Raw genomic sequence first — 72,089 nt, forward strand, 5'->3', positions numbered from 1 at the left:
AGGAAGGGGAGAGAGGTTAAACGCACATCTTGTTAAACCTCCACACAGTATGTGTTATAAAACCTCACACAAAGATGTGATACTGTCGATTTCGACTGACTGTGAGCTTTATATATTTTAATATAACATGAAACACTATACAATACAGTCAAATCCATTAACATTAGGTCATGGATTATCTTACAGCATTTATTAATGTAGGTTAATTTTAATTTCTACATAAACATTTATAACATTTCAAGTATAAGTTAACATGAAGTTAAACAATAATGTAAAAAAGTAACATTAACCTACTAGTATTATATCTAAGCGTTTTGTCTAGACTTTGTAACTTTGGGAACAGACTGAAAGAATTAACAAACACAACACACTCAGTCTATAATCCAATATGAATTTCTATTTGTCTGAGCTACGAGAGGAGTACAGTACATTGCCATCGTAGTGCCCACTCAGTTACACTGGAGAATGAATAGACATGAGATATTTCTTTCCTAGAATTTTCCCAGTGTCAGTATATAAGTGTGTGTGTCTGGTATTTTTAAAGTGTTTGTATATTTTTGTGTGTGTACATTCAGATCATTTGTATTTTAATGATTTTTTTGTTTTTGATGATGGACATTAACATCTAAATGTTAGTTATGTTTAACATTTTCTGGTCACTACAGGGAACGTAACAGGGAATTTTCTCTCTGAAAATAGTCGAGCTCTTGAAGGCGTTCCGTGGGTGGAGCTAAAGAGTCATGAGCACACAATGCTTTTGCTGCCATTAGGGTAATGATGTTGAAAATCTATTAAAATATGATGATTCAAATCGGTTGAGATGCTAAAAAAAAATCGTGATTAAATTAGGTGTAGGAGTTTATATGAATGCATGTCTGAGGGGAACTTACTGTCTTTAGAAATTTTTAAATAGTATTTTTTTACCATGCCTCTGTATAATGCATATTAAAGTTCATAAGTGCAGCTACTTTGTTTACAGCGGAAACCAAGGAAACACTTTAAGTGCCACCTGCTGGCAGAGAGTGAATCGGCATCTCCTTCAGCTCATCTGCTGTTTCTGTTTCATGCAGATATTTTTCACAAATCTGAAGTTAAACCATTCTGTTTTTGCTTCCAAATTCGAAATTATACAATCTAATTTAGATCAAAAACTGCTCATGTTGCATCTATGCAGCATCTTTGTCTGATTCATGATTAAAATGCAGTGGCTGCCTCTCATTTTATATGGAAAGAACACATACAAAGCCTTATTTTGTTTATATGAAGAGATTCCTTTTATTTGTGTTACTTATTTATTTGATTTGGGGCTTGTTTTAAAATTTCAATTTACTTTTGTTATTTACATTTACATTATATTTAAATGTTGTTATTTAGCAGACACTTTTATTCAAAGCAACTTACAAATGAGGACAATAGAAGCATTCAAAACCAAAAAAAGAGCAATAATATGCAAGTGCTATATTAGTATATTATTATAGTGTTATATTTCAGTTTCACAAAGAAACGTGCAGCATTTTGTCCAAGCAATAATAAAAATACACATTTAATTTATAATTTGTCTTAAATCTCATTTTGTTAAAAAATAAAATAAAATCGCGAATCGAATAGAATCGAATCATGAGTTGAGTGAATTATTACATGCAGCGATTGTCTGAAAGCTGTGAAATCGACATCATTCTCATAATGCTGGTTCTTTGCTGTAAAAAGGTTATCTTTCCCTAACAACTAAGAACACACTTCTTTGGTGACGTTGATTTTGTGGTCAAAAACTCTAAAAAGTCCTGTGCAGCACAGCCGAAGACTTCTGTAATACGAATGAAGCTTGTTGAAGGGATTGCTTGTTCTCGCTCTGGGGTGCGTTTCCCAAAAGCAACTATGGTCGCAAGTTCCATTGTTAACCAATAGAGTTCAATGAAACTAACAACCATAGTTAGCTAGTGATGGTTATGGGAAATGTGGTCCTCCTCAGCAGAAATTGCAATATGATTCCCATATCGGTTTCTGGGGAGTCCCTCCTCGGTATAAATTGTGTGGGTTGCATGGTGCCTAAAAACACTACTGACTTTCATTTCCAATTATTTCAAAGTTTGATGACTTTACTATTATTTTTATGTGGAAATAAGTTGTACATTATAATTACAAAGAAAGAGTAGGTGTGGTCAAATTTTTAACTGGTAGTGTAGTTCCTTAAAATAGTTCTTTTGTTTATCACCTCCATGCCTTCAGCTAGTATAGAGTATTAAACAGTATATGACCTTCTCTCTTACACTTTTTTTTTTTTTTTGCTTGTTTAAATTCTCATGACCCTCAACAATCATCAAAGTTCATGAAGGGAAAGCAGCTGAGGACATGAGAGCAGACATTCAAAGGAAATGTCTGTGGTCTCCCCTCAAAAAACAGCAGTGAGTGAGTGAACTCAGTCTGAACGCTCCAACTATTAGATCATGAGAACCTGCAGCACCGGCACTGCCTCATTATACCCAAAGAAAACAAGGGGAACAGCTGCAGGCTGCAACAGTCCTGACACACTGAGACTGAGAAAATCAGAGACTGAAAGAGAGAGAGAACCAAAGAACGAGAAAGGCACTGCATTTGTCATCTAATTGCCTCTTCAGCCAGGGTCACAACCCTATGATAGATTGTGTACACTAGATAGACTCACACTCTCTCTGCCTCTCCTACCAGACAGGAGCCCATCTGAAAGCCATTGTTTTTTGGCACATTGGAAAAGTTATGATTGGACGTATGATCTGTGAGATCAGTGATGAAAAAAAACCAAGGGCTTAGTTCACTGCAGTAACACGTGGCTTGTATTATGAACTACAACCATTTCAAACCCCTTTTTGTGTAAGGATTTCTAAGGTGAGTAGCAAATTCATACTGACTCTGAACTTGTAAAACATTCCAACTCAAGCGCTGAAATTACATTCACTAAACCTTAGAGGATTTACAGACTACAAGCATTGAAACCAAACTGCAAAAGAAAAGAAAAATCATGAATAATTTGCCTGTTGATTTGTAGCCATTAATAATGCCTGATCAACAGCAACTGTATTGCTGTGATTATTGTGCCCCTTCAAGCTCAGAGTATTTCAAAGACAAAGTACTTATAAATCTAGATGATAAACTGGACATTGGAAGAGGCATGTTGATCTAAAATACGGTAACACTGATCTATAATATAAATATTATAGTCTACAGTATTAGAGATCAGTGAGCGGAAAGCAAGTCTGTAGTGAATAGAGTTAATCACTCGATTTTCATGGTTTGATTCACATTTACAGTAGTTGTGATAGCATGTATAAACAGGTGAATTCAGATGTAGTAATTTTGGTTTATTGTTCACAATACAATTGTTTTGTTTACACTACTTTCATATTATGTTTCAGACTTCAGTGCATGACATGTTGTAACAATGGATGCTCAGCGGAATGAGTTTCCCAGGTGCACTTAAAGGGTACTTAGAGGAATGGTTTTGGCTGGGTTAAATTTGTGTTTTGTGTTGGTTGAGATAATATGCTATGTTGTTTTGGTGGTGGCATATGTTAGCTTTATGATCATACTGTCACATACTATTTTATGTAACATATAATTTAAAAGATATTAATGGACATAATAACATAGTTCAGATAATATCATAAAGGCAGCATCCAAAAATTCGTACTTAAATGAAAAAAGTATGTGAAAAGAGTGGTATGTCTGAGTAGGTAAAGAAGGTTGAATTTAGATGTTTCCATTGAGATACTGAAATTTGGTTAAAGTTGTGTGATGTACGTGCTCTTTTTTTCCAGACACATCCTGGCCAGGATTTCTATATTGCCTAAAATATCCAAGTTTTGGCTTTGTTTTCATACTTTCATGCATTCGAATTGGAGCAGCGCTGCACAGACCGTTTGGTGTAGGAATGGCATAACATAACATGGAAGAAGCCTAAACAAAATCATTCATTGTAATTAACTACAGATTTGATTTCAGCTCACTGATAGAGAGTCGAACTTGTAACCTGAAGGTCACGGGTTTGAGTCTCAGGTCTGGCAGGAATTGTCGTGGGGGGGAGTGAATAACCAGCGCTCTCTCCACCTTCAATACCACGACTGAGGTGAGACCCTTGAGCAAGGAACTGAACTAATGCTCCCCATTGGCTGCCCACTGCTCAGGGTGTGTTCACGGCGTGTGTGTGCATGTTTGTTCACTACTTACTGCGCTGTGTGTGCATGGGTTAAATGCAGAGCACAAATTTCAAGTATGGGACACCATACTTGTCCACACATCACGTCATTTCCTTTTCTATATAATATTGTCTATAAATCAACACGCTCCTTCAATCTCATAACTCATGTTTCATCTAGAAACAATTCATCTAGAATTCCCACATTTTCTCCTGTGACTCCTCAGATTAGCCCAGAAGTAGGAGGGGCTCAAAACATTAATAATCGCACATATTTCAGTGGGATCGACATGACTCTATGTCATTTTCTGGGCAAACATGGGCATGGAATTGCTGAACATGTCGCTATGAGCTCTTTAGTCCACTTACGGAGTGTCGCAGACAGTTTTCCGACTGTCGTAATCCCTTCACATAAATTGAGACTGCCTTCTTTTTATTTATTTTTTCAAGTATGCAGGACATGTTTGGTGGCTGTGGTGCTGGGTTGCTGGGAGACGGTAAGTGGGGCTGAGACTCAAACAGAATGAGGTTTAGGAGAAAAGGACCTCACCACCTGCTTGTTAAACAACCAGTTTGACAGCCCTCTAGAGTTTGCTGTTATAGCAAACTAATGTTTCCAGTTAGCAGTGGAGCATGCCATGATAATAGCCGCTCTAGTATGAGAGCTAGCTGCACCAGCATGGAACTGAGTGCCCTGTTTATTCAGTTGGGCCAGGGATAATACCGCTGACCCGGCGTTGACTCTTACTATCAGATGACTGTTATGATGTGATGCTGTCATAATAGATAGCATGATAAGTTTGCTGCTATGTAAGCAAAGTACTGCTGCACATTTTTGCACTAGGTCATTACGCTTTGCTGCAGTGAATGTCAAAGAAACTGACTATGTCAGCATTAATGTTGAGGGGTAACTAAAGAAATTTAAGGACATTAGCATAGGCATTAACAATAACTATATTTACAATAGCTGTATTTAATATACTATCTAATATAACAGTAATGCTTGGCTTTTTTAGTGAAATATAAAAGCTATGTTCTTTGTTCTCAAACATTTGTTAATTGTTCTCATATATAGGTTTATAATTATAAAATAGGTTATATGTTTTTAGATATAAGTGGTTTCAAAGTAGTTATCTACTCATACTGTATTTTGATAAAAGAGACATTCTAAGGAGGAGGAGATGAATAACTTATATAAAAACAGTTGTACTGTACTTGCATACTTAGAAAATGGCTGCGTCTGAAATCGTGTACAGTAGTTTAGTACTTCTTTTGAAGATTTTATATGCAGTAGCATTAATGTCTGTAGTATGAACATGATGTGGATGTACTACACTTTTCATATTGTCATTATCATGTGACCTACTAGAGTCAGTTGCTTCACTTAATTGCCATTCACAACTCCACTGGATGTGCACTACAGAATCTTGCTAGGAATTAGTAGGTCATGCATGTACTTTTTGGCTACTGTTTTGAGTACTATGAATAATACTCCTCTCACATACTGTTGAACACCTAAAAGTAGGCAAATTCAGATGCAGTCAGCAGCATATTACCAAAATGGATTACTAAAGGGACTACGCTGTAATTTTACTGGTCTAAATTTATTAAATACTTCTAAAAATAAAGGTTCCAAAAGGGGGTTTTCACAGCAATGCCACAGAAGAACCATTTTTTGGTTCCCCAAAAGAGCCTTTAAGCAAACCGTTCTCTTTTTTTTTTTCTTAGTATGAAGAATCGCTAAACGAAAACAGGAATGAAAATTAACCATGGTTTTATTGTAGTAAAAATTAAGTAACCATGATTTTCGTCATACTGTTTACCATTTGTATAACCACAGTTTCCTATACAAATACCATGATTATAGGGTTAGTGTAGCAAAACCATGGTTAATTTGTGGTTACCATGGTTTAACTATAGTAACCTTGTTTCTTTGGTTTTATTTGTATTAAAATCATGGTTAATTTTCATAAGGGAAGGTCCCATGGATGTTAAAGTTTATTCATGGAACCATAGACGCCTATAAAGAACCTCTGATGATTTAAAAAAAAATATATATATATATAACAGTTAGCATTGCAAAGGTACAATTAGTTTATTACTAAATGATCCCAATAAGTTCAAAATTACACAACATGAATTAGTTTTAATAACAGAGTAAACTGTTTTCAAAAAGATCAAATTGACATAGCCCCAGCAGGAGGGTTCTTCAAAGTGCAGTTCAGTGGGCGCTCTGAGAAGGGAAAGCCCATCTTATTCGTAGCTATAGCCTCCAAACCACAGCAGGCTTTCTTGGAAACAATGCTCCTAAAAGAAACCTCTTGTTTCTCGTAAAAATGTCCATAACATTCTACTCCTTAACATAATGAATTAGTCTATCATTTTACCAAGGCTGTCTGCAAGCTTTATTAAAGACAGTGTTGAGGCAATGTAGTCATAGTGGTGGGACATAATCTGACTCTGCTATTGTTCATAAATCCAATGAGTTCATATGAACAGTTTAAGGATTGTAAAACCGAGTAATTGTGAGTTACATTTTGGGTTGTTCCTGAAAAAAGACTATAAAATGTAGTCATATGGACTACTTTAACGATAGTTTTATGGTACTTTTTGTTATTTTGGAACTAAACAGCCCCACTCCTCATTCACTTTCATTATGAGAGACTAGTCAGGATGTTCTTCATAAGATTAATCTTTTGTGTTCCACACAATAAAGAACGTCATATAGGTTTGGAAGGAATTAAAGTGATGACGGAGTTTTCATTTCTTATTATTCCTTTAATGCTGTTTAAGCCTTTTTCTCCACCTCCAAAGCAGACTGTGTTCCCCTCTGCAGTGAACCGTGCTCCTTTTGCAGTGACATGCCCTCTATTCTCTCTCAGAAACATGATCTCACCTTGGCCACATACTCTTGAATGAATTACCATCACAACAACCTCTATTCACAAACATTTACTGTCATCCTGTAAATAATGTGCTGATCTCTATTTTCCCCTCCACTTGAATAAAATCACTTTTGTCCCAGTTGTCCGTGAACCCATGGCTCTGTACATGGTTCTATGTGGCCACATTCCTAACAAAAAAACACTATTGTGTGAGGCTGGGGTAATATTCATCCAGTAAGAGAAAACAACTGTATCCTGTGTGCGTTCTGGAGTCATCATTTCTAAATCATTCACAGAAAATGTCCTTGAGGTTTGTGAAGAGAAAGTCTAAAACCTCTACCACGGTCTCAGCAGTTCATCTGGGTGTTTGTCTGAAAGTGTACAAATGTGTTTTCCTGCACTCAGCCAATAATTGCTCATTAAATTAAATTAAATTAGGTTGTTTACTCTAATGCCTATTAAATGGAACAGAAAGAACCTCTTCTTCTCAGTTCCTTTATCCTGAGGTCATTATTTGTTTACTGTCTCCTGCCACACAACATATCAGCTTGAACATTTCCCCTGACCATATGATGTCCTGTCACTTGTTTATGAATACAAAAGGTCACAGGTCATTTTTAAACTTATCACTGGAATGATGGTCTAGATTTCAACTCAGTATCTTTATTGTTGCATCATGGATCTCCAAACTCAAAACAAAAAACAAAACCATGTTCTTAAAAAGCAGAACTTTAAGTATGGGCATAGGTTAAGCTCACTCTGATGTCCTCCAGAACATGCCAGGAAACACAAGTGTTTATAAATCTTATTTAATTATTTAAAATAAAATAGAACATAGAATAAAACAGCTATTTGGTTTAAATACATTTAAATAAATAAATAAAGTTTAAAGTAAAAATAAAGTGAATTTAGGCATCAAAACATAATAAATAATAGTATAGTGTGAAATTCTTTTTGTTCAGTTCCAAAGAGGTCCAGAAGTCATGAGGTCTTGTTGACTTGTAGCAGGGGTTCCACTAAGAGCACATAAACACGGCAGACGCAGCTATTATCTGGAAAGCCAGCCATTTCCAAGAATCCTGTACAGCCTGCCTTGTTTTTGTTACACAAGCTTTGATTTACTGTTTGTGATTTGAGCACAGACCTCAAAATTGACAGAAATGAATTTAATTTACAATAACAGTTTCAGCAAAAGACTGATACAAAATAAAGATTCTATGTTTTGCATGTGTAAAAAGTATCATTTTTGGAGGCTATGCTTCTCTAAAGCATTGCCCGATATTATGTCATATCTTGTATTTGTAATCAATCCGCCCAATCAAATACCTGGATGCCAGTGACAGTGCAATAAAAAGGATTGAGTTCAATGAACCAAAGAAACCTCGGACAGCTAGAGTGATATAACATTTAAGAGTTTTACAGGCATGAAAACAGACTGACCTTGTGACCAAATTTTATCGTCAGTCAAATCAAAATTAAATTACTGTACCCAGCAAAAAGAGACACAACATTGGTACCAAACAAACCTTGACAAAACCTTTAAGTCTGAACTACAATGTAAAAAAGATTTTTCTAAATTGTAAATAAACATTATTGTAGTACATTTCACAAGAAAATACTATTTCAGTTTTTCTCATTCAAAATTTCACATGTAATTACAAAACAATATACATATGTTAACATACCCATAATGTTGTATATATACACAATATTTGTAATAATGCATAATACTATGGCTACATTTGATTCCTCATGTTGACTATTCTGCAAGTTCTAGAGAGTTTCATGACAATCATGTGATTTGCAAAGATGTCTACATTTAGTCTGGCCATATGACTAAATTATCATGGACTGAAGGATAAATGAGTGTGACAGTAATGACTCTGTCAGATAATATCTGTAGGATGACAGATCTCTGTCCTATACAATTACTTCTCCGTGTCTGCTGTCTACCATCTTTTGGGTTCCAATAAATGACTTCTGTTTTAAGTAAAAGTCATTTCAATGTGTTGACCTGACAAAATATGTTGATCTGACAAAATGAACTGGATTTCTTTGAAACGCCCCTCTCTGTTTATATCATTTGAGTCTTAAATTACACCCCAGCCCACCCCAGTGTCAATAAAACCCCATACTTCTTTCCATTAATCAGTGGAAGTAATGAATAAACCTTGACATCTCATAATGACGCAATCTGTCCCGATTATGCGAAAACTGACCTTTACCCCATATGTCAAACATAGTGTCTGCTATGAATGTGTTTGCCATCACACTTCAGCTTCAGATCTAACATTTTAATTTACTGAATTAATAACAAACTTCAAGGACCGAACATCTTAGTGTGACTCTATATCTGTACTCTACTTTTTGCAATATACAGTATATTAAAGTATACAGGCCATTCCTCCCAGTTCTATAATATAATTGCAAAACAAGCCCTCAGGATGACAGCAGTTAGTAGTTAGCAGTTAGCAGTGACTACTTCAAGTGAACCTTAAAAGCACAGTTCATAAGAGCTAATCTTAACCATCTCACATATAACCAAGCTTTGCTGGCAAGCCCATTAAAAGGCCTTACAGGCACCCACCTCCATGCATATCATGTTACGCCCATATCTGTCCACACCTTTGACTGCAAAACACAGTCTTTCTGTCTAGGGTTACTTTCAATGACCCTCAATAAAACTTGAGATACACCAGAGCATGATTCTCAAAATCAAATGCTCGTGAGCAGAGACTAGGGCAAAACCATGCTCAGATTACATCACACAGGAAGGTCTATATTACAGAAGATTAAACTGAACAATCCCTAGGTCTTGATCAGAACTCTGATAAATTACATCTCAGCTTCCGATCTGGTGTTTGGGCAAAAGAGGGAAATAATACCTGGAGAAATCTAGCTGTTAGTATTTCCATTTATGCACCATCAGTGCATTACAACGAAGACTAGTTATAACCGAAATTAGCCCTAATTTGCACGCTGCTAAATATGGAGCATTGCACCATTACACTTAGTTGAAAAGTAACCCTATATACAAACAGGCCTTTAAAAATTTGTATTGAATAGATAAAGTGTTATAAAATAAACACTTAAATGTGTATTTTGGAGGTTTTCTTCAAACTAGTTTGAAATAAGACTATTATGGAAGCAAAATAGCATAAAACCAGTGCATGAGAAAAACAATGCTTGTCTTGAATTTACTATTTTTGTTTACAATATAATTTATATAATTAACTATAATACATTTAGATGATTATTTGTGTATCATATTTAAAGGGATAGTTCACCCAAAAATGAAATTTCTGTCATCATTTACTCACCCTCACATTGTTCCAAACCTATATGAGTTTGTATGAGTTAAACCTGTATGAGAATGTTGGTAACCAAAATTTTGACACTAGCCATTGATTTTTATAGTATTTTTTTTTTTACATCCAATAGAAGTTGATGGCTACTGTCAACACATACAGGTTTGGAACATTTTTATGGTAAATATACGATATTTCTAGGTAAACTATGGCTTTAAAAGAAAATGAAAATTTATTGCTATTGACAATAATGCATACGTGGCTTATCAATGTAGCAAAGTTTTCACATACATCTTATCACAGCTTTATAGTGCAGTTACAGTATCTATCAGCAGCTAATGGGACTATGCCAGGGATAGGCAACGTTGGTCCTAGGGTACCGATGTCCTGCAGAGTTTAGCTCCGTTTCAGTTTTTATCTTTATGGTGTGGTTACAACTCCAGGACTGACGGTGCCTATCCCTGGACTATGCTAACGAGCACAACCATGACCCCTCAGTTTGGGCCTATTCCGATACATCACATTTTAAGTGCACAAACTTTTTTCAGCATGCCAAAACACAATCTATAATGATTTTCCAGACCTCAGCAAATGTAGTACACTGAGAGAGCTAAGTGGCTCAGCATGCAGTCGCTCATTTCACAAGGGCTTGGCCATATCCAGCAGCTCCGAACCCAAAGCAGGGGAGACCAGACATCTTCCCGCCGATCCGGGGTGAGAGACATGCAGCAGGTCCTGCCCACGCAATCCCCTCCACTACACACTCTTTCGCATGGATTAATGCAGCTAAATTACAGTTTGCGGTCAATGCAGTGAAAATAGCAGAAAACAGCATGTTGTGGTGTCTGGCTAGGCGTTGTGATGTCTAGCCGATGGGAAGAGCTGTGAACCGCAAAGGGCTGTGAATAATTCTGCTACAGGAAGCAGGCCTGTTCACATCAGCTCCCAACTCTTTCCTCTACCTCCTGCTCTTGGGCACATGTTCTCAATCAGCACTCACAAAACAAAGACAAGAGAAAGAATTAAGATCTGCCTGACATGAAAATCTAATGGGGTATTTCTAGCCATGCCAGAGAACTGAAACAAATGTTTGACCACTGCAGCTGCGGGGTGCATTTTAGGACGTTACTTATGTCTATCTATTGAAGCTGCATTTATAAAACTCTGCCTTAGTCTAACAGTGTAGTTTGATAAGGTCGGCTGATATCAGCTCCACCATGATTGTAAATATTTGTTTATAACAAAGTCAGAATTTGGTTTTATGCTTTTATGAGCGTGTACTGTGATATTTTTTATTTTTTGCGATATGATTCAGAAGTGGAACTTTGCACAGTAGCACAGTCATCAGACCACACTCCTTCATGCTGTAAAAGCTGAAATGTTTTATAGTGGCATGATTCAGAAAAGGGACTTTTCACAGTAGCATGGCTACTTTATGCTCTTAAAGGGATAGTTCTGGGGGATAAAATTCTGTCATTATTACTCATTTAATACTTAACTTACAGTATATGTTTTTTTCCATGGAACATATATTTTCGTAGATTTACACTGATATTTTTCATACATGACTAAAAAACAGCACAACATCTGTTTTGTACAAGTTGACAAACATCTTTAAAAGATCAGTTTACATAGATTCCAGATCAAACATCTTAAATACATTTTCTAATTGTCTATTTGTCTTCTGACAGGAAACATTTTAGAGACATATTGCAGATGAAAAAAACATCCTTAATCATAGTTAAATACTCTTGCAGAGTTTCTTGCATAGTATAGTCCAACTTCCACAAGAATGACTCTTATGATACAGTTATTTTTATTATAGTCCAACTCCCACAAGAATGACTCTCATGATTTGATCGTTGATAGTGATTCAAACACATTCAGCACATAAAAATGTCTAAAAATGTCTTTAGTAGACTGTGAAAATCAGTCTGATTACCTCATTATTTTGCAATGGAATTGAACTCTTTTTTTTCCCCCAAATACAAAGCTTTCTCCTGGTGTATGAAATGAATTTCCACTCTTTGTTATTCTCAACACAACGGCCTCAGGGCTTATACAGAGCCAACAACTCCCAAAAATGTTGTTAAAAAACCTTATAGTCAAAAGAGTGTCATCAAAAATGCTGAATCATCTTCCCACTTACTACACAAACACTTAGCTCATGCCCGAATGATTAACACAAAACTGTTGCAAGACTTACAGTTAGTTTCGACCGAGTCAGACATTGTATTACTGTAGTGAGTAGGTCAGCTAGTTTTCATGAATCAGAGGAATATACCGGAGAAGCTGCAGCTGACTTAACCACAACCTACACGCTTCGGCTATCATTCAATGGCCTGACCATCACAGCATCACCCATACCCTCTACAGCCTCACACATATTAAAAGAGCGAAGTAATTACTGCTGTTAACTATGATAAATTGACTGCCTAATTAAACGGGACACTTGAACAAACAGCCTCTTCATTAATCAGTCTTGTTCACTGTTTTCCACTTTCAAGTGGGCTCTGGCAGCCATTTGTGGTAATTACACTCTTTTCCATGACTGGGATTTGCCACTTAACGCTCAGGGGTGTACCAGGCGTGAGTTCACCCGGCCTGCTTCTCTTCTGGGTGGCTGTTGCGTTGTGCTGTTGAGATGGGTATGGCATATGTTATACATTATATTTTATATTTTAGTTTGGGATTTAGGTTGTAAATTGTGCAAAGAGTGCATTTTCGTCATGCACAGCCCTTTAAAATGAGGAAATAAATTGTTCGCATTTCAAGCACATCAGTAATAACATTCATAAGGAAGTTGATGATTGTGTCATAAGTCACTGCAATGTTTGATATGCATATCAAAAAGCTAGCTGTTTTTCGCTTATTGCAAGATACCTAGATCCAAAGTCAAACATCACAATAAATGTCCTTTTATATCTGACTGATAGAAGAGTTTGTTTGCAGATAAAGCAGTATATAAAACAGTATTGCGAAAATTTTTGAATAGTTAATATATTTAATACACATCAAATTAAAAGGGTCAGTAATTCCCAACCCAATTAATCCCCATTATATTATTATTGATAATAGTATATAAAAAACTGACTCTTTAAAAAATATTGATTAGACTTTAACACCAATATAAAATTGACAGTCACAAACTTAACTTTTGAATAATCTGTAAAGTGTCAAGAATTTTATTTTATTTATTATTAGTTTATTATTTATTTGTTTGCTTTCGCAAAAATTGGGGTAGTGAAGCAAATGTGTTACATATTTATATAAATGACATTGCTAATGTTCACATCCAGGTTTATTATCATTGACTAAAACTAAAACCAAAATAATAATAATAATAATATATAATAATTATTTTTAATAATCATTATAATAAAATAATAAAATTACATGAAACAAAAAAAACATTTTATTTTATCTAGTTGCCAGTGTAACAAAATAACAAAACTTAAATAAACTAAAACTTAATTTAAAAAAACTATACTGACATGTAAAGAAAACAGAAACTAAAAAGAAAGAAAAAACACAAAATATTACTAAAACTAACTATATATATAAATATAAAAATAAATAAAAAATATAAATATAAAAATTGAATTCAAAATTCAAAAAATAATTGTATATTAATAATACTAAAATAATAATGCTCACATCCCAAATATCTGAGAAAGACAATGATTGAAATAACTACTGTACCACTGAATAATTATATATATATATATATATATATATATATATATATATATATATATATATTAGGGCCGGGACTCGATTAAAAAAATTAATCTAATTAATTAGAGGCTTTGTAATTAATTAATCGCATTTTAATCGCATATAAATATTTGACCTGAGAACAGTGAGAAGTAATTTTTTTTCACATGGATTTATAGTATACCATTGAATAATGACTGAATACATAAGCTTAAGCAACAAAATATTGTTTATTTTTGTTCAACCAAGTCTAGCAGACCAGTGCAATTTTTGCCATTAAGTGTAGCAATAGCATATTTAGAAACATTTTAGAAATAGTACATTTCAGAAATTCAGGTAGCTTATAGGTGCTGGAACCTTCTGTAAATTGTCTTTTAAGTAAAAACACAATACTGTCAAGTACATTCAGAACATTGGAAACCCTGACTATTAGAAAAGATCTCTCTGTTGCTTCAGAGGCCATAACATACTAAGTCCAACTCTCAATAACCTTGGCCAAAACAATAAAATATATATGTAATATATGTTTTGCGTTGAGGTGATACGAGGCTCGATGTGCTGCTGCGGTGATATGCGAATTCCTGTTGCATAGCTTGCACACAACCATGCTCTTATCGACGCTTCCATCCGTTCATTTTTTATAACAAAATTTCCCCTCCAAGGGGCCAACCAAAGCGGTCTCGTCTGCTTCTTCGTTCATGTCCACTGTGGTTTGTTGTTGTCTGAAGTCATGAACGCTAGTTGGTGCTCCAGTATAATCGGTCCGCCGAAACTCATCCAGTGAGAAACGTTCCGCGGTGCAAAAATAAGTTATTAAAAATTCTGATTTTTTTTTGTGTAATTAATTAATCTTAATTAACGCGTTATTTTTTGTGTAATTAATTAATCTCAATTAACGCGTTAAAGTCCTGGCCCTAATTTATACATATATATATATATTATAATATATATATATATATATATATATATGATTTATTTTGCCTTTTTTTTATAGGACAGATCAGAGCTGACAGAAAGCAAAGGAGAGAGATAGGGGCAGGATCAGGAAAGGTCCTACAGTCAGGATTCAGGATTCAAACTCGGGACACCCGTAGCGCAAAAGCACTATATGTCAGCACACTGCTCACAAGGCCATCAGTGACAACACCACTAGTTTAATAATATTCATGATAATGCTAGATAATCTACTATAATATAAAGTAAAAGGAGCATACTTTTGGTTTGGTGTCAATGAAACTGAAATTTCAACCATTGCTTCGAGTTTAAGTAGCACAGTGATAAACCCAATATGGAATTTGTTCCATGTTTTGCAGTACAAGATGCTTAAACAATAGCAGTAAAACATGTAATATAGGACAGGCATTGTCCTATAATTATGCTTCTGTCCAATTTTTCTAATCAAATCAACCCAGACTAAAAAGGGTCAGACTGTACTTATCCCAGGTTCATTAATACCTGGCAGCAGCGATGCCCCTGTGTTACTCCCAGGAAAGGGAGGGTGAGTTGGAGCAGCAGATGGTACCGAGGCCACAGTAACACAGACACTCTATCACACTTCCTGTTTGGCTCCAGACACCGAATGCAGACACCATTCCAACCACCAGGACACAGTTTGGCCCGTATCTGAAGTCACAGCAGTTTATTCCCATACACGTCACTCCCACAGTTAACCTATATAGACCTTGATGAAATGAAAAGGCAGGTAATTGATGTTCAACATTTTTAACAGTGGAACTGTGACAGTCCTGCTGTCCTGGTATATCAAATGTGAAATTATTACCTTTTAAAGCTTATAAACTTCTCTTAATGGGCTCAGTGTGTGCATATATGGGTGAGATCATAACGGCGCAGTAAGACGATCAGACATTTCATCTTTTGTAACACAGTCTTGAGATCGGACATGCCGTGTCTTGTGTACTCCTGCTGACATCAAAAGGCCGATAGGAATCAGATGCAAGTTTGAGATGAATCACAGGGAGTGCTGAAGCTTTTAGCTGTTTCATGATAAATCATTGTTGTATTAAATGCATTTTGAGGTAGGCCAAAAATATTGCTCATCTTTTAGCCCCTATAAGCAAGCAGGAAGAAAAAGGACTGCCTTAGTTCTCAAATCTTGTTTATTTTCACACTTTCATAACCAATGAATTTGTTGCACAATTTCTTTGCATTATTTGAGGGGTATTCAATATTTTGGATGCCAATGATTTCCAAATATGATCTTTGCCTTTTTTTTATTTAATATTTTGCTTTTTTATTTTTTTCATTTTTTTTCTTTTATTTTTTATTAATCTGTCAATTTTTTTCTTTTGTTTTTATATTGTTTGTGTATTCCTCATTTGTTGCTTTGGATAAATAAATAAATATAAACGTTAATGTAAATAAACAGGCATCGAAATTTCTAATGACTGGTCATAAATAATTAGACTAATTGTGATTTTGTCATTATTTCATTTTTGTATTTTTGTTAACATTAAGTTGTTTAATAATTTTTTACATTTTTAAAATAAATAAGAAATATTTATATTAAATATATACAATATATATATATTAATAATAATGTTTTTGGTATACAATAACATAATGATTCATATGAAAGATTAATATCATGACTTCACATTTTAACTTTGTGTAATTATATTGTACTGTATATATAAAAAAAAAAAAAAAAAAAAAAAAAACATTATTAATGAAAATATGACAAAACAGAAACAGTACATCACACTCAAACTAGAAAATACTGTGGGAATTATTAATTTTGGTAGTAGGTCCTTTTCCAACTTGACACTGCTGATCATAAATCCTTACGCATTAAATCTATACAGTATCCTATATACCTTTTTTCATCCTTGATAATATTCCTGAGGATACATAAAGCTATAATAATGTTTAGACTGAATCTCTCAGAACAAATAATGTGAAAACCTAAATCTCACATCACCAGCATTAGCTGCTTTAAGAATTGTTTTACTATTATCGATTTATTACAGCTTCACCCAGTTCAACGCTTGGGAATGGTATGGTAGAGCTGCATTTATATGAGCAACATATAAAGACGTTGGATAAATCCTTTGCCTGGCACAGGGAGAGTAGATGGAGTTGTTTTGGGGGCCCAGGCTCTTAGAGGGGGTGTCCATGTTTAGGAGGCAAAGGCCCTGTGAGATCTATTGGCATGGAGCTCAATTCAAGTGTGCCAAGAGAGCAGCTTGAATCTAAAACCCTTCCAAGCCTCCATGACTACTCACTCCACTATGAAGCTTCAGGCACTGGCAGCAGCCATGACGGACTTGGCAGGTGTTGGGGACATGGATGGCGTGCCTGAAAGACAAGAGAGAGGAAAAATAGAGAAAAGAGACATTCTTTGGCACAGACAAACCAAATGAATCTCTGTACTGTCCATACTGCCTATCAGAAACACAAGGCGATTCTTACTGTGGACTGGCCATCATATTTGCAGGATATTTCAGACTCAGCTAATGATGACACTGAAACAGTCATTTTTGAAAAGAGCCAATAGCGAATGGCAAAAAGACAAAATTATGTTTTGACTGAGTGAGGAATCTTGACTCATTCTGAACTCAAATGGGGGACTATCATTAACTCATCTGTTATCACTGAGCAGAGCTATAAAAATCATATAAATTTTGTATACATTTGCAGAAGACCCCATTTCTACATGACAATATTCTGCATTTGTGATATTCAGACTCTTTTAACATGAAAACATTCAGAAAAGGCCCAAAAAGTTTGGGCCCATAATTTTAATTCAGCAAGGATGCTTTAAATTAATCAAAAATGTCAGTTAAAACTTTTACATAGTTACAAAAACTATATTTGAAATAAATGCATATTTGTGAAAGATTATGTGACAATGAAGACATCATTGCCATCACAGGAATAAATTACATATTAATACATTTTAAAATTAAAAATGCATATATTATTTTAAACTGTAATAATTTGTATTGCATTTTGGTCAAATAAATATGGCCTTTGTGTGCATAATTTTTTTAAAAGACATTTAACAAACTTCTGAATGGTAGTAAAAGTAGAATATTATAAATAAAAATTAAAAAAAGCTAACTTTGACATTATGTGAATTGCCAAAGTGTAAAAATATAATATGTATATAATAATTATACAATTATTTCTGAATATTTAACTGTTCCTTTGTCTTTTTATGTGAATACTGTAAAAAAAAGTGATTTAATTAATTTAGTAAAAGTTATTTCATATACTCACCAATAATTTGGACTTAGTGTGGTATGGCTTGACCCCTAACAAGGAGCAAGTTGTGCCACTAGATTTATCTGTTATTGTCTCATAGTCATTTCTCCTTGCATAAAGGACAAGTTTACTAAAAAGTGGCACATATTACCACACTTGCCCCTACATTTTAATAGACTCTGACAGTTCAAACTCTGGAAGACGATGCCTGTCAACATTCTCCATCAAGCAGACCAGAGAGAGCTGATTCTCGGGTAACTTATTACCATTCTTCCATGAGCTAAATTCCCCGCCGATAGTTACAGGTCAGCTATGGCATTGTTTCTGCAGCTGGGGCAGCTTGTTCACACAGACTTTGAGACACACAAGAGCCTTTCCACATGTATTCTATCACTCTCTGCCATTTTTCCCCCTCCATCTTTCTTTTAAAATTTAATCAGCATATATCATGGTTTGGAAACAACCTGAAAAGATCTACTGCCAGCCCCCATGATGAAGTCTCTCTCCCTGATATGGCTCATTCTAAGCACTGCAAGTGGTTAATGGCTGTTTTCTTTTTCACCGTCTCTCACTTTACCTCTTAAAACCTTCACATGGTAATGATTTTCGGTGTCTGGTTTGATCTGGTACCTCTCCGGCCCATCTGGAACAGTCTAAACTGAGTTTTCGCTTTGATTCAATCCTCAGAGAGCCATGCATGAGTGTTGCTCATTTATATGTCTACATTGTTTTATTTAAAACTACAGGACAGGAACCCACCATACAGAATATCACAAACTGTAGCATGCAAATCCAACTACGAAGAAAGAGTTTGATGTCATTTCTCTTGGGGGACCAAAAATATTTAAACATATGACCACAGAACATATCAGATTAGTGTCTGAAGTAACACCTCATGAGTGTGTTCAAGCAGGGCATCATATTCCTCCAATCACACTTTCCTGTCAGTGCAAGATGTTCTAAAATTGCTCCAGTCTACAATAACTCATTTTCTAAGATGGTTTTTGTGATCTCACACAAAAATGGAATGTTCCCTTCCATATCTTTAAAAGCAAACCGATAAAGTTGGCATATTCTGCATACCGTGAGGCTTAACGCTCTCTTTGTGCAAACATTTACATGTTTATTATGCTCTTGTTATACAGTACAAATGTCTAACAGTTAGTTTAATGGCTATTTAAGACAAGAGGCCTTTAGAGAGTTTTTGTTTCGTCTTCCTAGACTAAACTAACAAAGAACAGTCCATGTCAAATATGCAAACAATGATGCTGCTCAGAGGAGAAATGGCACCATTATATGCCAGTTACTTTGTATGAGTAGGAGACTCTACTGGCTTCTTAATTCTGTAGCTGACAGACAGAACAGAGTGTGAGTTTTGCCATCTCTCGCATCCTCTGATTTGGTGGTTAGCTACGTAAAAGGAGATCCTGTATTCAGAGAATTGTAACAGGAAAAACTCTTTACACCTTAAACTATGCTTCCTGTGATCTGCGCCCGAGGCCAATGAAGCCCAAGCAAAAAGTGAAAATGTTTCTAAGCTGTGTTAAATACATCATTTGCATGGTTTCCTGTATTTCAGATAACAAGCATAGCAGTGATGCCAAGGTCATGGGTTCAATTCTCACAGCATGAAACATGCCTTCAATGCAAATAGTTGCTTTGAGTGAAAGTGACTCCCAAAAGATTATACATATTCAACAAAAGTACTTTTTAGTGGTTAAGAGCTATGCATTTGACCTCATTCTGCTTTGCTTAGTCACAATTACGGTTTCACACCAACCCAGGGACCGTTTACAAAAAAACTATTGTATTTGTCAATGTGAGACATTTATTTTGCAGTCTACAATGAGGACATCCCACATAGGACAGATCATCCATCTAGAATGGGCCATTCTGTCCCTTTAATGTCCTACTGGTCGCCTTCTAGATGAAGATCACTGAGATTTGACTTTCTGATATGACATGCAACCCACACTGCTACAACATTCACTGTAAATTTCAATTTTATTAACTTCACCTGGCTGCATCCTGCTGTCTAAAAAATATCGAATTAAGGTTACTTTGAATATTCAAGTTTTCATAAATTGGCTTCTGAGTAAATTTTATTGACTATATTTATAATGAGCAACCAACTAGATTTTTCTGAGGCAATAAGTTTGCAAGACTTTTCAAGTAACTAACATATTGAAAAGTAGTGATGCTGGCAACAGCCAATAATCACAACAGAAACTGAGACACTCCTTTAATTAACATTTTTTCTCATTAAGATTTTCTCATTTTCAGATTTTCTCATTAAATTTAGCATAGGAAATATTACAAAAATAGATGTAAGAAGTCCACAGACGCTGTCTGGCCTGTTTGTAATAACTGGTTCAAAGACTCACATGTTGACAAAGAAAAAAAGTGGATACACATCATCTACTATACTAGTACATGGTGTAGAAACAAACACAGAATTGCAAGTTCCTTGAAACATGACTTTAATTCATCACACTAAAGTCCATTGAACCTCCTGAACCCGCAACAGTTCCTCAACTGATAACACATTTCTTCAGTTGTAAGCCAACTTGGACTAATTTCTCTCATAAAAAGTATACACAGAAACTCCCAGCCTTCATTTTGAAAATATTACAGGGAGGAATGTGCTGTTCCAGACACCCAAACAGCACTCTGTTCCAGCCAAGCTGCATACTTGAGATGAGTGACCTCACGCTAAAGCTCAAGAGCTCTGTGTATGCAAACACATTGCCATAGCAACCGCCAAGTCAGGAGGACAGTGGGAACATTGATATCAAAATCAACTCCATTACACACAGCAACTCGTTTACCCTGGGCTTGACGCTAGCTGAAGATTGCTAACCTAAAACAACTGTCAGAGGAGATGCTGTTTGCGTGGAACAGATTTTCCTTGTTCTCGTCTCGCTGCAGAGTTGTTATGTCTACAGATAAAGTTTCCAGTGTTTATGTTGGATAAATGAATAAAACGCTTACTGACATCAACTAAATGAGTTACTGAAGAGAAGGTCTTTCGAGCAGAGAAACAAAGACGAAGCCTGTTGGTAGGGTCACTATCATCAAATTTCATTTCTGTCTCTGGTGTTTTTGTAAATAGCACAGTCATTCTACAATAAGACAAAACCTGATTTTTGCTTGACATTTTGTGCATCTGAACATTTTATGGTGTGTTAAAGTGCAAGTAATTTTTTTTTTTTTTTTTTTGTTTATATGAGATTTTTATGGTGTTTTTGTTTGAAAGTTTTTTTTTTGTGTGTTACCCCTTTACTGGCAAAAAATTAAACCTACTTTGGAAAATAGTGCTGACTCATCCTGCACTGCACAGACTGCCGTCCAATCAAATGCTCTCTAAAATGTCCCGCCCCCAATACCACTTGCAACTGCAAATCCTGATTCATGTCTATAACAATTAAATGAGATTTAAAACATTTTTTAAAAAATCCAATATAAAACTCATGTCAACAGGAAAAAGTTTTAAAAGGAAAACGTAAAAAGCAAATAAGAAGCGATTTCATGGCATTTTTATGAACATAAAAACCACAAACAACATCAATTATAATAAACTTTATTAGATTACCAATATTATCTACATCACTGAATACAAAGAGAATGGTGGTCTGCAGGCAGAAAGGATTTAAAAACAGGGTCCTCAAGAATAAAACAGGCAAAAATTATTTGTAGGATATGGGCGTTCACAGGATTTTAGGGGCCATTACAGAAAGCACACTATACAACCTCTTATTGATTAATGTATGCTACGTAGTTTCACAGTGATGCAATATTTAATTTAATATTAAAAAAAAAAAAAAAAAAACTTTAAATCATGGCTTTCTCTTAATATACCAGTATCATGAGCCAGGCACTTCAGATATTGCAGTGTGAAGAGAGGCGAGGGACTCGTTGAGTGATTAAAAAAGCTAGCATAGCACTAGCTGTGGTTGTTTCCATGAATGCTAGTCTCTCAACCCCCACCCCCCCTCACAGACACAGACGTCAAAGACTGTTTTTCCAGGCCAGACGGTCAGACTTACAGCTAAAACCAGGCTATTTTTAACCTGCCAAGAGCAAGCAAGGAAAGACATCGCCTTCCATTAAGTGTCATCAACTTGCTAACCTGCTAACTGTGGCCATGAATCCGAAGTTAACTCGGCTACTTTATTATACTGACTGCAAGGGGAAAGACATTTGAAAAACAAAAAAAAAGTCTATCAACATAAAAACTTGCTGGTTGTTAAGCCTAAAGGTCTTGGAAGGTAATGTATTTTGCATTGCCCGCATAGAGTCGCTATATGGACCCTCAAGTTAATGACATGATACAAGAAAGCTTAATGTATGCCAACATTTCATTAAAAAAAAAAAAAAAATTATAAAAGAAAAAGGCATTGACAAACAGCTGAAGTTTCACTAAGCCATGATTAGAGAGGAGAATGGTTCTTGTTATCGGATCTGTCATTAGATAGCCTTCAGTTGGATTTCCAGTATATGAGTGAAACAACAAGAACCAACACACTTGATCCTGAAAACATCAAGCATGATACTCAGTCCGATTTGTAAAAAATATTGTTGGTACCATACCCAGTGACCGAGAATGGCACCGAAACCAAAACATAGATGTAATGAAACCAGCTTGCCAGAAAGATGATTAATCCCAGAGAGTAACAGAGGCGGACACTATGCCTTGAATGGTTGTAAAGGCACTACTGTCATCATTGGTAGAGCAAGTAATTCTTAAGGGAAGCAGGTAAAGGCAGTCCATGGATTTCACTCAGTCGCTCTCTTCCCAACGCAACCCGCACTGAGCGCCTACAGAGGTCCATTAACGGCAGAGGTTCAGCTACAGGGAGAGAAAGAGACAGACAGAAATTCATTAGCAATGATCACTCAAATACACTATGCAACTTGTAAAGCTGGGTGTAGGCTGTCCAGATCTTGGGGTAAACGTCAAGACAGACTGTACAATGGGGCTGTGTGCTAGACTGGTTGTTTTATATCAGTCATGTTCTGACATCCTTATTTATACACAAAACTGACATGATACAGCTCAAGCCCAAGACCTTGTGCAAAATGTTAGGAATGCCGGCGTCTGTGGCTGGGCGCATTGATTGTTTTAAAAGTGATAGTTCACCCAAAAATGAAAATTCTGTCATTCAAGTTATTTTTGTTTTCTTTGCACACAAAAAGTATCCTTGTAGCTTTGCAAAATTACGGTTGAACCACTGATGTCACATGGATTATTTAACGATGTCCTTGCTACGTTTTCGGAGCTTGATCGTGTTAGGATCCTTGCTGTCTATGGGAGGGTCAGAGAGCTCTCATCAAAAATACCTTAATTTGTGTTCTGAAGATGAATGAAGGTCTTACAATTTTCATTTTTAAGTGAACTATCCCTTTAAGGGGGTTATGAAATGGAAAATCAAAATGTTCCTAAAATTTACACATGAGAGGTTTACAATAAACATACAGCAAGTTTCAACACTCAAAACTAACCCTCAGTTTAAAATATGAATGATCCTTTTCTATCCTTATGAAACACCAGGATTTGAAAACTGGAGAAACGTGACGTTACGATTTTGTCATCACTGTATGCAATAAAGGATGCATGTTCTGAACAATGGAGTTGTCTGTCCATCATACACAAGAATGATAGCTGCTACTGTAAGGTATTGAAAGACTTTGTAAATCTTTACAAACTAATCTCTATAAAAATCTGAAACTGCATTTCATGACCATCACGTCATCAAGCCAGTGAATGAACTATCAACTTCACACTGTTCCCCAGCAGCAGCATGAAACCATCTGTTATCTATATTGTGATTATTTTATATACATAAAGCGATCAAAGATCATTCTCTTTATAATCGCTGGATGAGTCAATTCAAGATCAGCATGAGTCTAACACAGTAAAAGTTTAAGAGAGTTCCAAATGCTATCCTCTTTTAATGTTAGCCAATCACAGCAGAAATAGTAAAGGGGTGTGTCTGTTGGGAGACTTCAATGAAGAGTTCAAATCGGAGCTAAATTCAGGTTCGAAAATAAATGATGATCGTTTTAAAACATTTTTATAACTACACATTTTATAACTATATTACAATGATATTTGCTGTAGATGCTTTAAAGATCGTTTTATAAAAGTCCACAGGGCCAAAATCTATTCAAAGTTGAAGAAATATTCATTTATGTATGATATGTATGACCCTTAGGTCACAAAACTGACAAATGCAATTCATCAGCTGATGTTGAGTGAATAGAGACTGCCGATTTTGGTTTTACAATTACCAAGAGAAGAAACTGTGCCAAAAAAATTTATACAGTGTGCACCTGGCTTAAAGTACTAAAAGTTTCCCCACAGGTCCCCTTTAGACCAGCCATATAACAACCCCCAAGTACTTCGGACTCCAGAATGGTTTCCACACAGCACCACCTGCTCGGATGTTGAGATTACTTCATAAAATGCACACTTTAGCAAACGAGACACTGGGGAAACCAAAGAAAGTGATGTAAGGGATAAATAACAGTACAATTATACCTCTGTTGACTGCGAGCATGGTGAGGAATGCATTAAAGGCACTGACACAAGACAGAGACAAAAGGAAGCCAAAGCCTTGGAGTCAGAGGCTGAGTAATACTCTGGCTACTCTCTCACACATAAAAGGGATGAGAATTCTCCAAAAATGGGAACACCTGTGTGTCCTGAACTGATGCATTAATACTCCCCAAAATCAGCCCTTCACTAAATGTTGCTAAACATGGCACACTCAGGAAAGACATTTAAGAGTCATTCCATCACCTGACAGCATGCAAAACATTAAGGTGATGAAACACGTATTTCATTGGAAAGGACATCATTAGAGGCCCGGAGACTGTTTCCACTGAGAGTAAGGTGGGTTACAGCTGTCCAGACATGAGTAAGTCTGGCCCTCACCTGCATCCTTTCATTATATGACCACAGAATGATAACATCACAAGAATGTCCTCCAGAACTGACTCATTACAGCATGCTTGGTTGAGGAAATGAGTCAGATTCGAAGAAACTACATGCACAAACAGCAGAAATGTTTATGTAACCTTGAGAATGCGCAATTTGAGAGAAGACAATTTACGCTAATACGACTGAGTAATATTGAAAACCCTTAACTTTTTCAACTCTCGTAATCTACTGTAGGGGGAAGTTTTTTTTTTTTTTTTTACATTTTAGCAGTGTCAGCTTCTGTGTCCGCCATATCAGCTATCTACAGCAAGGGATATCAAACTTTATTCAAAGGACCTCCTAATTATGATGACTGCCATTGCATGGGACCCCATTCCTAAAATAAACGTAGCTATGTGTAAAAACTTTTACTGTGCAAGTAAAAAATTGGGTGTGATAGACACGTTCCCAAAACTTAAATAATTGGCCATACACTGTCAAAGATAATTAATATTGTCTAGAACAATTTACATCAAATTCATTTGCATCATGTACACATTTTAAATATTGTCTCTAAAGCAAATTCAAAGATTCATTTGTATCATGTACACATTTTTAATAAAATAGGTCTTAATGTAGTTTTATAATATATTGTTGTAATGTAGTTTTATCATATCTTAATGTTAAAACTAGAATAAAATTAAGAATGATTAACCTAACAATGTCAGATTATGAAGATGTTTCAGAAAATGAATTTAAATGAACACTTTTCTTGCATTTACTCACATTATTGAAAACAGAAAATGTTTTAGTCATTAAGACAGGTAGAAAAGAGATTTGAAATTGGCTCTGCAGAATAACCACTTCTGTTAATCAGGCATAGTTTTCTCACAATCTTAAATAACCGGCCGGCCTGGCCTATCACTACTTTCCTGTTAAACAAAAGCTCAGTTTTGCTTCCCTATAATAATAATGGATGCAACAACTTTTAAAATATTAATGTCAGCAAGAAATGGCAGTGCAAGGCAGTGGAATATAATCAAGATGTAATAAGGAAAGAGCAGAGCAAAGCATTCAGTTTAAAGATTAGATTCCAGGACACGTCGATAAATAAGAAATAAAATATTTATTATTAATATTAGTAGTAGTGATAATATAATAATAATAATAATAATAATAATAATAATAAAAAATATACATTTCCGTTGCAATACATGCCCTCAAACTATAGCAGAAAAAAAAAATGATAAACGTGTTACAACTGTGTAATATAAGCAGATATTTCTCTATAATAATTGATGCAACGACTTTTAAAATGATTTACATTTTGGGGTGGAGTATCCCTTTAAATCAGAAAAAAAAGTCTAATTAATGTTTACATGCTCCACAGGCAACAGCGGAATCTGATCGAGACGTAATAAGGAAAGAGCAGAGCAAAGTGGCCAGTTTAATGATTAGCTTGCAGGATGTGAAGATAATGAATGATGTCATGGTCTTTATCAGGTAAATGGAGCTGGTTTCACATAATTAACAGATGAGAAACAAAGCAGGCACATTCAAACAAGCAGAAAGGACGATACTTACGATCAAGTCCATTGATGTATCGAATTCGGATTTCACAGTGTCCCCACACAGCACTCACTACAGGGTATAGCTTCTTTCCTTTGAGTCCTCTGAAAGCAACCCCTAAATACTGTCCGTCGACGATAAAACTTAAAGTCCCCTCATCCATGTCCAGGACCACCAAAAACGAGTCTGGGACGATGAAGGTTTCATCAGGCTCAAGAAAAGCTGGATACGTTCTACTGGGCTGGTTCTTGCCATCGTGATAGAGTTTGTTACGTCCCAGGTCCCAGCCCCAGGAGTCGCTATTGTTTCCTACAAGTGCAGTGTATCCTACAGAATGCAGCGGGGCTTCACCCGTCGCCACCCCAACAACTGCATGGGTGCCCCGCTGGCGCATGGCCCAGCTGATCTCCCACACATGCAGTCCACGTGTGTATCCCACTTGGCCCCGGATAGCATCTGTGCTCTGTGCTACAGGGTGCCGGTGAAATATAAGTTTATTGTCTTCTTTAACAAAGATGTTTAGTGACCGGTCGTCGTTGTTCCACGAGTGCTGAACTTGGACTTCTTGTGAGGCTGATGGCATGTCTAACAACAAATCCAGGCGGGAGGGCTTGGTGTAGTCCAGGGCCTGCAGCTCTAGCTTGAGAGGCCTAAACGCCGGGTCCCGCATGTCCACAGTCTTTATGCCTCCCGGAACCTTCTGCCCCATGCTCTGGGTAGTCTTATAAGCACCTTACTCCCCCTCTTGTCACAAAACAAAGCAAATAAAAAAAGAAAGAAGGCAGTCAGGGACCACTCCTTCACCTATGCCCCTCCGCCAATAAGGAGGCCAAGGCTGTGGTTTTTATGCCAGTGATTGCTGGGAAACCAGGTCAAAGCAGCTGCTCGTTAAGCTCACCTAGGAAGAATAAAGGGAGATAAAAATGAGAGGCACACAGTTAAATGACTGGGATCATATTCATGTTTTCATTGTCGCCTTTCCTCAAAACACAATAATAATATTAATAATAATTTTATATATATATATATATATATATATATATATATATATATATATAATATATATATATATATATATATATATATATATATATATATATATATATATATATATATATATATATATATATATATATACACACACACTAATAATAATAATAATAATAATAATAATAATAATAATAAATATGTATATTTATTTATTTATTTATCATTTTGTAGCTTTCTTTATCATTCATAATTTTTTTCATACATTGTATGCGTGTTAAATAAAATTACAAAAGAAAACAGCAAATGGAGAAACTGTAAAAATACAACACACTTAACTTGCTCTCCATAAACTTGGCTACTTTAATAAAACAATCTTGAAAATAATCTTGAACTAAGGTTACACATTTTGTAAGATCTTACTGAGAAAACACACCCCAATTATCTTGATTCTGCCTACGCTTGAGAACACACACACACAAAAACCTACACTCCTTACAGACTCATAGACAACATTGGACTGTTAATAGCACAGCAACTGTATTATTCTGTCAGTTGCATGCTCAATGCCTCACTTGTGTGCGTTAACGTTACAATACGGTTTATTTGTCCAAGGCCCTTTACAGAGTCCCATTACATCACATGACAAGGCAGAAGAGAAATAAATCTCTAGCTTTACCACAACCAAGCCACTCCTGTTGACTGCTTCACACAATGCCCTTTAAAAATAGGAAATAAGGGAGGGAAAAAGACAGGCTATTTCCTCTTTTAAGCTTTGTCTAGTCTGAAGATAACAGGAAGAGCAATAAAAAGTCTGTCTTCAAGAATATAGAACTGTTTTCAGCAAAGACTGCGAATTCAGGCCAGCAATATTCCACCAGACAGGTCAGTGGCAAAAGAGGCTACTAGGAGAAGAGGAAAAAAAATTCATTAGACATGCTTAGAGACTAGACATACCAGTGCAGTGTGTGAAATCTCCACCCGATGTTCTGGTTTCTAAAGCAATTCCTGCCCTCCTAAATTACATCACATTTAAATCTGATATTTAACAATTAGGACAGTGCGCTACAAACAACTGTGCAAAAAAATAAAAAAGCTTTGTGAATTTTTTTTGGTCAAAAGTCATGTTGTTCCTGTACAGTGCATAAAACTACTAAATCGAAAACAGCGTTTCATAATGAGCTGCTGAAGGGCCCCAAGGGTAATTGAATTGTAGACAAGAGTTCATTGAGGAGCATCTTAGCCCTTTCTCTGATACAAGTAAACAGCCTTTTAAATGGGTCACGCCTCTCCGCCACTGGCCTACCCAAGGCAGAGGAACACCAAGAAGTGGGTGGCAAGTTTGTGAATGCCAAACAATACAGTCTTCAATGGCTGTCCAACCTTTAGAAAGTAGGAAACATGTTAATTTGCACACTCTCTATGCAAGGGGCAATTAAGCTCCATGGCAAAGCACCAACACACACAGACAACAGCCTTTTACAGATCTGTTAGAACCCTATGACCATTTTAAATATCGTCACAATATTGCATGATATTCATGGGCGAGGTGATGTCATCCAGCAGGATCGTCTCCACTCTTTGCATAGTTTTGACTCAGACTGCCAGGCATGTGATATGAAGGTGACACCCTGACTGTTTTTGGTTTTTTATTATTTTTAGTGTGTATGAGCAGGGGCTTTGCAGGTGGTTTGCCCCCTCTGTGTAGAGCTGATTGAAATGCGGATGAGGGTTTGAGGGGGATTTGTTGGGCCTGGGGAACAGTGCTGGCTTTTGTCTTGACCACATTTAATACTTGTGCAAAACTGGGCTCCTCTAGACTTTCTGATTCTGTAAAACCTGTGATCTGCTGAAATCCTAACCTTGCACCTACTTGGATGAAAATCTGTACTTCTAATTTAATTTACCTACGTGCCACTCATAACTTATGGAAGCATATGGGTAGCAAAATTCATTTTGAAATGTAATATGCAAAATGACAATCCAATATGTAAAATGGCAATGTATTTACATTTTCCCATACATAGGTGCAACATTTAGTGTTGAAAAATGAAAAAATGAAAAATAAAGTTTTAATATGTAAATTAAAAACATATTTTAATGCTTTATAAGTTGCAAAATTAAAATTAAATTGTATTACCCAAATTGATTATAATATAACACTGTTCTAGTGGTTTTAGCATATTTTAATAAAAAAAAATAAATAAAAACACTTACGTATTGTGCCTTTAATTATACGTGTCAATGCATTGAGGAAAAATAAGACATTTAAAATCACCATTTTTGCTACCATTTTCCTGCGCATTTGGCTCAGAATGCATTTTGAAATACACACTGCATTTTGCTACAATTATCATGCAAAATCATGCAATCTCAAGTGTTCTACCCTAAGTCCAATTGCATTTAGGAAAAATGGCTTTTAAATAATAATTTTGATACAGTTTTTGCTTAGACGTGTTAAACATATCTAACCAATTTGGGTAATAATTTCATTTCAATTTTGCAACCTAAAGCGTTAAAATATGTTTTTAATTTACATATTTACAAATGTAAATTATATAATTGAATTTATTTTACACTAAATGTTGCACATGTATGGAAAAATGTTAATTTAAATAGAGAAATACATTGCCATTTTACATATTGCATTGTCATTTTGCATATTACGTTTCAAAATGAATTTTGCTACCCATATGCTTCCATAATAACTTGCCTCTGTCAAATAAATAAATAAAAATGGAAGTGCATCACACTCTTGCTCCTTTAGTTATGTGAAGCAGTCTGGCCTACAAGTGGCTGCACAAATATCTACCATTGATAAACAATTACATAATTATTAACAAAATTAAAATATATATAGCTAAATGTGACACGCTTACAAGGCCAATGTATTTTTATTCTTCCCTAAAAGTGCAGAATGTAGTTTCAAGATGAAGGATGCCACTTTCAGGGACATTATCTTCTACAGGTTTTAATCATGAAACTGAGACATCTGGCAGGCAGCTGTGAGTGAGGGGCAAAGCAAGACCGAGAAAGATGACGACAAATACTGGTGTCAACCCAAATGTCACACAGATGCTCTATTCAGACAGTGGGCAGACGGGGTGAAAAATGGCAGACAAACGGCACTTTAACACTGCTTGATTAAAGAAATCATGCAAAGACTACCTGAGAGACTTCTAAACTCTAGAATATTCAAACAAAAATATACCAAAAGTTGCATCTGAAGGGGCATATATGCCCCACCGTGAAAGGGGCAGAAATTAATGCAGAAATAATGTTACAAAATGGTTTTAAATATCAAACGAGGGTTTGCATTGCTCATGACATACAAGAAATTGTTGTGCTCACTGGGTCCCGGGTTCGATTTGGGTCATGTCCTGAACCCAGTATCTCCCTTTCTCTCTCCATCCACTTTCCTGTCAACTCCTGTTTTTTTGTTTTGTTTTGTTTTTATTACAAAGAAAGCAATAATATGGTTTGTATTTAAATTTGTACAATAAAGCCAATAAAATATCCCTTTCTAAAACAAGATTAAAAATTAAATATTTTGGCATTTTTAATAATAGTTTGACTTACAGAATCTCAACTGTGTAATTTATTTAAAAAACAAGGTTAACCTTTGATGCCAACTATGGGCTACACTGTATGTTTTTAATGCTTGAGGGTTAAATTTCTGACACTTATGATGTCCATAATCACACAAGCTCTCTAAATGCCTTAACTGAAAAACAGGTTTGCAACGGCATAACACTGACAAAGCATAAGCAACAGTGAGAATAAGTTTAAGCAAAAGTACATTAGGCCTGATTTGTACTGAAAGAGATAAGGGTGTCTTTATATTGACACTCCCTTCACTAAAGCAATCATATTGTTCAGTTGTCGAACAGGGTTCTGTGGGGCTGACAGCTGACGATGCAGCAGTTATGAGAGAACAGGAGCGTTCTAAACCAGCACTTACCCACTAGACAAGTTCAACAGCTCTAGGCAGAGCCATAGTAGGTGCCATCATGATAGTTCAGAACTGATCATGCTCTAACAGAAAATAACACCCCTACCCAAATATATACCACACTAAAATCTGTTAGGAATATTCTAAATGTTGCTAAATCACACAAACACACACTTCTGTAGTCAAAGCAGGAGACCAAAATTGGGTGATGCAGTTTCTGCCATGATGGTAGGGGAAGCCTCAAGTTTTTTGAAGGCCCTGTGTTCCCCACCTAAAAACCAGGCTATATTTTGGAAATGAGTCACGTCAGTTCAGAAAAACTGAGTATTATATGACAACATAAATATGGCTCAGTAAGTTTAGGTTTTTAGAAAAACACAGCAACTTTAAAAGGGGCAGTTCACAAAAATGGAAACTCATTTACTCACCTTCATGTTGTTCCAAACCTGACTGACTTCTACAGAACACAAATGATTCCCAAAGAATATAATCCACTCAATGTAAGTCAAAGGGGTCCAGTATTGTTTTGGTCCCTGCTGACTTTCATTGGATGGACAGAAACAGCTGAGGCAAAATATTAAACATTTGTGTTCTACAGAGGAACATCAGTCACAAAGCTTGGATACAAACTGAAATGTGTCCATCAAACTGGATAAACTCACAATATAGGTAAAAGGTAATGCAGGACAGGTTGATGTAAAAAGCAACTTGACTTTATGCAAGTATGGGGAAATACTATATACTTTATGAAACAGAGCCAGGAAGTGTAAAGAAACCAAGACACCACATACGTAAATTAAAAACCTAAATCACTACGTCATCTGCCAAATATCAATTCCTCAGACGTACTCATCATGAGCAGACATGAATGGCTGCTGAAATCCCAATACATGAAACATTCTCACCCTCATCTGCACCACTTATCCGATATGAAACTATACCTCAACCAAGCAGAACTAAAAATAGATTTAGTGCAGCTCAGCATTCCTAAGTTTACAGTAATGGCTGCACATCAAGACCTGCTGTATTGTTAGCCTAATAAGTTATTTTATGAAATTAGTGAAGTTAGGCAAGCAAATTAAATGCTCAGTGTAACAAAGCCAACTGAACAACAGATCATACGGTTCACAAAGAACTCTGTTTATCAGACAGGACTGGGAGCTTTACGTTGCAACAACAAAATAGCAAAAGTTATTCATACAGCTTCAATCACCCTTGAATGAAGTGGAAAACTTTGCCTAATAAACTTTTCTGATCAAAACAGTCATTCTGATATTTCAGAAGCATGAAATGATAAATATATCCCAACTCAAAACAGCACAAACTGAAGGACTTCAAGTTCACACTAAGACAATAATTCACTCAGCTGAATCAAACCTGTGATCCTCATCAAACAAAAAAGTGTCCAGAGAAATGTTATAGGAAACCTGGGCTACTAAAAGACAGACATTAGTGAACTGTATGCAACAAACATCAGGGAAGCTGCAGTGACGCAGACAGATTTGTGTAACTTAGAGGGACGTTAGTGAAGTGTATGATATAGGCGTGAGTTATTCGCCAGCGTTTTTCAACGCGTTTTTTGTGTTCACACCCAAGCGATTTTCGCTGATGATGAGCCGAGTGAACATGCAAATTCATTCCCTGACATTAGATGGCGCTTAATGTAAAACAGAAATACTAGAAATACTAGTTCTCTTTTATCAAGATTTTTGTAATCGCTGTCGCGTTTGTCATATAGTTCTTTGTGTTCCGACACCAACGAGACCAGCAAACTCTACATTCATCTTGCCTTGCATCTTCTTCGTCTTATTTTTTCCAGGCAGTGTAGACGCTACTTGGCGTATATCTTCTTCGCCGTTACGTATGTGTGCTCAGCAAGACAGTTTTGTGTGTTTGAGCGCCCCCAAGTTGTGTTTTACTGTAACTTCAGAAGCTCCAGACACGTGTGCAAAAGCGCCATTCTCATTGGTCGTATAGTTTTTGACGCGGTGCGTCAAACCAAAAAAACGAACCCGAGGCGTTTTTTTAAAAAATTACGCTTTTACGCGTGGCGTTTTTCGCGTCGGTGTGCACACTCACATTGGCGCCCTTTGTTTAGTCACGAGGCGTTAAACGTCGGCGAATATCGCGCGCGTAATTCGTCCGGGTGTGAACAGGCAGCTGCAGTGACGCAGACAGATTTGTGCAATCGATTCACCTCTGAGGTTATCAGGTCAAACCAAGACCCTGCATAGGTGTCTTAAGTCCGCTGACAGCATTGTCTGAAAGTGATAATGTTCTGTTACTTTGTGAAGGCTGATTTAGGCTACGTTTACACGACAACGATGTAGTCAAAAACAGAAAAGTTTTTCCCTTTTGTTTTTAAAAAGTTTCACATATACATAATGTTTTCAAAATGATTCGCATTTACACTTCCGCGAAAATGGCAAAAAATGCTGTATTACGTATGCCAGGCCAGTAGTTGGCGCTGTCACCTTGTTAGTAAACAGTACCTATAGTGACGATTATATCTTGTATGTGATGAGTCTCCGCTGTTGGTTGCACTATTGGTGAAGTAAAACCACACTTTGCTGAAGCAGCATTAGCAAACTCTTGAGCAGCAACAACAGTACCATATACTCCACCATTGTTGTGTATGTTTGTTTGCACTTGCCTTTAAAATTGACACATACTGCACGTCTACATACCTAACATGTACTACGCACGTGCATGATGTCACCATTTTCAAATTGGGTGTTTAAACAGAAACGATAATGGTGGGAGTTTTCAAAAACTTGCATTTGCTTGCACGCTGTTGCCGTGTAAACAAACAGGCAAAACGCATAAAAAGTTTTCAGTTTTTGGCTGAAAATGCTGTCGTGTAAACAGCCCCTTATACTCGACGCGTCCGCAAGTTCGCTTGGGTGCGTGCGGCAAATATTAGACATTGCGGTGTTGGCGAAGTTCGCTTTGAGTGCATGCGGACTCATTTCGCGTGGTGGTGTGCATGGCATTTTTTGTAACTTTCTGTGCAGCTCTGCATCCAAAGAGGCATGAGTTCAGGGCGACTCTAGCCGAACATGCATGTGTGAAACAGAAGCAGTTTGATGTTAAGTTCAAACTCCATCATGTGCTTTTTGACGCTTGATGGAAAACAATGCATAGTTTGTATAAGGCTTTTTATTTGAAGTAAGTTTTATTTTAATTGTATAAAAAAATTGAATTAGAATTCATTTAGATACTATTTATACACTTATTTGCTTAAAGTTGTTGTGTTTGATGCAAAATAAAGCCAAAAGTTTAAGATCGTTTTAATCAGTTTGTACATAAATTATTAATTCAACTCATTCATCACGCGAGTAGTCTTGTACCAGCAAATGACGACTTCTCACTGGTGATTCCCTATGGTTTTAAAGGACAATTACTCATCGTCGCCCCCTGTTGTTTCAAAGAATAGTACAACGGGGAACGTGACAAGTATAAAAGCCTTATCCGTTTGGGAAAGTGTGTGCGCAGTCAGGTATAAATCCCACTTGACTGATACTGCAGTATACTTCAAGCACAGGGCAAAATGACAAAGCTTCTGATCACAAATGCAACTGAGCATAAGAGACTTATGCTAAGATGAGAGACAAAAACATTAAATCTACTGATCCTTGAACTTTTGAATAGTAGTGTATATTTTATAGAAAATAGTATGAGACAGAAAAGCACCTTGGCAATTGACTTCCATGTATAATATTTTTAAAAAAGTTTTACAGTCAAATATCATAACATTAAGTTACTTTTAGAAAGTCTGAGTTCTTCCTGAAAACCATGCGCTTGAAACAATACACTAACCTGAAGAACTTTTAATGCATCAAGAACTTTATTCTTCAAAATGACCATACAACAATACAAGAACGTTATATACACACACTCAAAAAAATATTCCTGATAAGCACCAAAGTGTTTTAATGACTTCACTTCAAAAACCAGGCCATTCGATGTTAATGTTAGCCCAACCCAGACAAGCACTATTTGTGAATGGGAAGGAAGCAAATCAGTTTAATATATCACAACATTTGCACTGCTGTAATACAGGTCAGTTCAGTAGGATGTCCTCTACAGTAGAGAGTCAGAGGAGATACCTGGTACACAGGCCTACAAACATCTGTGTTCAGTCGGGAGCATTTAGTACAGACTCAGTTAACTCCCTCCTGAGATGAGAAAATCAGTCCTAGTGTTCCTGCAAACACAAAGGCAAGATTAATCTGCCTTGAATATCAAACACAGTAATCTGACATTAAACAGATCAAACACAGAGCTGATGTCTCTGCGGATTGTCTCAAAACCCACTGACAAACCCAAGTTACCATGAACCACAGTTTCTGCCTAAATACTTGCTGAGGTTTGAGCTGCAACAATCGCCCACTCCCAAATGGCACCATATTCCCTCGTGGTCTTCCTCTTAGTCCGCACTTTCGTGACGTAATGCCGCTTTGACTGTCGGGTAGAAGTCTGCTGCACAGCTCGCACGAGTGCGGGTTCGGCAGAAGTGCAGATCGAGGGTGCATAACGGCCGCTAAAATGACAAATGGGACAAGGCAGGGGTGGCGAACATCGGTCCTGGGGAGTTGCAGCCCTGCAGAGTTTTGCTCCAACCTAATCAAACACACTGGACTTAACGGACACGTGCACACGGTCGGCCATTGTAAGTCCCCAAGTGCACATGAAGTGTTCCATTTGGGACAGGGCCAATAAAACTCTGGTAACTAAGGGTGTACTCACACTAGGTGTTTTGAAACCGTTCCCGAGCGCGTTTGACCCCCATAGCCCATTTCGTTTGACTAGTGAGAGCGCTCCATGCCATGCTCGGGGTTGGTTGATTTAGCCAGCACTGGCATGGTTGGATGAGGCCAGAGCACGGTTCAATTGGGCTCAGGCGTGGTACGCATGCAGTGATAGTGCTAACAGCGCCAGAGCATGGAACAGATACTATTTTGTGTGCACTACTGTCATCATTATGACCACAAACAAACATAACTGTCAACCCTCCCATTTTTCCCAGGATTCTGCCGTATTTTACCATTCTATCCCGCTATCATACCATTTAAATATTTTCCCATATTTTTTATCTTTCTATAAAACAAAAATCCCACTGGGTGTATTTTATATGTTGGCTACATTCGCCTCCAGTAAAAATCCAATCCAAACCTCATATGAATAATCACATCAACAAATTCCAAGGTTGCCCAGTTTCCAGATATTGTATGGAATGCATCCTTCTCACACAATCGACACATACAAATTTCAACCCATTTGTCCCCTCTACTTGGCAACCTACATCAGTGATGACTACCGCAGCAAGGAAAGGATCACTGGTAGAAATGGGATGGGAGGAGAAGACTCAGGTGGTGCTCCAGTGATAAAAACAAATACACACGCAAACTGAGATATAGCTTACACTTCAAAAGGCTATTTAACTGATTAAATATGAGCACTGCAAGTTGCAAAATCAGGTGCTGCGCTTCTTTATTTACTGTGGTTACCGGGGAAATGGCTATATTCCTGGCTAAAAGCGAAAGAATGAATTTGCATTTTTCAATAAGCCCTTCTGCTTTCTGTTTTAGTCCAAAGCCAAAAACGACCCTTATTTTTATGCAGAAAACACGCAGTTTAAAGAGTTGTTCAATAATTGTTTAAATTAAAATAATAATAATAATAATAATAATAATAATTATTATTATTATTATTATAATAGATACTTTTGACCCCAAACCAACTCCAAGCACCCAAACCCATCCCAACCCCCCAAACGGCTCTGGTTCTTGCCTTACTGATGAACAGGAAATGTAGTTTGTAAGTAAAGCTTCAAAATTCAAAAGCTTCAAAATTATTTCATTAACCTCAGCTGCCCCCATAATTTTCTGATACATACAAGTGAAAGTCAATGCACGGCATTAATTTTTAATTATTAGGCAGAATATTAGCGAAAGTATTTTTTTCCGTTATCTCATACATGACGTAAGTGTGCTCCGCCTCCGGCCCTGAATGTTTAGTCCAAGTGTGAGTGCAGGGACAGGACAGGAAAAAATGTCAGCGGGAGTGGGCGGGACCAGGAATCGTAATAACACTATGATACCCAACTTTATACACAAATATACCTTTTATATAAATAAACTATAAACTGTATATTTTAGTTTTTGCCCTGTCTCTTTATGCTCTCCTCCTGTTTGCTTTGGTGTGGCTGATGACAGACAAATCATTAATGGCTGGTCTATGTGGTAATACAGTACATCAGGCAGGACATCCATAAGCCCACCTATCATTCACCGACCTCAAATATAGCTTTTAATCTTAAAGATGTATGTAGTAACAACTTTACATGGCCGCTCAATCTAATGTTAACCTACAGAAATGTGCGCTATTGAAGTGTGTGTGGAAGATGAACAGCAGTGCGCTCACAGCAGGACAGATATGGTGCTTTTCCACCGCATGGTACGGCACAGTACAGTTCACTTTATTTGTTCTTTTCCACCGCATGGTACGTAAAATTTGATTTTAATTTATTGGTGTTTTAGATACATCACTAGATAAACACAACAGAACTGCTAAATTTAAATCAGCATAGCCAGCGAAGGATCGAACGCATCTGTTTTGAATGAGCACACCTTTTTTAACAACCAAAAAGTGTCTGTTTCATTGTCTGTTTCGTTCCTCTCATTGATAGCAGAGGAGCGGATCCAGCGAGAGCTTGATGGGGCAACACAGAATTAAAAAGTTTCTCAGGAGTTGCAGCAGTAGAGGTGGCACAACTATAACGACATGTGAATAATCCCGCCCACTCTAAAGCGGTGGAAACAAACAGAGCAGAGCTGAACCGTACTGTACTGAGCCAAACCACACAGTGGAAGAGCTCCAAGATGCGCCATTGCGTTCACTTGCTCTTAAAATACTCCATAATTTTTGGTCATACAGATAAAAGTAATACATCTTTTAAATCTGTAAAGACTCTACGTTTATTTGTGTGCAATCAGAACAACGACAAAATGTTGCGCTTCTGGAAAATAAAGCAAACAGAATGCACTTTCTGCTCTCTCGGTCATGTGAACGAGCGAGAAACTTTGAAACTCTGTGTATGAAAAATATATCTATAGAGAGTGAAATGCCTACACAAGACTTCTGTATCTTTAAATATACAATGTGAAATATTTTGTTAAACTATTACATTTTTTTTTTTAAAAAGCTGTTATTAAAACGTTAGTTGAGTCAATTAGAATTAGACAAAAAAAAATATAAAAAATACCAGTTAGTTATTTTTCTTCTCTGCCAATGAATATTTCAGAAGAAGCCAAAGCATTAAAGGGTTACTCCACCCCAAAATGAAAATTGTCATTAATCACTTACCCCCATGTCGTTACAAACCCCTAAAAGCTTTGTTCGTCTTCGGAACACAATTTAAGATTTTTTGGATAAAAACGGGAGGCTTGAGACTGTACCATATACTGCCAAGTTAGTAACACTGTCAAGGTCCAGGAAACTATGAAAAGCATCGTCAGAATAGTCCATCTGCCATCAGTGATTCAACCGTAATGTTACGAAGCGACGAGAATACTTTTTGTACATGAAGAAAACAAAAATAACGACTTTATTCAACAATTCCTATGTTCTGTGTCTCTCCAAATCAGTGTAGCACCATTTTGGCAAATCTGAGCAATATGTAGGCGGTGTACTCTCTTCTGTATCAGCCACGCCAAAAGGATACAGTTTTTATGTGTATTTACGCTTTGGTTTGAAAGAAAACAGCGCATCAGCGCAGCTCGCCTGACACAGAAGAGCATACGCCGCCTGCGTACTGCTCAGATTCACCAAAATGGCGCTACGCTGATTTGGAGAATCACAGAGCAGAGGAATTGTTGAATATTATTTTTGTTTTCTTCGTGTACAAAAAGTATTCTTGTCGCTTCATAACATTACGGTTGAATCAATGATGGCAGATGGACTATTCTGACGATGCTTTTCATAGTTTCCTGGATCTTGACAGTGTTACTTACTTGGCAGTATATGGGACAGTCTCAAGCCTCCCGTTTTCATCCAAAATATCTTAAATTGTGTTCCGAAGACGAACAAAGTTTTTTAGGGTTACATGGGGGTAAGTGGTTAATGACAAAATTTTCATTTTGGGGTGGAGTAACCCTTTAAGCATTGCTTATTACAAAGCAACACAGATCAAAATCCGGTCTGGAACATCATTTGACTGGAGCAGGAACAGAGATTTCCCCTTTCCACTCAAAGAGCTCGCTAGTCACTCCGCTCCAACTCCACTCCGTGTTTTTAAGTTTCCAGCCCCCTCCAGTGATTGAAACCTGCTAGGAGAGATCTGGCGCGAGTGAAAACAGCAATGCAGATTTTCAAAGGCCCACTCCCTGCCGCAGGTAAATACACATGATTCTGCTTGATTTACAAAAGAAAACTTAAACCTAAAAAAAGCAATAAAATAAATAAGATCCCCCTCTTCTCTCCAGGTAGATTACACAAACTCCAGTGCTACTACACTAATTATTAGCGCTCTTAGAACACCAAACAAGTACAGATAGCTTAACACAGATGCCTCCAGACCAAATGCTCCAAGTCTTTAAAACCTTAAACCGAAAGTAAAGCCTTTCCAGCGCTGTCTGGACCAAACACCTTTACTGATGAGGAGTACAACTAGAAACGGCTACAAGCACAATTCTCATGTAAATACACCAAACTGATTAACTTAGTTCACTGAGCTTCGCTAGTCACTATAATGCGACTACCTGGCCTTTAAATGTAACCAACAAACAACATAATCAGAAACACAAATCTCCTGATGCTGCCAAACTTAACTAGGGTTGGAAACTATTAAACGTAGGTCCACGAGACACATTTTACTGGTTTAAAAATCCATTTTAGACTCATTACAAACGCAAGAAGTAGTTGTTGTTTAATCTATTATTTACACAGACGCAATAGGAAACGTGCCACAATCTAGCGCATTTGTATCGCATTTCCCGTTTAACTTCGGCTTGTTGAATGAGCACATCGACTGGATGTTTGCATTCGAAAAGCTTGGGAAAACGCGAGTGTGTGCATGTGAACACAGCAAAGACAAAAGACAGGCAAATGTGTTTAACCGTAATTATTTCAGCCCGAAGCTCCAAATGATACTTACCGGAAAATAAACCATAGGCGAAGGAGTGGCTCGAGTAGGTTCCTTTCAGTCTGTATTCCCGTGCAAATTCATGACTATATCTCCTCTCTGTCTTTTTAGCACAGGCTTGTATTGGGTGAAATGATGGCTGCTTACAGCGACAGAAACATCTCTCCAGTCACGTGGTCAAATAGCTCCCAGCTGCTGCTGAGCGTCCCTCCCAATTGAGCAGAGTTGTTGTTTAGCTCATTTCCCCGATAAACCCTGCTGATTGTGGACTACATAATGATAGTATAATCACTGTGTATGTGCATGTCAGATATACATTTAGGTGCTGGAACTTTCTTTCATTTTTATTTTCATTTTATTTCATTCAGCGAGTGGGCCTACCTCTGTTTATTATTTAACTCAAATTTTATATATTTCATAATTTATAAGTATTTTTTTTTCTTAATTTAAGTAATATCTTGTGCTTTAACAGTTTTTAAATAGTAGTTTGATTATTTAGATATACAACAGTATACAAGTTGACAATTTATTTAAATGAATTCAGTCATTTGACAAATGGATGCTACACTGGTTGCTTTATGTAGTTAAAGGAAATAGTCTTTCTTTTATTTACTGATCATCTCAAATTTGATGCGTTTCATAATATTCTATTTAAGGAAATTATATTCAATTGTTTTCTTAGTAGACCTATAAGTAAAATAAAGTAATTATATTAACATAAATCTTGTGCATAAATATAGATATTTTAAGTTTCATGTTGATTCGATTTTTTAGGTAGCAGTGTGATTATTTTAATTATACAATTATGCTTTTAAAATAATTACTTGAATCATTTTAAATTAATTGATTTATTGATTCCTTGAACCTTTTTGGATGATTGGTTTTTGTTTGTTTGTTTTGTGGAGTTATGTAAAAAAGTGTTTTGTTTTCCCCAGAGGTTAATATTGCCTTTTAATAAATAGTTATTTTCTGACAGAATATGTAGTTAATTTCTGTTCATATTTCTGATTTTGTTGTTAGAGGTGTTTTGCCTTAGTCTGTCTCTCACTTAAAGGGGGGACGCTGCATGCATCCTCCAATATTCAGAGTAGTGATGGTAGATATTGCTTTTCAATGACCCCCAGTCTTGAATACTTGGTCACAGCCTCGTCTTCAATCACAGTATTGTTTGCGCTTTCATATTCACTTTCAACCTGACTGCACTCCGACCTAGATGCTGTTACTGCATGATGACTGCATTTCCATGCTTGAAGACTCTGATTCATGTGGCTCCTCTCTATATGACTCAACGGACAATGAGGCATCCTGGCAACCCAAACTGTCTGGAGACACAGTAATAACTCCTCCATAGACCTTATACAATGTATCATTCTCCTGAGCCTGCTAGTGTCTCTCAAACCATTCTGTTGTAGGGTGGAGTAGATATTTTCCCTCTGATGTAGACTTCTGTGACAGCGAAGAGGTGAGTGAACAGTGATGGTAGGAACAAACCTCAAGTTACATTAAACTATCTGAGAATCATACTCTTGCTTTAACTATAGTATTACCACTGAGGGACATGTGAAGTATTTTACTGTCCCCTTGTGTTCAGTCTGATTACTCACAAATCCAAAGCTTCTTTACATGCCTAGAACAATCACACAACAGAAAGGCATATTATTTACCAACAAAATCCCAGATCTTACAAATCCTTTTGTTTCCTAATAGTTTTATTGGCCTTTCTGGCACTGGTTTACATTGGTTTTGCTTTTCAATAGTTTAATGAAAGGTTTTCAACCTTCTCAGTACAAGGGTCTCATGGACCCTCAGTATAACAAGGCTAGATTTCCTCAGAAACACTTTAAAATGTAAAATTTTAATCAAAAACATTAAAGGAACATTTAACTTAAAATTGAACATTTTCTCATCCTCCGGCTGGAATATAGTTCACTCAAAGATGAAAATTTACTTAATGTTTACTCACCCCTCAGTCCATCAAAGATGTAGATGAGTTTATTTTTTGATGTGAATGTTTGGAATCAGAATGAGAGTTCAACATCTGTTAAAAAAAAATTACAATAATCCACACAACTACAGTTCATCAATTAGCATCTAGTGAAGTTAAAATCTGTGTATTTGTAAACATATCCATCATTAAGCCATTTTTTAAACTTTAAACCTGGCTAAACTATGGCATTTACTGCCTTCTCCAGTAAAAGAAAAAAAGCCATCACATCTGAATCAGGAAAGAAATATGCAAATTTTACAAATGATGTAAGACTTTAAAATGTTTGATTCGGTGATATTTAGGTGTTTATTTGTGTATTGATGTGAGATGACACAAGGGGCTGGATTTTTTTGTTAACTGAAGAAGCTATAATGGATTATGGACTAATGTTTTACTATTAAAATGCCCTAATGATGGACTGTGCATTACAAACATGCAGCTTTTTGCTTCACATAATGTTAATTGATGGACTGGAGTTGTGTGGATTACTTGTGGATTATCGTAATGTTTTTATCATCTGTTTGAGCCCTCATCTGTCGGCACCCATTCACTGCAGAGGATCCATTGGTGAGCAAGTGATGTGATGCTGAATTTCTCTAAATCTGTTCGGATGAAGACACAAACTCATCTACTTCAAGGGGTGGCCTGAGGGTGAGGAAATTTTCAGGAAATATTTAATTTGGGGTAAACTGTTCCTTTAACCAAACTTTAGGGATTTCGGGGATCTCTGGTTAACAACTCTGAGTTTAGTTGCTTTAGATTTAGATGATTAGCCTCAGTTCTTTATGCCAAACCAAGTGTGTTTCAATAAGTCTGAATAATGGCAAGCATACCGAAGTTGCACAATACCACAGACTGTTTTTGTTGAGCCAGACAATCACTGCTACCTTTCACTTGAGAAAAAGCAAACACATTCATCTTAGCTCTTTCTCTCCTGCTCAGAAAGCCACACTGTCCATACTGAACTATATAAATGTCACAAACAGTCAGACTCGGATTCTAGTGGAAAAAGTTACTGTGTACTTTCTAAGAATTATGCTGTCAGCTGTGGAAAGGGATTACACAGTTACAGTTAAAATATTTAGGAGTTTATTACTTTTGCAGGAGCCAAAGAAGAGTTAAAATGGTTACACATGATATACTGAATCCTTCCTAAAACTATTGTTACATAACAGTTTCTCTCATGTCCAGAAAAGCACATCTTTTAACACCAGCTCTATTGTATTTATACCACTGCAGTCTGGTTCCCTTTTCCACCCGCAGCAATAAACAAGTGCTTGATTCTGAGTGACTCACCTGCAATGTTTCCTCACCAGAGCTCCAAACATCTCTGCACAAGCACCTCATTCTTTTCAGGAACTGTAATTGAGTTCCAGGAATGTGAGCATGGGTAGCGTGTCATAAGGAAAAGGAAATTTACTATGAGCTAATCCCACCGTCACACAACACTCTGACACATTCGCTCTCTCTGTGCACTGAGTCATTCTTACAGAAGGCTGGGTAAACTTTCTCCAGCACAGATGCTGTTTATTTCATATGGAAGCCATAAGTGAGGCTGTGCTTTGAAATGAAGGACTGGCATACTGGTGGACGGATATTTCACTTTGTTGGCACAGCAGAAGTATACTGTAAAACAGCCTGATAGTTTCTTTTCAGATTTAGTTTGTATTGAAGCATTTGCTGGTTATATTGAATTTTGTTTTTGTTGATGCATATGGTGTATATTGAAAATTTTTTCAATTTAATGTATTTTCTTATTATTTTTTTTGTGTAAGAGCTCAGTTTAAACTGTGCTCATTTTTCCAGGCTGATTATTTGCTTAATGTTACTACTAGAGTCTTTGACATTTGGGAAGGTGAATGGAGGTGATGTGGAAAAAAGGAAAAGTTGTTATATTTCAATTTTGTTAGGATTAGTCGGAAATCATTGCTTTTATTATTGCATATGTTAGCAATTTATTGTCTTTACAAAAGAATGTTCTTATGTAAGAGCTCAGTTTAAACTGTGAAATGTCCTTTCCTGCCACCTTGTGTTTAGAATGGCATGGCACAACTGCAGGAAACCTTCAAATGTATTCTAAAAAATGTCCTGGCTGAGAATATATGAAGGTCAAATCTAAAGTGCAGAGAATAAATAGGTTTTTATGCAACAGATTTGTAATGCTAAACTTCATATAATGTGAGTTTAATAAATGCTATTAAACTATAATTATAATTTATTATTTTTTTATTATTTTTATTGCCCATGTCAAAAAATCCTAAAAGATTCCAATAAGAAAATTTGAGAATTTCTATCATATTTTTAAACCATTCCCATAAGATTCCTGTCTAGCATCCTTGTCAAAAACATCCTAAAGGATAACAATAAGAAAACTGTTCTAATTAGAATTTCTATCATAATTTGGAACCATTTCAATGTGATTCTTATCATTTTTTAATATAATATTTTTTCCAGTGGTGTCCTATTTAAATCATTCTCTTTTGTGCATATATCATAAATTATACTATTAGAAGTCTTTGAATTGAAATATGTACATGAATTTCTTAGTATATAGTTTGAGTAAATACCTAGTAATCATGTTATGCAGCATGATTTATTATTGATCCAAAAATCATATTGTGCTTCAGTGAAAACAAGAACATCCGTCTTGAATTTGCTTGTTTGATTAGTAACTTAGATATATAGCACAATCTTAAATATTTATTTTTTTCTGTCATAGGATTTCTTTGTTTTAAATTGTTCAAAATCCTTAATCTTTCTGTTCATTCCAAGTTTGAATTAGATTTTAAATTGCTTTTTTCACTTTTGGAAAGAGCTGAACCGAGATTTCTTTACTCTTTGTTTTTAGTCATTTGCTGATTTCTGCTTGAGCATTTTTCAGGAATGGTTTTCAGCATTTGACACATGCAATTTCCTTAAATGCTAACTGCTCTTATTTGTCATTCATCCTTTATGATCAGATGAAAGGTTGTGAGGTTTTGAAGGTTATACGGCTCATTTTACACTTCTGGCTGAGAGAGAGAGAGTCCTGAATTAAATTACCCAGCACTCAGCTGTCTCTCAGTGAAATTCACATTTTCCTGTGCAGTGTTAGCACAATATGCTGAAGATGCTGATTACTGGCGGTGAGCATGCAGACACTGCTGCGAGCGGGCAGCTTACATCTTCTCTTTTTCGCCAGCCTTTTAAAACCTGTAATTTCAAGGTAATCAATAAACAGTCCCACCAGGCAACCCGCAAATCACTCCCCCTCTATAGCAGAGCATGTGTGGCTGACAGGGGGTTTGACAGCCAACAGTTAACTATCAACCCCAAACCCGGAGAAGATAACGCATAGTAAAAACCATTTTGTCATTTATATTGTATTGCAGTTAGAGATGCCTTTCTTCAGATGTGCTTGAATGCGTAACATGATGAAACCAAGTTTTAAAAATCATTTTGCCATGCTTATTAAACCAAAAAATTAAATAAAAAATTGAATGGGATATTTAACACTGTAACACTGTATTTCTATTGCTTGTTTTCTAAAATATACTTTATGTAACTGAGAAGTGAATTTATCTTCTATTAAACAAATCTTTTTAGCATTTTTCTTCTTTTAAGCATAAACTTCACTAAATTGTTAGATTTTACTTAAAAGAATTCAAATGATAATAATTTTGTAATCTAATTAGATATATTCTCTGAAGACAATCGCTGCATACAATTTTCGTTAATTTAAATTATTAGTTTCCTTTGCCTACTTTAAAATAAAAGTACATTTATCTTGATAATAAATTTCCTGAAAATAAATTAAAAAGTAAAAAAAAAAAAAGTGTTTTTCTTCTTTTAAGAATAAACGTCACTAAATGTTGTTGGATTTATGCTTACAAAAAATGTATTACATTTAAAATTAAATTTAACTGAATACATCACCTTACATAATTTTGCTCAATTTAAATGCTAAATTTAGGTTGTCTAATTTAAAATAAAGGTACATTTATCTTGATTGTACATTTTTTGAGAATACATTTTGTTTTGAATTGAATGGTTTTTTTTTTTTTTTTTTGTTTTGTTGTTAGCATAAATCTCTATATGTTTTTTTAGATTTATTTTTACAAAACATTTTGTTGCATTTGAAATTAAATTTAACCACCTAACATAATTTTGCTCAGTTTAAATGCTTAATTTATTTTGCCTAATTTAAAATAAAAGCAGATTTGTCTTGAAAGTATGATGAGAATATATTTAGAATTAAAAAGAATATGTTTTTAGTTGTTTCTCTGGTTTTAAACATAAAACACAAAAAGTTTAGTTGGATTTGAACCAAATGCTTAAAAAATAATTAAAATTTCATTAAATTTAAATACCACCTTGCTAAATTAAATGCTTAATTTAATTGCCTAATTTAAAATAAAAGAACATTTTAACTGAAAAACAAAGACATAGAATAAAGATTAAGAAAATAATTTTTTTATGCTTTTTTTGTTATTAAAAGACCCATATCGTTCAGCAATGCGTAATATTAAGAGTCTGTGCTCAGTGCTGCATTGTGAAGGTATTACTGGTGATGGAAGTGCTCGCCCAGAGCAGATACCTCAGCTTTAGGCTAAAGCCAGAACATCAGTAGAGCATTGCAGCTGTGAGAGAGAGCGCGTGAGAGTGTGCATGCACAGACCTGATTGTATGTTGGGTGTAAATCTTAGCGGTACCGGTTGCAGGCACGTGCGCTCTGGGATGTGTGCTGCAGTAGAGGCATCCCCCCTCAGCTCAGATCGTAGCTCATTTGTCAAATTGCCTGCAGGACTTGCCTGCAGAATGATTGATTGATTGTTGGTGAGAAGAGAGAGGTAATCTTTTTTTCTTGGTTGTTGGGGGTAGGAAGGCCCAGGGCAGCATGCTTTGAGCAGTCTCCTTGGCTGCTTTAAAATGTGCAGTGGACACAGAATTGGTGGCAGTCGTGTGAAGGTCACTGCTAAGTACAAAACGCTTTGATGCAATTGCATCAATTCTAACAATGCATTATTTGTAGATTTGCTTCTCTCCTACATATGTTATTGCATCTCTTATTATTTTCTTTCTTTTCTTACTTATTTTTGCTTGCTTTCTTTTTTGTTTCTTTCTTTCGTCCTTCTTTCTTGTTTTCATGCTATTTTTGTCTTTCCCATGATAAAGAATTTTGAAAAAATGTTTATTTCCTATGCCTAATTTCTTGTATCTTTTCATCTCTTATCCTCATAGCAGATAGAAGGTTGATTTTAAGAGTGTCTTTAGTGCAGCTGCCATTAAGGATTAGTTTAAGAGCAGCTCTGTGGATACAGTCCCAGGTGCAAGTGTGCTGATCAATTCAGCTTTGGTGTTTTCTCTCAACAGCAGCCGGAGCAGGTGCCAACTGTGCGGTACATACACAGTCCTGTTACAAAAAAAAAAATCTCTGCAATGTATGACGATGAACAATGTACAGGCTTTCGTGCTCTGTTTAAATCTAAAAATATATTGTAATTTTAATTTACATACATTGTTTTGTTTTAAATGGGGTTTTGTTAGTTGTTTGTACATTTTTTAAATGCATATTCTTTACATATTCTTGACCTTCGCTGTTGAAATAATTCTACTGGTAAAAATGACTTTAAAAGGTTCAAATCACAAAATGCACAATTAAATGGACTATGAAGCATAATTTTGACTACAGCATGAGTAGTAAAGTACATTTTTGCATTTTCAGATTAAAAAATAAATAGGTTAATTGTGGCACACACAAACGCATAAAAAAAATGAAAATGTTTCTGGCATAGAAGCCAAACAGACAAAAGACTTCATGAGTATAGATGATATGGTCATTTTATTTAAGGGCATTAAAAAATTAAAAAGTGAATAAAGAAAAAGAAATAAAAATAGTAAGAGAAATTCTAGGTCTATTTTTATTCAAATAGTATTCAAATTGAACTGTTTGCAAATAGTATTTAATTCAAAATCTATTTAATTACGTTAAGTTATTCTATAGAATATATGGACATTCTATTCTATCTCCTTTTTTGGAGTGTGTTGCAGCCATCAAAATAAAAATGTATTTATATTTACAGAATATGATATAAAAGTTAGTCAGTGAAAACAATAGAAAACTTTTCTTTGAATTGTTGTGTGTTAAAGGTTAAAGAGAATTAACAATTTAATTGCATTTTACAAAATGTCTCAATAACTTTTCAATGGCTTTCACATAAATAATAGCATATTTTCAATCAAAACAGCAAAATTTGATGGAAAAAAAACTGCAGTTTGCATCTCTGGATACTACTGTCAGAGTCAGACCTTAAAACTGTTGTTGAATATTAAAACTCTGTTTAGCTACATCTTACCTTATACTTTCACCGTTAAAACTGTAGCAACATGCTGGAATTCACACTTGGCTCCTGTAAACAGTAACACCTGCCTTCTTTGATTTGACTGACCATCTCAATCTTTTTGACATTGACGAGTGCTGTTAGACTGCTGAGGCAGACCAGCCTAAAAATGTAACTTTTAAAACTTTTAGTCATTCCAATAACAAGCAAAGTGCTAAGTAATGTAGTGCAGCATAGCAAAATCAGAAATATCAAATATTAGGGGGTCAATTTTTCCAACAACCTTAAGCAAATGGTACTTCATCTATGGCCTGAGTGTCTTTGGTGGTTATTGCTCTAGTGCAATATCCAAACAGGATAAATTATGTGAAGATATAATAATCAAAGCAAAGTTAAAGGAGTACAGGGAGCTGCTAATGCCAATTTATGTATTATAAATATGGTTAATGCTTCATATCACTATGAACAATGAGCACCTTCGCTCATTGTTAATAGTGATATGAAGCATTAATCATATTTATAATACATAAATTGGCATTAGAAGCTCCCTGTACTCCTTTAATGAGCTACCTGACTGTGCTCAGGATAATCACAGTATCAGTTTGCCATTACTGCATTAAACTGCCTTTTTGTTCTACTCTCAGCCAATGAACTGAGCAATATTAAGCCAAAATTGTAGCACTGGTACCAAAACTGCAGCTTTATATGTATGTATGTGCATGTTCAACAAACATTCACTCTACATATGGTTTTGCATATAGATTAGATTGTTGATTCCTTATAATTTGTACAAATTCAAATGCATTAATATGGATGTGATGTGTACGGATAACTGGAACAGCTATTATTATATTTACAGTATATTATTTAAAAACATCTATCAACTGTTTGTTCATGAAAGATCTGTATGAAATTCATCAGCCCTAACCTGATAATTACTATGTAAAAATAAGACAAGATAGAATAAATAAATTAGCTAATTTATCATTTTATTTCAAAGTAAAATGTGATATTTCATTAAAATGTGTTTTCAAAACATCTAAATGAATGTTAACACTGTCAGTACTAGAATACTTTGGGAAATACTGAAAATGCCCCTTGGAAATATGACTAGCACATTTATTTTAGAAATTCAAATGTAGCCTACTTACTGTGGCATATTTATGCAAATACATTCTCTGTAGGTCATTTCGGGCAATACTGTACTGTCCCTTTAAGCAATGTACTGCAAAATGTTCTCCCTTGATATGTTCCGCAAAGCAGCAGAACTGTCCTGAGCTTCCTTGCTGGGGAAAGACAGATTTTCTAAAGGAGCGATTCTTTGCTGCATGTCCTTGAAATCATTTGAATCTCATTTTATGAACATACATTATTTTCATGACATAACAGTGGATTAAACTATTATAATGGCATTATGTTTGCATATGACCTGCTCTGTGATTGTGACAAGGTTCATCTGTGCAAAGCTGCATCAGCTAAGACCCCTGGAGCACCGGCCCCTTTTAATAGAGGTCGAAAGGGCCCCTCCAAATGCTCTTACCATCTCACACAGCTCTTAAAGATTAATGATGCCAATCACCCACAATTTTTTATTTTTTTACTTGCACAGAAAGAATGTGACTTGCAAGATGATTTTTCCCCCCTATATTGGCAAATAAAAATTTATACTAATTGTGGATGACTTTTAGTAGGCGCATACATATAAATACAGAAAATTAATATTCCAACCAATGACAAAGAAAGAAACAGGGAGGGGGAATATTTTGGTCTAATTTCACAGAATGTTTTAAATTAATCTCTAATATCTTTTTTTCCAGTCTAATTTCACATAAATAAATGTTTTTGATTTATTTTTATTTATATTTTTCAGTTTTATCTTGTATGTATTCATTTTATTCTAATTTCAAAATAAGTAATGTTTTTAATTTAACTGGGTAAAAAATTGTGTTATTGTTTTTAGTCTAATTTCACAGGAATAAATCTTTTTATTTTATTTATATTTTTCATTTTTGTTTATTTTCTTTAATCTATTTTCACATGTAATCTATTTTATTTATTAATTCATTCATTCATTCTGTTTAATTTGATTATTTTCATATAAATTGTACTCTTCTCCAACAGCAGGTATTGTTCTTATGGTGCATTTTCTGGATGACCGTTTGATGATCATCCTTGAACATAATCTAGGCCTACTGTCTCTGTTTGAACTGCTACTCCACTGCAGTCCTGTAGAGGGAGTGATAATGTTGTGTGACTCTTATATGAGTGGTTGCACAGGATGGTGTGTGATGCTGTTCTCCTTAGCTCAGCAAGTATGCAGTAATCACAGACAGTCATGCATCTCATTGAATAACTGGCATACAGGCATATATATTGCATAAATGCGTACATCAATAACCTGCATTGTAGACATGTGTTACACTCCCTCCCCATATATATGCATACTGTATCTATACTGACTGTACAGAAAGTGCTGAAATGCAATTAACTGAGAAAAGCTGCTGCTGAGGCTGAATTAGCTAATGACTCTCTGCAAGCAGCGACTCTGTGCGTTATCTAGCAATATGTTTGTCTTCATTTAGCTCCCTTGTGTTTAATACAGCTCATGTGTCAATTCGGGCATGTAATAGCAACTTTAAAAATCAATGTACTGCCAGATATCATGAGAGGTTTTAAATGACCTATGACTGCTTTTATCATCACGCCTGTCCAAAAACGCGAAAAACGAGTGGAATGCAGAATATTTTGCCGTCAAAATTAAAAGCCCTCTTGACCCCGTACCTCGAAAGTTATTTGCTCCAAACATTCCAAAATGGTGATTTGTTCAAATCAGGGATGTAAATGACTCAAGCCTTGACAGCTCATGGGGTCAAATGTAATTTTGTGGCATAAAGCAGTCATATACTTAAGTTTAGCCGTTGAGGGGGAGGCCGTTAATCAAAATGTGCCGACGACTGCAGGCAGCCATTCTTCACCGCACACATGACTCTGACACCACAACAATCCGCTCCAGCCATCCACCTCCTCAAATTAACATGCTGCTGTTATGTTTTCTCTAGGTCAGCCTTTCTCTGGACATTGAGATAGGGCACGTGTTTCAGACATCTTTGTCGCAGACCCTCAGGCGATTACTGACTGACCTTAGACTGCTTTATGGAGTTAATGAACATGACTACAGAAAGATATTTTGCAGGCTTTATGGTTCCATGAAGAACATTTCACATCCATTGAATATTTCCACTGGCAAAAAATGGAAGAGAAATTCTTCAAATCATTAAAATGTTCTTCACATTAGAGAAAAAATGGTTCTTTTAAGAACTGCGCACTGAAAGATTTTTCGGAGAACCAAAAATTTTTCTTCTGTGGCATCACTTCCATTTGAATTTTTTTTTTTTTTTGCTGCAGTCGTAGGCCTAGGGAGAGATCTGGCCTGCTTCAAAAAATAAGGTCAGCTGAGAGCTCCAGGCTCGTTGAATTCCTAGCTGCTCTCTGTCAATTAGTTAATCCATTCAGCTGGTAGTGAGAGGTAGGGATGGGATGAATGAGAGAGGGAGAGGTGAAGGGGTGCTCTGATGGGGCTGCAGCTAAACTCTTCTGGAGGACAGCTGGCTCTGTCAGACCAGAGTGGGAGCTGCAATTGTAGATACATGGGTTTCAGTTGGGGTTAGATCTTCCAGTCTGAGATGTGAAGATTAACCTCAGTGATAGATGTGTTGTGTCTGTTTCTATTTCTGTTAGTATTTATGTAAGTATCCCAAGCAAAATTAGCATTTATTTCTAGGAACAGACTGCCAAGAACTTCAAAGAACACAAATTATATGGGTTTCTTCAACTGTAGGCACTATTGGCTCTATGCATAGTTAGGAAATTAAATTAAAAACATGCTTTTCACACTCTGACTAGTAACTACTAACAACATAAACAACATTCTGAAATGGGACTGATTGTGGTAGAATAAACATTAGGGGTAATATGGATGACTCCGGGGTTTTTTTTAAATAATGCATTTATTTATTAATGGATGTATTAAACTGATCAAACATGACAGTTAAGACTTTTTCATTTAAAAATTCTATTTCAAATAAATGCTGTACTTTTGAACTTTAAAAATGACCGTTTACACTAAAAATTAAAAAATAAAAATATTAAGCAACACAACTCTTTTCAACATTGATAATAATAAGAAATGTTGTTTGAGCAGCAAATCGTTTTTTTTTTTAAATGATTTCTGAATGATCATGTGATAATGAAGACCGGAGTAATGGCTGTTGAAAATACAGCTTTGTCAACACCGGAATAAATCACATTTTGAAATATATTAAAATAGGAAATATTTCTTTTAAGTTCTAGTAATATTTCACATGAGTTATTTTACAGTATTTTTGATCAAATAAAGGCAGCCTTGGTGAGCATAAGAGACTTCTTTCAAAAACATTAAATATTAGCAGTAGTGTCTTTATGCTATGGTTAGTATATACACAACAGTTACTTTTTTGTATTATTTGACAACATCACTGCTTGATTAGAAATTATGCACAATAAAATAAAGTGTTTTACCATTACGTTTTTTTTCACACATCATATGTATCGTCATGTTTCATCTCAAGCATACACTTACAGATACTGTTGTTCATTGTGGAAGAAATGATGGTTTGACTGCTGTAATTGTCTCACATAAATACAGAGTAAAATATTAAAATGATCAATGTTTATTTCACTCTTTGTTTAAATCATCCTGAAGTATTAGTGCAGCTAGTGTACACCTGGCTGTGAACAGTTAACGCAGGCGGGAGATGAAGCTGCTCCCGTGGGTATTCACAGCCAGGTCTAATCCCAGAGCCATGCGGAGGCGGAAGGGGACACTCTGACAGCTGACTCAGAGCGTCAGGTGAGGCGAGGGGTAATGTGATCAGCCATGTAAAAGGGCCCTTCACTCATGTTTTATTTATCAATGGAGATGCCATTACCCAAATGCACTGCTCATGGAGGAGATGCTGGTGAAGGCATTTCTATCTGTGTCAAAGTCAGCACAGGATGCTCAGTGGAGAGACACCGAGTACCAGCAGGACTGAAATGCTGAGAGGTGCATGTGTACAAACCAGTTGTGGCCCAATATAATAAGTGATGTTGATAGCAGTATGGCTGAGCCTGGATATAATACTAATGTATTAAACAATAAATACTATTAATACATTTATATTATTTACATTATTAGTAATTGTTTTATCAAATATGATCTAGTAATATGATGTTCAAGTGAACAAATGACTTGAATGACATATGAATTGCTATAATATTACATTAAATATTATAATTATTTACATATATAAATATAATCTAGTACTATGAGTACAAGTAGATGTTTATGTAAATCTTTTTTATCTAAACAATGATTTTACACAATATGCACTAATATGTCAAGAAATATTTATAAATACAAATAAATAAGAATTAAATCAAAATAAAAGGAGAAAATATTGTTTACATATTATTTTCAGTAGTCCTACATTTAATATAAAAAATATTAAAGTAATTAATATGCCATTCTTTTTTCATTTAAACACAAATTTTACGCAATATTCATTTTCTCAAGAAATAAATGAAATACAAATGTCAAAATGGCCAAATATAAGTTTAAATGAAATTATTAAATGGTATTTTAAATAATATTGTTTGTTAACTTTTTCTCACTTGCATCACTATTCTAGTATATACTTCTCTGAACAATCATCAGACTTTGTATTGCAGCATTTGTCATGGTACTCCTTTCTTAGGATGAACTGCTGATGTTGTATTCTCATTGGTAAATCGCTTTGTATAAAAGCATATACTAATAGAAATGTAAATATAAAATATGAATGTATATTAGTATATCACTTGTCGACAAAAGCATCAGGAGGTGTAATTATCCAGGTTTTGTGTCCATGATGAGCATCTTTATTTGATGTCACAGATGAGACAGAGGAAAGTAAACACCATAAATCATTTGAACGCCTCAGTGAGGATGTGAAAGTTAGGATGTTTCAATAATACTTCCCCCAACCCCCACCCCAAAAGTATAATTTAGAAATTTTAGGGTCTAAACGATTTGGAGAGCAAACTGGAAAGTGCAGTCACAGCCACGCAGATGTGCGAGATCAGCACACAGTTTGTGCTCGATCGCTTTCTGTTCCACTGGGCAAACTCGCAGGTCACCAATCAATACAGTTATAATGACATCTGCCATTTCTACAAAGCCTCCTCACTGGTTTCTAGTATGCAGCAGCTATTTATATGTTATCCAGAGGTCATGGTCTTGTGAACTCAGCCCTTACTAGTGCACTCAGGATCATGTATTTCCTGTATTTCAGACTCAAACGTCATGCTTTACAGAAAGACAGCGGGAAAAAAATCCACTGCAGGGTTGCAGCCCCAGCTTTGCTGATGCAAAGAGTTGCGATTGATTTACTGTCCGTGGCGTGGGCCAACCCTCTCGAAACCCCCTCTGTTAGAAGTTACAGTAAAGTCAGGTCTCTCAATGTGTAAGTCAGGATTTAGAATGTATGGCGAATGGAACATGAAGCTTCAATCATCCTGATTGTCAAAACGCTTCGTGGTCTGTCCAATATAATGTTGCACACTGCTGGTAATGTATCTCTCTAACTCCCAGACAGTTGACCTCTTGGTTGCAATGGAAGCAACGATACACCTCAAACACCCCTGATCTGGTTTCTCAAGATCCTGGTTTTGTATTTCAGTTTTTTTTTCGTCACCATCAGTACGAACATGTTCTTTCATTCAACATCCATCGTTTTTGTACTCACCTGACGAAATCGCCCACATAGCCTCATTAGGTGGATTTGGGCCACTGTCAGTGGCCAAGATGGATGGTGTCCGCACTACAAGTTTAGCACACTGTAGTTTCAAAAAGGGTTACCGTTTAATCCAAAGGATTTGAGGTAGTTTTGAATGCCCCCCCCCCAACCCCAACCGCTACGTAACCCCCGCCCCCCCTTTTAAGGAATGTCTTGGCCAGCTGCTGTGAGGGGAAGATGGTGGGAGGGGGTCGTCATAGTGGGAGTGAAGGGGGGTGGTGATGAGGCACACACTGACCCTGGAGGTTGCGTTCCCCTTTAAAAGTCACGGCACACTCAGATACGCAAGGCTCATGCAGGAGCTGCTGCGGCAGTGGGAGAACACTGCTGAGCTGTGCAGTTTGTACTGCCAGTGAGCGCGCAGAGAGGAGGAGGGGGAGCAAGAGATAGAAAAAGAGAGAGAGAGCCAGAGAATGAGGCAGGGATAGAAAGCGAACAATGTCATTCCATTCAGCAGGCAATGCTGCAGTCAACTTTACACCACCGGAGAAGAAGACACGGCCGCTTGTGCATCATCCCTGCAAGACCCGGAGGTGAGTGGAGGGTGAGTGAGTATGTGGAAGTTTGTCTTTCTCTACAGGGATAGAGGACGCATGTTGAACTTTTCACCCATACATGGGGGGTTCAGCTTTGTGGGATGTTTCTGTCCGATTGCAGAATTCATCACTCACCTGCTCTGAAGTCTTAAAGGACCCATTTGCACTGACCTACATGATGAGTGATCTTCTGCAGTCAGGCTACTAATACTTAGGTTGTCATCTCCCTAACAATTCTGGCCGGTCTTACTTATCAACTTAAGTACACACAGGTGCATGCTGGATACCAGCCAGCAAGAGCACTTAGCAAAGGAAGAATAAATGCACTAGCTTGAATTAGGATTAGTCCCGGTACAGAACTGATGCCTGCAGACATAAATAAAAGATGTAGGCCAGACCTATTCAGATTCAGGGTGCTGTACTTTTTGCTGTGTTATCTAGATTGTACTGAAGCTGCAGTTTTTCTTGCATCCAGAATGCCAGGAAGGGAAAGAGTTAAAGAGCTTGCAGCAGATGGGAAAGTGGAAGTAACATTTTAGGACGGCCTGGGGAGGATGGAGCGCATGTCAGCTAGCACCTGTCACTGTGCTCCTAAGGGCGATGGGGGGGAAGCTTTTGACAGGACGGTTTAGTCAGGTGCATAAGGGTCTCAGCTTCAAGTGTTATTGAATATGTGTGTTTCACACTCTCGGTTGGACGTTGCAGCACTCTTGTTAACCGTCCCATCCGAGAACAAGAAAGAGTGACTGACATAAAGCGGACTCATTACTCTTTCACTGCAGGTCTTTTTCTGCTTCAGCTTGCTTTCTACTCAACTATAGATACTCTACTACTTACGTACTTGAACATGCGCCATATTTTTAAGACTTCTTGTTGCAATTCTTGTTGGTTCCAGTTTGACTACCTACAGTACATACATAAGTGAATGGGTACTGGAGCGTAACGTTCATGTTTAAGCGCCTAGTGATTTGAAATGTAATAAGGTTATGTCATCACACTTTAGTGATTCGTGTAGGTTGAAAGTTCAGTGTAGTGCTCATTACCAGCACACGAACCCCGTGATGATGAGTTCAACTCAGGTTACGTGCATAGCCCATCCATCCCCACTGAACGTTGAAGAACGGCCGCGGTTGCGTATATTGCAAGCTTTAAAGCAGGATTAGATCTGTATACAGCAGGAATGCAAGGAGTGATATATCACTGTCAGATCGGCTGCCTGACATCATTAGCAGAAACTGCAGTTTCTCTTGGCGCTCACCAAAGGGGGGTGGGGGGGAGGTCGCTGCTGCTCAGCCAAAAAGCGTATTGCCGCACTCACCTGATGTTCTTAACACCCATCCTCCCATCTCCTCTTACTCTTCCTCCCCCATTCTCTCCAGAAATCAGCTTTGAGGTTCAGAATGACGTGAACACACGAACCTTACCATATTTTCCCTCCAAAATGGCTACTTTTTCTTCATCACCGTAACCTCGTGAAAAGTTACAGATTGAGAGGAGGAACGAGAGAGAGCGCGGATACCCTGCAGTGTCCTGCAGCACAGTTCCTGCAGTACTGCCAAGACATGGCAGCAGCTGCAGCAGCAAGAAAGACAGGCAGCTACACGGTCACGTGGATGATGTGAGAAAGAAACGGAGAAAGCAAGTTAACGGAGAGATGTTACATGTTACAAGAGTCTATTGCTCTTGTCTAGAGTTTGGCAGCCCGGAGTGTGGATATGCCCTCCTGACAGGATGAGAGAGAGAGAGAAAAGACAGAACAGCTAGATTAGCCTGCTTACTCCACCACCTCCCCCCACCGAACCTAGCCCCCCCAACCCAATGGTGCATTGTCCCGTACTAGTGCTCTAGTTCCGATGATGTAATCAATGCAGCAAGCTTTGATCTTGCTGGAGTAAGGATTCCACGCTTGCCCTCCAACCTCTCATAGTATTGCAAGCATATTTGCACATGATGTTTAGGGATTTCCTTTATTTCAGTGGCATCCACCAAGCTACTAATCTGCCAACCAATTAGAGCGGTGTTGTAAAACCTTTCAGGTTCATGAAGGGATTTTTCTGATGACTCAAATGCAACAAGGCTCCAATGCAGCAGAGAGTAGGCCAGTGAGCACTCTCTTAACAGCCACTGCAGCCTGTGTGTTTCTAATAGGCATCAGTCAGCTCTGACACACTAAACCAATAGGTACTGTACATTTCAAGATTGGAAAGAACAAAATGGACACCTCAGAGTGGGGCGAAACAATCAGAAGAGGGGTAAATGAGAAGGATGAAGGTGAGCTGATGGAAATGGAAACGCTGGCATTTGTGACTCTGTTCTTTTTGTTGGTAAGGTCATCAGTCTTGGACTGCTGCAATCCAGTGAAGTGCAGTCCTAGTACTGTAACACACAGTGGACCAGACTGCAGAGAGAGAGAGAGAGAGAGAGAGAGGGAGAGAGCGAGAGAGAGAGAGAGAGAGGGAGAGAGCGAGAGAGAGAGAGGCCACAGTGTTACATTTACTGTGGTGCTGAGCTGTGCTGCTGCACTGCAACTCTGCCTGGTGATGAAGTTTCTCTAGAGTGCTGTGCTGTCTGCGTTGCTGTTCTGGTGCCTCACTTTAATTAAGGGATTGTGTTTAATTGCTACATAAATTAGTGCTGGCTAATATCTGAGAAATAATTTGTGTTGATGCGTATTCCACTAAGGATTCGGGTAAGTGCAAATATTTGTGGAAAGATTCTCTGTGAAAATTTGATTCGATAATTTGATTAAGCGATGCATAAAGGTTAGTTTTTTGTAAATTGGCCTAAAATTTTGAAAATATTTAAAATATGCTATCTTTTAAAAATTTTTTTATGTTGTCAAACTGAAAAAAAAAAGTTTTTAAAAATGCATTATTAATTGAAATTATTGTTATTATTATTATTATTATATACATATTAATTGAAATTATGTTATTATTATTATTATTATTATATACAAATTAGTTTAAATACTTCTATTATTTTTTTTTTTTTTTTTTTTTTTTTGTTGTGGTTTTGTTTTATTAGATTGAATTGTTTTTTTAATTTTTTCATCGAGATTATTGTTACAGATTGTATTTTTTACTATTTATATTTAAATTTGTTACATTTTTTATTTGTAGAAAAGTACTGACCTTTAGTTTTAACTTTGGTGCAGTAAAAATTTGCCACCAGGGGGAGCAGTGCAGGGTCCCTTCCTCAGGGAACCAACTGAACTTACTGCATGTCATTGACAAAAACAGATCCCCTCTACTGTAGATTATTAAAAGTTACTGTATTAAGTTTGTAAGACATTCACTTCTGAAAACCTAGAGAGTTTTAATAGATTTATTAATTGTATTACAATTATCCTATGTCCTTTCTTGTTTTATCTTTTGAACAGGTTCAACTGAAATATATATATATATATATATATAGCATAGTAAAATATTACCATTCAAATTTTAATGTGGCAAATATTATTCTTGTGTACACTTATGCTATACTTAGAAGTTTAATCTCACTTTTGTGAATGGGTTGAAATGCTTGTGCACACAAACAATCATCAACAAACAAGTACATGCGAATCACAAACAAGTACATGCGAATCAAATATAGTACTTTTAACACTGTAAATAATACCCATCATGTTACTAAATATTCTTGACTGGCATAATAGTTTTCTTTCATCGTGTCTGTATGTAACACATCCAGTCTGAGTCACTTATGATGCACTGTTCTGTTGCGCAGTGACTTTTTGAACATGCTCCAGCCTGTAAAGACAGTACAGTGACCTCTGAGAGAGAGGTATCTCTGATTTGTCCTGTCACCTCTGATGCTACAGTCTTCTCTCTTTGCTCCTCCTCCAGTTTTTGCTGCTGAAGCCCTAAAGCAGAGGGCGCCGTGCAGACCAACAAGAACATGCCTTGACTTGTACCGGCTTGTCAGGAGGGAGTTAAGGCTTGTGGTCAGCACCAGCAACTGTATTGTTCTCATCTAAATGACCAGTGAAAGATGACAACTGCATACTATCGACTGGAGAATATATGGATATTGGGACAGACTGGGCTGAGAAGTAAGTGTGTCACTCCTCAGGTGTAGCTGGTGTAAGAATAGAAGTGCTTTTTTGCTATTTTATGATCACAGTGCACTTAAAAGTACATCATTACACTGCATTAAATTAGTTTCTTAATCTTTATTTTTTTTATTATTATTAAGAAAACATCTAAACATCTTAAACAGGAGAAACTGCATGAGATAACAAGACTTGTTTTTATAGAATATATCTTGAATTAAGTTCATTTTTATTTTTATAACATCTTTTCATGTTTAATTTATAAATCTAGAAAAATTTTGTTGTGTTTGTTTTTAAAGTGATGATTTAGATATTTTTAATTGGAGGTCGAGGAAGTGTTTTAGATCTAAATGTTTTTTTAAAATATCTATAAATATTTTTTAACATATTTAATTAATATTTTAATAAAAATACAATGATTAAGAAAAATATTTTTCTAGTGTAAATGGATATTTTTCTAGTGTAAATGGTTTTTTAATCTGTATTTTTTTTTTTATTTTTTAAAAGAGTATAAAAATTTGATGATATAACAAGAATACATCTTGAATTAAGTTCATTTCTCTAACGTCATATGCATTTACTTCCTTGTTTTAAGCATAAGCATGATAAAATGCAGTGAAGTTTGTGCTTAAAATGTGAAAAAAAAAAAAAATTGCAGATGGGTCAAAAAGAAATTTATATATAAATATTTTTTAAATAATTAAAATAAAATATAAAGATTATGAAAGAATATTTTGCAGTGTAACACAAAAGAGGTTTATTTTAATTTATGAGCTGCATTTAAACTGCTATAAAAGTCATCTGCACTGTCGAATTAATTTCTTTAAGAGTCGCATTCTTTCCACCTCTGTGTCTAAATGTAAGCTGATTTTCAGAGATATTATTGATAAATTGTTCAATAACGCTGCACTCATCACACTGGTGCTCCAGCCTCCATCCATGAACAAATACTGCTGACCTTAAAAATAGAGAAAATCGATCTATAGCAATGGAAGAATCACAGATGCCTTTGTGACTCAGTCTTTTGTGTTGTCCAAACACATATATAAACTGATAGTATGGCAGACTGTATAAAGGTATGTGGTTTTTGTCTTTGATTAAACAGTCTCGGCAGGGATATCCTCTCTCTGGAAGATCCCTGACTTCACCTCCTCTGATGACATGACCCCTGAGAGAGACAAAAGGTGAGAAGGTTTGCCAGTCTTGTTTTACGGACTGTCTGACGTCTGTACATTTATCTTGTGGTTACTTCCATAAACCAGTGGTTAACTCACAAGCACCGCTGCTGTTGCCAGAAGCATCAGTGTGCTGATAGTAATGTATTTCACTGGCTGAAAGGTGGGCTGTGTGAATTATTAATGCTTTCTAGCTCTACAAATAGAGCTTGCATTGATCAATAGTCTCTTGGGTAAAGTGATATTGTTTAGGAATGCAATGTTTGCACTTTGTCTCCCCATATAGCCTTGCAAAGACTTGAGGTTCTAGCTTTTTTTGGTAAACAGACTGTTTTTCACCTGTCAGTCCCCTATGACTTTTTCTGGTTTTCCTTGTCTCTTCTTTTATTTAAGGATTTTTATTTTCCGTACTGTTGGATAGTGAAATGCAGTGGTCCTCATCATGTCTATAAAAAATGTTAGCCTATTTTTAGTCATTTTTCTGAAATAATAGCTTCCAGTGTCAGAACTTAACAAGGCTCAGGGCAAAAATGCAACTGATTGTGACAAATATGTCTCTAAAATAGAAAATGTTTTTTTGTCTAATACATTTTTTATTCTACTGCTTTAGTCCTGGTTATATAAGTACATTTTGACATAATATAGTGTTTTGATACACTCAGAAAAAGGTGCAAACGCTGTCACTGGGGCGGTACCTCTTCAGAGTCAATATTGGTACCTTGAAGGTAGAGATGCACTGATTGCAATTTTCTTGGCCGAATCTGATTTCCGATTTTTTTGTTAGTGTGATCTGCCGATACTGATTTTTGCCGATTCCGATTTTTTTTTTCCTAAAAGATATAATTGACAGCATATACAAACAAAAATCTATTTTTCTTCAACGCAAAGTTTCATTTAAAAAAACACAAGTAAAAAGTCAATAATAAAAAAAGCACAAATAAATTTTAGTTTAATTTTATAATTGACAGCATACAATCAAAATCTGAAAACATATTGCCCTGTAGTGGAAAAAATTATTTCCGTTTTTTTATTAATTTAACTGGACTGGTTTCCAGTGAGTTACCCTGTTTAATGTTAAAATATTTTTTTTTTATAAAATCACAGAGGGGAACTTTCTAGCACAGTAATAATGTAATTAGCCGAATAAAGGAACAAACTTGAGAAGTTTTGCTCAGTGATATTTAGCAGTACTTTCCCTTTAAGATGATTAAGTCCAAGGAATGAAATGACTGCTGTTCTATAGACAGAGTGACACAACCGTGGGAGAAAAAGGGCGAGAAAACAACTGTGCAGACGATGATCAAAACACAGTGCTTCTTTTACAGAAACGTATCCAGATGTCCTGGAGAAGATGAGAGACCCTGTGTCAGCAGTAAGGTGAGTGTCTAGTCCTAGTTATTTAATATGTTTAACTGTCCTTGATGATATACATTCAACTTTCTGAGATTAGTTTCAGTTCTAACTTTAGCTGCATTGCTGAGATTTATCTATTACATATATTGCCCAAAATTATAGAAAAGACTAGGTTTTAGGGGGGAATTGCACATTTAAAGAGACAGTTCACTCAAAAATGAAAATTCAAAAAAGCATATGACTTTCTATGGAACACAACAGAAGATATTTTGAGAAATGTCTTAGTGTTTTTGTCTATACAGTGGATGCCAACATTCTTCAAAATATGGTTTTTGTGATAACATAATTTTCATTTTTGGGTGAACTATCCCTTTAAGAGATGCTATATACATTAGATGCCTAGATATCTACTGGTTTCACTCCATTTAATTTTAACTTTTAGAATTTATTAGACATTCAGATTTTTACCTGCAAACTTTGTGACCCATAAACGCATGAATGCGATCTGTCAGTTAATGCAGCACCTGTATCTTGGTACTGATGTGTGTCAGAGATATACTGGCACACGCCAGTGCCAGCTGGCAGGTGTGTGTGTGTATGCGCGTGTGTTTTTCCCCTGCTTCCTGAAAGCCTGTATTAGCGATTACATCAGGCCCAAAGCAGCCAGGAATTCCTGCCATCATGTGGTCTCAGCAAGCCTTCGGCCTCACGAGACAGACACAGGGACACAACACTGCAATTTAGCAACTGCAGCAGAAACCAGATCACGAGGCGTGTGTTTGTGTATCAGTGTGTGTGTGTGGGCAAATGGGGGTCTGAATGTGTTTACAAGGCACTGCATGGGACATAATGATTTTCTACATCTGTGCTGATTTGGGTGGCACACATGTGGCGGCGTTCTTCTGTTTCTAAAGACAGACAGACGTCAGACAGCTGTGTGCTCATCCATGGGTGCATGTGTTTATGTTTGTCTGTCCAAAGAGAAGATCAGATTTCCTCAAAGCAGCCTTCAGATGTGGTCTAATGATACTTTTGTCTGACAGAATTCAAAGCCTTTAATCTGATAATATGTACCAGTGTTGGAGATGTCATTTAGCATGCGTCCCGTCATGTTGTATCGCACAAAACAGCAACACTCTGACGTAATATACACGTCCAGTATCTAAAAAGCCAGCCAAGCAGGACTGACAGGTTGTCAAGTCTCAGACAAACAGAAATTCTGATGGGTTATACACTTCACACAAAAAAATGGAATTAATCAGTATTTCTGTTTTATGTTTTAGCACAGTTGAAGAGTTCAGATGCAAAAGCCTCTAAAATTTTCTTCTAAAATGAACAGGTTCTTTTCATTACCATTAAAGTGAAATAACTGAACATAAACATAGGGAAAAAAGCTCACTTTAGAAGATAATTTCAGATGGCACTTAGAGGCTTTTGCACATGAACTTTTCAATTATTTAATATAAAATCTTAAAATTACATTTACTTAAGAAACAAGAAGATATTTGCATAAGGCTTGTTACATATTGCGTTATCTATTTTTGTTTTGTTTCAGTACAGTTATTTAAAAATCCTTTGCACAGGGCTTGTTACATATTGCATAATGTATTTTTGTAGTTATTTAAAAATCGTAATGCTTGTTACATCTTGCATAATTGTTTCTTGTTAATCTAACAAAATTTAATGCTAAAAACAATTTGTGGAAAACAAGACAAACTTTTAGATATAAATATTTAACAATATATACATATTTTTAAAAGTTTTAAATTAATATTTAAAATAAAAATTCAATGATTAAGAAACATACAGACAAAAGAGAAATAAAAACATTGTATTTTATAAAAAACATAAGGATGTTAATATTTGTGTGTGTGTGTATATTGTTGATCTATAACTTTTTTAAGCTTCAATCTAATAATGTTTGATAAAATGCATGCTTAAAAACTTTTTTTAAATAAAAAGTGATAAACATATAGATTTATATTTTAAATATATTTAATTTTATATTGATTTTATTATATATTTTATATACAATTATATGTTGTTATATAGAAATATTAAAATTAAATGATATGTTTATAACATTTTTATCAGTATTTTAGATAAGTGTTTATTTTAATATGAATATAAAAAAATATATGGTTTATAAAATACTGATTTATAATTTTTTTTTTTTTTTTTTTTTTTTTGGCTTTTAGTTCTATACACTCAGTGAGAATCTTTCCACTGAATGTTTGTTTTTCCTTGCAAACCAGAAATCTCCCCATATCACTATTCATTTCATGGTTTGTTAGCAATAGGGGTGAAATGTAAAATTGAAGGAAGCTGCTTAAAGTTTTTTTCTAGGAAAGCCTCACCCGGTTTCTGCCCCCCTCCCTCTTCCCACGGTGATGTCAGCAATCATGTGAGGTACTGTAGCAGTCAGCGCAGGCTAAAAGAGTCTCATAATTACAGGTGTGTTTGCTCAGACTCAGATAAGGCAGAGGACGCAACGGAATATTGTATCAGCAGCTGCTGTAAAAAGGCTTCACTGGTGCCTCTCGCTCAGACCGAAGAGCAGGAACAAAGATAATATCACATGCGATACTTCGCCCTCTCTTGACCTCAACCTGTTGAGCTCATGCTGTTATTACATGCCATAACTCGTCATCAAACTGCACTGCAGAAAAAAAAAAAAAAACAGCCGGGTCACAGTGCCCCTTATTGCTTCAGTATGGGATTTTCGAGCATCTGATGACAGTGACTAAGCCTGGTGTGACGCGCAGCTAACACTGCAAGCGCTTCTACCACATTTGAAGACCCTTATCTGATTTTACTGTCCCTGGCAGCCACACAAGCATTTTTTCAGCACTTTTTTTCTCTCTTTCACTTTTTATTTCTCTTTAATTGTGCCTCCACGTTCTCTTCCTCACTCTTCCGCTCTCCCACGCACACGCTAACTCTCTCCCACTCTCTTCTAAGTCTTCTTGCTAAGTGAGCAGAGGCCCTTCTTCTCTGGCAGAGCCCTTAGGAGAGAGGCTGCCTGCCCAAAATAGCTGCACTGTGGGGAATACCAACAGATAGGGCCTTCCCACTGCTTGTGTAGGTGAACAACAAATCAAGGACCGGACCGACCCCCCATCATCTCCCCCCCATCTGTTCCTTACAGGCAAATATAGGCTGAACCATTTAAACCTAGATTCGACATTTATTTGAGAATAAGTGAGTCACGTCTCTATTTGTGGTGTAGAGGGTTAAGCATAGTTCATATAAGTAATAAAGGAAGGTGTGCTCTCCACTCCCTGAGGTGTGGCGGTCTCTTAAACTCTCTTTTTTTGGTAAGAGTTCAGTCTCTCTCTTTCAGATGTAAGCTTTGGAGGCTTGTTTACATTGGAGGGAGCCTTAGCAAGCAGGCGCTACTGTCGTAAAGTGTAGAGAAAGGGCTACGTCAGTGTATCCTCAGGGTTTGTTTTGATCTATCTTGTGATTATTAAAGGTAAGTGTTGTGGGTTCTGTCATAGGTTATTGTTAAAAGCTAACCTGGAAGTTTAAGCCTTTGTGTGTCATGCAGTTATGATGAAATGACGTCATATGGGAACTGTGATTTTCTTGGTACTTTCTACCATCAGTTATACAGTCATCACTGTCCCTTTGTACTTTGGTTGAACTGCAAAAAAAATTTTTTATATAAAATTGATTTTTCGACATTCTTTAAAAGATTTTAACCGTGTTTTTGTGTTTTAAGCATAACCTTCCCTAAATTTATGCTATAAAAAATTATTATTTCAAGATAACTAGTTTTGTTTTTTATATAAACTACCTTTTAAAAGTTTGGGTTCAGCATGTTTTTTTTCTCCATAAAAATAAAACTTTTATTTAGCAAGGATGCATTTAATTGATTAAATGTAACAGTAATGATGTTTCCACAAAATAAGTAAGGATCTCAACTGTTTTCAACACTGATAATAATTAGAAATGTTTCTTGAGAATCAAAATCGAGTAATTCCTAAAGGATTGTGTGACACTGAAAACTGAAGTAATGGCTGCTGAAAATTCAGCTTTGTCATTACAGAAAAAAAGACTAATTATATTAAAACAGAAAAGTTATTTTAAATCATATAAATATCTCACAATATTCCAGTTGTTTGTACTGGATTTTGTAATTAAATAAATGCAGTATTAGTAAGCATAAGAGACTTCTTTCAATTTTTTAACAGTAGTGTTTATATATGCTATATATTTTGTTTTGTTTTTATGCTTTATTGTCTTATTTATTATATTTTATAATGTATTATAATTCTATAATGTATTTTAAATAATATATATATAAATTATAGAATTACAATACATTATAAAATATAATAAATATAGATATAGGTATTTGTTCATTTATAAAAATATATACTTTATGTACTGTAAATTATTATATCTATACCTAAACAAATACTGATTGAGAAAATAATTTTCTGAAATGTGAATGCTGTCATTCACTGTGTTATGTTACACAGTTCTGTTTTCGCATGCAGCGGTGGTGAGGTGTAATAAACTGGAAGTACTGGATGTTTTCTGTGTTTTCAGGAAACCTCTCACCTACCTTCATCTCTTGGAAAGCAAAAGCAGAACAAAGGCTTATTCTTTAAGGGGAAATCTACCTCTGTCCCTTGGCTGTCATACAAGTACTGTGTGTGGACATTCCACGAGCAGAGTATTAAAGTGTCCAGAGCTGACCTGCAGGAGACGGCAGAGTCATATACTGGAAGCCTTTACAGTCACCGACAGCTGATGGTGATGGAAGGAAAGAGAGCGAGTGAGGGATGAGGGCTGCTGCTGTGAGTGGTTCTTTGGCAGTGTCTTAGCTGGTTGTTGTGTGGAGTGAGAACGAAGCAATCAGCAAGTATACTGCCGCAGAAACTCGTCACCTTGAGAGGCCCATCCATCCGACCCCGCTCATACACTCGACTGCCCACCCGCACTCAGAGGCTGGAGAGAGACAGGAAAAGAGAAACCTTAGTCTGTGCTCATTATCAAGCTTCTCTACCCATTCATTCTTCTTCTAATTGTGAGTGTCAGCTTTTGTTTAATGGCACCGCTGCTTAAACACTTACAGCGACTTGAGTGTTTCAAGTGAAAGATTGGTTCATGCTTACAGTATGTTTACTCTTATTTTCTATGACATTGCTGACTTAGTTTAGATCAGTCTGTTCCCTTTCTTTCTTCTTCCATGAGATCAAGAGTGAATCATTCAAGTGTTATTGTGAATATCAGCTGACCAGATTTCACAGTTTCAGTAATGGTATGACTTGGCCTATATTTAGCTTACAGTCTGATGACATATGCATACTGTGTTCTGTGTATGTATAAACTTAATCGTGGACCAAAACATTAATCATATGATAAACCAAAAATAATATTTATTTACATTTCACTTATATACTAAAATTAGAGAGAATATATATGTGAAAGAAAGAAATACAGTGGGTAAGGAAAGTATTCAGACCCCCTTACATTTTTCACTTTCACCCTAATACTTAGGACCATGTGATATTTCAGTTTTTCTTTTTTAATAAATCTGCAAAAATGTAAACAATTCTGTGTTTTTCTGTGAATATGGGGTGCTGTGTGTATGTTAATGAGCAAAAAAAAAATGAACTTAAATGATTTTAGCAAATGGCTGCAATATAACAAAGAGTGAAAAATTTAAGGGGGTCTGAATACTTTCCGTACCCACTGTATATAAAATTCACTTCATTCAAAAATAAAATTACAATTTTTGTATTTTGTAAATTTTTATTTTTTGTAATATTTTTGTATCAAGTAATATTTCTTTTAAAAATAAGATTAAAACTATATATACTAAAAAATATATATATAGAAAAATTCTATATAAATGCATTTTTAAAATTCTAATAACAATAAAAACATTCTTATTATTGTCGTGTTATTTTTCTGTTTCTGGCATATGGTTAGTCTTTAAAGCAGTTTTAAGTTGAGTTTCATTTTCAGGGAATTTCATTAGTGTGTGGGTTTCGGTTGTTGATCTTCAAAAGGGCAGTTTTATTCAGGTGAATGAAATGCCTGTAACTCACTTGAGGTTTTCATGTAATCACATCAGTGTGGCAGTAAGTTTGAACTTGTCTAGAAAGCTGGAAATCAATTTAGTAAGGTCTTTCACAATGTATTAAAGTAATTGTTTTAATCATAACCTAAAAGTGTGCTTATAATACTGTGAAATGGAGTGTAACTTAATATCACAAACATATTGTATTTTAAAAGGTATGTTATATGTGTGTGTGTGTGTGTAAAAGAGTAATTATAGCAAATGAACTGTTTGAATATTTGTCCTATAGGCCACTTACTACACTGGATCTAAATGGACAATGGCAATAAAAAAATGTATGCACAAAACAATGTGCATGATAAATGCCCAACTCCCAACAAACGTTGTTTCAGTTGTATGGTTAACCCAGACATAGACAAGTAAGTTTGTTTTTTTTTGTTGTTTTTTTTTTGTTTATTATTTGTTTTATTTTGTGGGGTCTGGAGTTTAATTTACATTATCTGTGATAACAGATTCAAACTGAACTTGAATATATCAGTATTCAAAATAGATGTTTTTACATAGTCCTTCTCAATTATATTTTACATCAAATTACACCGCATACGATGCAATAAAATATAGTACATAACATAATAAAATGTATTAAAATATGTATCATTCAACACAGTTAATATAATATAATGATTCCCTCTGCTGAAGGCCTCATCATTTATGCTCACTTTCAACAACTTTTAGGCTACATCTTCACACCTTACTGGCAGAATTTAGGAATTTGTTTAATTAATTATGAATGCATTGCAGAAGAATACAAAGTGCTGATGACATATTTATGTTGGTGATGTCTGTCGAGCCTCTAAGGGTATTTTTGAGAGCAAATAAAAAACTGCACTGCTCACACCCACACTCACACTCACATGGAGTAATGAGAATAAGAAAGTGAAATTCCTCTAAATAACACTCTGCATGCACAGCTCACAGAGGTGATGGGAAGAAATCTATAGGTTGCCTTTAATGGCAAAGCATTGATTTTTTTTCTCTTCTCCACTTTCTTCCTCTCTGCCTGAAATACAACGATGCACCACATTGGGACAGAATGCTGCAGTTTTCCAGGAAACAGTATTCTTAGAAAACTTGCTGCTCTACTGGTGACAGTGTGATAAAAGGAGATGCATTTACCTCAAATGAATCCTGGCCTAAATAATAGACTAAAAGACAAAGAAATCCACTATAAGCTGAAATATAGGCTACCTTTTTTTTTTTTTTTTTTTTTTTTACAAAAACACAATCTCTCTCCAAAAACTTTCATTATGATAGATCAAAAACTAATAACTAATGATATAAAGAGGTTAAAAGAAAAGAGACCAAGATCTTAAAGCTTGATTGAAGTTCATATAGCGCCATCTAATGGCGTATTATAGTGATTGCATGTATTTAATTGTCAATAATTGCAGGCACATTTGCAATGCCGCATTGCTTGTACACATACTTAAACCAAACTCTCAGTTCCATTTGGAATGTTGGAATGTAGTTGCATCTTATAACATTTTTGGGTGAATGCACTGATCTATAGATCAGTGGGGGAATGACATTTTGTTGAAAAGGATTAACGTTCTAAAGAAAAAAAGAATGTTTGTAATCTTACGAAAATTAACCATGGTTTTACTACAAATAAAACAAGGTTACTAAAGTTACCGCAAATTAACCATGGTTTTGCAACACTAACCATAGTTTAACCACGATATTTGTAGTAAAACTGTGGTTATACAAATGTAGTCAATATGCCAAAAAAAACATAGTTACTACAATTTTACTATAATAAAACCATATTTAATTTCCGTAAGTACTGGTGTTTTGTCGAAGTTCGTAAATCTTTTAGGCCTATGAGAAATTAAAATGTTCCGTCATAAAAAAATTTAAAATAAATTAAAAAAATTAAAAAGAATTTATCTGATTTACTGTCGTTTGTGAGGAAAAATGTTAAACTTGCTTTCTGGCGTATCTTTTAATAAAACACAGACTTGTGATTGGTTCCATGTCCCCATCTACTTGCGTGACATTGAAACCTACAGAAAAAGTTACTAAATGATTCAGTGAACGATTCTGTATGATTCTTTTTAGTGTTTCGAATCAAAGGATTCACTTGATGAATCACTCTCTTACACTAGTGACTTAACCTTCTCAAACTGTTAAACGCAAAAACAAAGTTCGTCAGCTTAGATTACAAGGCTGGCCACACGTTTAGTCTGTTTTATAACAAGTAACAAAAAATGGACACGTTGTTCATGTTTGATTTGTTTTTTTCAAGACACTGTTTGCCTCGGCTGTTGTGAAGAAGCTGTTGGACTGGCTCTTGTAAAGCCTCTGGAACGCCGCTGGATCTTAAAGCCCGTCTTGTTTTTCAGGGTAACGCTTTGTCAAGGGAAAAGTGGACTGGAAATCTCTTCGGGTTAAAAGTGGATTCGATACTTTAAATAAGACTCGCCTCTACCGAACAAACAAACTAGGCGTTATTAGATTTTAAAGTCTTAAAAGAGAAACTATGGCCGAGACGAACCAGACCGAGGTGTATGTTTACGAACAGGTTGTTATCCTGACATCCTGTGTACTTTCGTTTTTTGGGTCACTTTTAATCATATGCACATATGCGAAATGGCACGATCTGAGAACTACACCGAGAAAACTGCTCATGTATCTGTCTGTCACTGACCTCCTGTCTGCACTCTCTTACTTTTACGGAGTTTTGAGGATTTTTGACTCTGATTCTGCGGATTGTATTGCGCAAGGAGCAATTTCCACATTCGCCAACACCAGCTCATTCTTCTGGACCGTGGCTATTGCTATTTACTTGTACGTTTTTATTGTGAAGTCCAGCCAGAGACAGGCCAACAACCTGGTG

The 72,089-nt window shown here is 36.0% G+C and overlaps 2 protein-coding genes across 2 annotated transcripts in view; one reads left to right on the plus strand and one right to left on the minus strand.

Annotated features, from left to right (window-relative positions):
- Positions 1 to 21,866: 21,866 nt before the first annotated feature.
- Positions 21,867 to 41,089, minus strand: LOC109098931 (SPRY domain-containing SOCS box protein 1). Its single transcript, XM_019112466.2, has 3 exons — positions 40,890 to 41,089; positions 26,809 to 27,691; positions 21,867 to 23,151 (listed from the first exon to the last, which is right to left on the minus strand). Exons 2-3 carry the CDS (start codon positions 27,500 to 27,502, stop codon positions 23,024 to 23,026), a joined length of 822 nt encoding a protein of 273 aa, XP_018968011.2. The 5' UTR covers positions 27,503 to 27,691; positions 40,890 to 41,089; the 3' UTR covers positions 21,867 to 23,023.
- Positions 41,090 to 71,312: 30,223 nt separating this feature from the next.
- gpr157 (G protein-coupled receptor 157) overlaps positions 71,313 to 72,089 on the plus strand; it is a 4,111-nt gene continuing 3,334 nt past the window's right edge. The window contains exon 1 of the mRNA XM_042750154.1: positions 71,313 to 72,089. This exon is cut by the window's right edge and continues 20 nt beyond it. Coding sequence (XP_042606088.1) covers positions 71,733 to 72,089 — 357 coding nt within the window. The 5' untranslated portion in view covers positions 71,313 to 71,732.

This window comes from Cyprinus carpio, chromosome B23 (genome assembly GCF_018340385.1).
Source record: "Cyprinus carpio isolate SPL01 chromosome B23, ASM1834038v1, whole genome shotgun sequence".
NCBI lineage: Eukaryota > Metazoa > Chordata > Actinopteri > Cypriniformes > Cyprinidae > Cyprinus > Cyprinus carpio.

Bases quoted from the DNA above. Each gene is read 5' to 3' on its own strand.
- LOC109098931 (XM_019112466.2), bottom strand. From the start codon at position 27,502: ATGGGGCAGAAGGTTCCGGGAGGCATAAAGACTGTGGACATGCGGGAC. The intron at 23,152-26,808 runs GTAAGTATCGTC...CTCTCCCTGTAG, and splicing joins ATACATCAATGGACTTGATC to CTGAACCTCTGCCGTTAATG.